General features: G+C 43.0%; 1 protein-coding gene and 1 long non-coding RNA gene across 2 annotated transcripts; one reads left to right on the top strand and one right to left on the bottom strand.

Moving 5' to 3' along the window:
• Positions 1-13,198: 13,198 nt before the first annotated feature.
• Positions 13,199-49,103, top strand: LOC115144381 (lutropin-choriogonadotropic hormone receptor-like). Its single transcript, XM_065002568.1, has 14 exons — positions 13,199-13,515; positions 14,877-14,948; positions 25,196-25,270; positions 25,715-25,789; positions 25,977-26,057; positions 31,327-31,404; positions 31,771-31,839; positions 33,221-33,295; positions 39,396-39,584; positions 44,996-45,061; positions 45,212-45,436; positions 45,761-45,872; positions 46,371-46,628; positions 48,439-49,103. Exons 1-14 carry the CDS (start codon positions 13,310-13,312, stop codon positions 48,994-48,996), a joined length of 2,139 nt encoding a protein of 712 aa, XP_064858640.1. The 5' UTR covers positions 13,199-13,309; the 3' UTR covers positions 48,997-49,103.
• A 15,713-nt stretch (positions 49,104-64,816) lies between these two features.
• LOC135561167 (uncharacterized) lies at positions 64,817-67,506 on the bottom strand. The gene is made up of 3 exons (XR_010459265.1): positions 65,970-67,506; positions 65,474-65,755; positions 64,817-65,385 (listed from the first exon to the last, which is right to left on the bottom strand). It is a non-coding gene; the product is annotated as an uncharacterized LOC135561167 (long non-coding RNA).
• Positions 67,507-72,089: the final 4,583 nt, after the last annotated feature.

Raw genomic sequence — 72,089 nt, 5'->3', positions numbered from 1 at the left:
AAGGGCTTATATAGAAAGGGAGAGGAGGGCGTGTTTGAAAAGTTTAATAGCCCATGTCCCTTCACAGGGGCGGGCCATTGATTGAGCAGAGCCCTATCTTATGAAAACACAAATCTCACATTTTAGAAGCTAAAATCACATTTAATCCCATCACCAATAATTTCATATTCAAACATTTAAATTTAACAACAATTCCATGTCAATCCGATAACTCTGATTTGTAGACATTCCACTGTAGAGTTTGTCATCTTATCATTGATGAGAATGTCTCGGATGACAACCGAACTGACATCATATTCATTAAGTACCACTGCATATGTTCAATTGGACTGTAACGACTGTTGGTGGAAGAAGGTGAGGATCAAGATGTAGCGTGGTAAGTGTTCATCATTATTTTAATAAACTGAACACTAAATACAACAAGGAACAAAAGAAACAACCGAAACAGCTCCGTCAGGTGCAAAACACACTAAACAGAAAATAACTACCCACAACCCATAGTGGGAAAACAGGCTGCCTAAGTATGGTTCTCAATCAGAGACAACGATTGACAGCTGCCCCTGACTGGGAACCATACCAGGCCAAAACCAGAAATACAAAACATAGAACAAAAACATAGGAAAAAGAACATAGAATGCCCACCCTAGTCACACCCTGGCCTAACCAAAATAGAGAATAAAAAGCCTCTCTATGGCCAGGGCGTGACAGTAGTACCCCCCCACCACCAAGGTGTGGACTCCGGGCCGAAAAAAACCTGACTCTAAAGGGGAGGGTCCGGAGTGAAGGGCGGCTCTGGCAGCACCGGACAGGGGGGAGGCTCTGGCAGCGCCGGACAGGCGGGAGCACCTGGAGGGAGGAGATGAAGAGACAGCCTGGTGTGTGGGGCTGCCACAGGAGGCCTGGTGCGTGGAGGAGGCACCGGATGGACCGGATCGTGGAGGCGCACTGGAGGTCTCGAGCACCGAGCCTGCACAGCCTGTCCTGGCTGGATACACCCCGTAGCCCGGCAAGTGCTGGCGAACCGGGGACACCGTGCGTAGGGCTGGTGCCATATAACCCGGGCCTAGGAGACGCACTGGAGACCAGATGCGCTGAGCTGGCTTCATTGCTCCTGGCTCGATGCCCACTCTAGCCCGGGACGATATGAGGAGCTGCGATGTAGCGCACCAGGCTATGCCTGCGCACTGGGGACACTGTGCGCCTCACAGCATAACACGGTGCCTGCTCGGTCCACCTCTCGCCACGGTAAGCACGGGGAGTTGGCTCAGGTCTCCTACCTGACTTAGCCCCACTCCCCGTGTGCCCCCCCCTTCCCAATACATTTTTGGGGCTGCCTCTCGTCCCTGTTGCGCTGCCGTGCTAACTCCTCATATCGCCGCCGCTCGGCTTTGGCTGCCTCCAGCTCTTCCCTGGGGCGGCAATATTCCCAAGCCTGTGCCCAGGGTCCCTTACCGTCCAAAATCTCCTCCCATATACAGGAGTCCAGAACCCTCTGCTCCTGGTTACCACACTGCTTGGTCCGGTTGTGCTGGGTAGTTCTGTAACGGCTGTTGGAAGGAGAGGACCAAGGTGCAGCGTGGTATGTGTCCATATTTATTAAATAAACACAGAAATAACAAAAATAACAAAGCAAACGACCGAAACAGTTCTGGCTGGTGCAGACACACAACAGAAAACAACTACCCACAACCCATAGTGGGAAAACAGGCTGCCTAAGTATGGTTCTCAATCAGAGACAACGATTGACAGCTGCCTCTGATTGGGAACCATACCAGGCCAAAACAAGAAATACAAAACATAGAACAAAAACATAGAACAAAAACATAGAAAAAATAACATAGAACGCCCACCCTAGTCACACCCTGGCCTAACCAAAATAGAGAATAAAAAGCCTCTCTATGGCCAGGGCGTGACATGGTCGGATTACCAGAATATAGTTAATTTCCCCCCATCTTCTGATGTTCCCAGAATCTCAATGTTAACCAAGGGTTTTGCAAATGTAACATCAGTAGGGTAGAGAGAGGGAAAAGGGGGAAAGAGGTATTTATGACGGTCATAAACCTATCCCCAGGCCAACGTCATGACAGTATCATCAACAAAAAATAATCAAATCAAATGTTATTGGTCACATACACACGAAATGCTTATGTTTCTAGCTCCAACAGTGCAGTATACCTAACAATACAAAACAATACACACAAACCCCAAAAATAAAAATAAACAACTAAGGTTCAGAGCAGGGTACTGGGCTGGTTAGTAACAGTGACTAAGGTTCAGGGCAGGGTACTGGGCCGGTTAGTAACAGTGAATAAGGTTCAGAGCAGGGTACTGGGCCAGTTAGTAACAGTGACTAAGGTTCAGAGCAGGGTACTGGGCCGGCTAGTAACAGTGACTAAGGTTCAGAGCAGGGTACTGGGCCGGCTAGTAACAGTGACTAAGGTTAAGAGCAGGGTACTGGGCCGGTTAGTAACAGTGACTAAGGTTCAGGGCAGGGTACTGGGCTGGCTAGTGGTGACTATTTAACAGTCTGATGGCCTGGAGATAGATGTTTTTCAGTCTCTCGGTCCCAGCTTGATGCACCTGTACTGTCTCCACCTTGTAGATGGTAATAGGGTGAGGTCCTTGATGATCTTTTTTGGCCTTCCTGTGACACCGGGTGCTGTAGATGTCCTGCAGGGCAGGCAGTGTGCCCCTGGTTATTTGTAGGGCTGACTGCACCACCTTCTGGAGAGCCCTGCTGTTGCAGACGGTGCAATTGCCGTACCAGGCGGTGATACAGCCCAACAGGATGCTCTCAATGGTACATCTGTAGAAGTTCGTAAGGGTCTTAGGGGCCAAGCCTAATTTCTTCAGCCTCCTGAGGTTTCTGTTGCACCTTCTTCACCACACTGTCTGTGTGGGTGTACTATTTTAGGTTGTCAGTGATGTGCACGCCGAGGAACTTGAAGCTTTTCACCCTCTCCACTGCGGTCCGTTGATTTGGATGGGGGCGTGCTCTCTCTGCTGTCTCCTGAAGTCCATGATCAGCTCCTTCACTTTGTTGACATTAAGGGAAAAGTTATTTTCCTGGCACCACCTACTCCCTGGGGGTTGTCTCATCGATGTTGGTAATCAGGACTAACACTGTTGTGTTGTAAGCAAACTTGATGATTTAGTTGGAGACATGCGTGGCCATGCAATCATGGGTGAACAGGGTGTACAAGAGGGTGCTGAGCACGCACCCTTGTGGAGCCCCCGTGTTGAGGAAGATTTCGAATAGTATTTGAACCCAGGTCTTTATGGGAGAGAGCCCCAGTCAGAGACACGGCCTGTGGAACATAATGAAGACGGCTGCTAACGATATGGGTCTGCTTGGGGATGTCATGACGTCTACTGAGGCAGTGCAACAACAGAATCACAATCACACACTGAATGACACTAACAAGAGAGAGAGAGAGCAGCTGGGTAAGCAGGAGAGGAGGGAGGAAATGCACAATCAACAATCTAGACAGGACAAGCAGAACAGCAACAGGAGAGCTCCTCCTAAAGTCATGTTCTCTCTAGCTCTCTTTGTGTGAGATACAGATTCAATCTACGGTGCAAAATGAACATGACCTTAAAAAGTACTGGCAAGCTGATTTAGCGCAGATTCAAAATGTACAGTTGAAGTCTGAAGTTTACATACACCTTAGCCAAATACATTTAAACTCAGTTTTTCACAATTCCTGACATTTAATCAGAGTAAAAATTCCCTGTATCAGGTTAGTTAGGATCACCACTATTTTAAGAATGTGAAATGTCAGAATATGAGTAGAAAAAATGATTTATTTCAGCTTTTATTTCTTTCATCACATTCCCAGTGGGTCAGAAGTTTACATACACTCAAATAGTATTTGGTAGCATTGCCTTTAAATAGTTTAACTTGGGTCAAACATTTTGGGTAGCCTTCCACAAGCTTCCCAAAATAAGTTGGGTGAATTTTGGCCCATTCCTCCTGACAGAGATGGTGTAACTGAAACAGGTTTGTAGGCCTCCTTGCTCGCACACACTTTTTCAGTTCTGCCAACAAATTTTCAATAGGATTGAGGTCAGGTCTTTGTGATGGCCACTCCAATACCTTGACTTTGCTGTTCTTTAGCCATTTTGCCACAACTTCGGAAGTATGCTTGGGGTCATTGTCCATTTGGAAGACCCATTTGTGACCAAGCTTTAACTTCCTGACTGATGTCTTGAGATGTTGCTTCAATATATCCACATCATTTTCTTGCCTCATGATGCCATCTATTTTGTGAAGTGCATCACTCCCTCCTGCAGCAAAGCACCCCCACAACATGATGCTGCCACCCCCTTGCGTCACAGTTGGGATGGTGTTTTTGAGCTTGCAAGCATCCTCCTTTTTCCTCCAAACATAAGGTTGGTCATTATGGCCAAACAGTTCTATTTTTTTTTTCATCAGACCAGAGGACATTTCTCCAAAAACTAAGATCTTTGCCCCCATGTGCAGTTGCAAACTGTAGTCTGGCTTTTTTATGGCGGTTTTGGAGCAGTGGCTTCTTCCTTGCTGAGCAGCCTTTCAGGTTATGTCGATATAAGACTCGTTTTACTGTGTATATGGATACTTTTGTACCTGTTTCGTCCAGCATCTTCACAAGGGCCTTTGCTGTTGTTCTGGGATTGATTTGCACTTTTCACACCAAAGTATGTTCATCTCTAGGAGACAGAACGCGTTTCCTTCCTGAGCGGTATGATGGCTGCGTTGTCCCATGGAGTTTATACTTGCGTACTATTGTTTGTACAGATGAACGTGGTACCTCCAAGCATTTGGAAATTGGGGTTAGAAACATGTTTATTTCGACTTTAGAAAGAAAGCCTTTTATAAACAATGGCAACACTGCCATGTTGATCCCAGCCTTGCTGTTGGAAAACCACTTCTGTCCTACTTCTGGATGCACCTACCTCTACTTTACTCCTTGACTTTCATCTACAGTCAGTTGCATTAGCCTTACCACTCAAATGTGACCAATATCTGCAGTGATGCTCGTGGCAACGTCATCTCGCTGTGTAACGCTCGTCTGTGGTGGAAGAAGAGGAGGACCAATGCGCAGCGTGGTAAGTGTCCATATTGATAATTTATTATCATGAACACAAAAACAAGATAACGAGAACGAACGAAATGAAACAGTCCTGTACGGTGAATACACAAAACAGAAAACAATCACCCACACCACACAGGTGGGAAAAGGCTACCTAAGTATGATTTTCGACACCTAACGACACCTGCCTCTGATTGAGAACCATACCAGGCCAAACACAAAAACACCTGTCACGTTCTGACCTTTATTTCCTTTGTTTTGTCATTATTTAGTATGGTCAGGGCGTGAATTGGGTGGGCAGTCTGTTTGTTTTTCTATGTTTTGGGGTATTTCTATGTTTCGGCCTAGTATGGTTCTCAATCAGAGGCAGGTGTCATTAGTTGTCTCTGATTGAGAATCATACTTAGGTAGCCTGGGTTTCACTGTGTGTTTGTGGGTGATTGTTCCTGTCTCTGTGTTTTGCACCAGATAGGGCTGTGTTTGGTTTTCCACGTTTATTGTTTTGTAGTGTTCATGTTTATCTGTTTTTATTAAACATGAATCAATATAACCACGCTGCGTTTTGGTCCTCCTCTACTTCACCACAGGAAAACCATTACAGAATCACCCACCACAACAGGACCAAGCGGCGGGGTAACGGGCAACAGCAAAAGCAGCAGCAGCAGGAGCAGCAGCAGTGGGAGAGGCTGCACTATTTGGAGGAATGGACATGGGAGGAAGAATTGGAAGGTAAAGGACCCTGGGCAGAGCCTGGAGAATATCGCCGCCCCAAAGAAGAGCTGCAGGCGGCGAAGGCGGAGAGGCGCTGGTATGAGGAGGTAGCACGGCGGCGTGGATGGAAGCCCGAGAGTCAGCCCCAAAAATGTATTGGGGGGAGGCACACAGGAAGTGTGGTGAAGCCAGGTAGGAGACCTGCGCCAACTTCCTGTGCTTACCGGGGGGCTGGAGAGACCGGGCAGGCACGGTGTTATGCTGTGAAGCGCACGGTGTCCCCAGTGCGGGTGCATAGCCCGGTGCGGTACATTCCAGCTCCGCGTATCGGCCGGGCTAGAGTGGGCATCGAGCCAAGTGCCATGAAGCCGGCTCTACGCATCTGGTCTCCAGTGCGTCTCCTTGGGCCGGCTTACATGGCACCAGCCTTGCGTACGGTGTCCCCGGTTCACCTGCATAGCCCAGTGCGGGCTATTCCACCTCGCCGCACTGGCAGGGCGACCGGGACTATTCAACCGGGTAAGGTTGGGCAGGCTCGGTGCTCAAGAGCTCCAGTGCGCCTGCACGGTCCGGTCTATCCATCACCACCTCCACGCACCAGCCCTCCAGTGGCAGCCCCCTGCACCAGGCTGTCTCTCCGGCTCATCCTTACAGAGGCTCCCGCCTCTCTAGCGCTGCCGGAGCCTTCCTCCTCTCCAGCGCAGCCGGAGTCTCCCGCCTGTTCGGCGCTACCAGAGCTCCCGCCCCTCAGTCCAGAGGCGCCAGAGCTACTCAGTCCAGCGTTGCCGCAGCTTCCCGTCTGCCCAGCGTTGCCGGAGTCTCCCGCCTGTCCGGCGCTGCTGCCGGAGTCTCCCGCCTGTCCGGCGCTGCTGCCGGAGTCCGCGCTGCTGCGGAGTCTCCGCCTGTCCGGCGCTGCTGCCGGAGTCTCCGCCTGTCCTGTCCGGCTCCGCTGCTGCTGCCGGAGTCTGAGGCGCCAGAGCCCCTGCCCCTCTGTCCCGAGCTGCCCTTCTGTCCCGAGCTTCTGCCCCACTGTCCAGAGCTTCTGCCCCTCTGTCCCGAGCTGCCCCTCTGTCCAGTGGGGTCATTGAGAAGGGTGGCCATGGTTAGAAAGCCACGGAGGCGGACAATAAAGCGGACTAAGACAATGGTGACGTGGGGTCCGCGTCCCGCGCCAGAGCCGCCACCGCGGACAGACGCCCACCCAGACCCTCCCCTATAGGTTAAGGTTTTGCGGCCGGAGTCCGCACCTTTGGGGGGGGGGGGGTACTGTCACGTTCTGACCTTTATTTCCTTTGTTTTTGTCATTATTTAGTATGTTCAGGGCGTGAATTGGGTGGGCAGTCTGTTTGTTTTTCTATGTTTTGGGGTATTTCTATGTTTCGGCCTAGTATGGTTCTCAATCAGAGGCAGGTGTCATTAGTTGTCTCTGATTGAGAATCATACTTTAGGTAGCCTGGGTTTCACTGTGTGTTTGTGGGTGATTGTTCCTGTCTCTGTGTTTTGCACCAGATAGGGCTGTTTTTGGTTTTCCACGTTTGTTTTGTAGTGTTCATGTTTATCTGTTTTTATTAAACATGAATCAATATAACCACGCTGCGTTTTGGTCCTCCTCTACTTCACCACAGGAAAACCATTACAACACCACATAGACAACCCACCCAACTCACGCCCTGACCATACTAAAACAAAGACATAACAAAATAACTAAGGTCAGAACGTGACACGCTGAGCCTACCTTTAAATTATGAAGTAAATCTCAATTTGTTTTAGAGTGAAAGATAATCGTTTCAGTATAGTTTTTCAAATAGTTTGATTAGTTATTTGTATATTAAAGTTCACTAAATTGTTTTCTTATGATTAGTGTTATTTTACTATAACAACCTTGGTGTGTAGCGACTCAAGGCACTATAACTGGATAATGAGAACTGGCATGCATTATTGGTCAGTAATTTTAGATCTCTCTCTCTCTCTACCCCTCTCCTCCCTCCCCTCCCTCTCTTAAATGTATTTTTATTTCATGTAATGGACATAAACAAAATAGTCCAAATTTGAAGTGAAAAAAAAAATAATCAAAAAATTCAAAAATAAAAAACAGAAAAGTGGTGCATGCATATGTATTCACCCCCTTTGCTATTAAGCCCCGAAATAAGATCTTGTGCAACCAATTACCTTCAGTCACATAATTAGTTAAATAAAGTCCACCTGTTTGCAATCTAAGTGTCACATGATCTGTCACATGATCTCAGTAGAAATACACCTGTTCTGAAAGGCCCCAGAGTCTGCAACACCACTAAGCAAGGGGCACCACCAAGCAAGCAGCACCATGAAGACCAAGGAGCTCTCCTTACAGGTCAGGGACAAAGTTGTGGAGAAGTTCAAATCAAATCATAGTTTATTTGTCACGTGCGCTTACTTACAGGCTCTAACCAATAGTGCAAAAAATGGTATTAGGTGAACAATATAAATAACAGTAAAAAGACTGAAAAACAGTAGGGAGGCTACATACAGACACCAGGCTGATTGAGGTAGTATGTACATGTAGATATGGTTAAAATGACTATGCATATATGATGAACAGAGAGTAGCACTAGCGTAAAGAGAGGTTGGCGGGTGGTGGGACACAATGCAGATAGCATGTATGTATAGTTAAAGTGACTGTGCATATTTGATAAACAGAGAGTAGCAGCAATGTAAAAGAGGGGTTGGGGGGCACACAATGCAAATAGTCTGGGTAGCCATTTAATGACCTGTTCAGGACTCTTATGGCTTGGGGGTAAAACTGTTGAGAAGCGTTTTTGTCCTAGACTTGGCACTCAGCTACCGCTTGCCATGCGGTAGTAGAGAGAACAGTCTATGACAAGGGTGGCTGGGATCTTTGACCATTTTTAGGGCCTTCCTCTGACACCGCCTGGTGTAGAGGTCCTGGATGGCAGGCGGCTTAGCCCCAGTGATGTACTGGGCCGTACGCACTACCCTCTGTAGTGCCTTGCTGTCGGAGGCGGAGGCAAAGCAATTGCCGTACCAGGAAGTGATAGGATGCTCTCGATGTTGCAGCTGTAGAACCTTTTGAGGATCTTTTAGTTTCCTGAGGGGGAATAGACTTTGTTGTGTCCTCTTCACAACTGTCTTGGTGTGTTTGGACCATTCTAGTTTGTTGTTGATGTGGACACCAAGGAGCTCTAAACCTGCTCCACCAAAGCCCCGTCAATGAGGATGGGGGCGTAGTCGGTCCTCCTTTTCCTGTAGTCCACAATCATCTCTTTAGTCTTGGTTACGTTGAGGGATAGGTTGTTACTCTGGCACCACCCGCCCAGGTCTCTGACCTCCTCCCTATAGGCTGTCTCGTCGTTATCAGTGATCAGGCCTATCACTGTTGTGTCATCTGCAAACTTAATGATGGTGTTGGAGTCGTGCCTGGCCATGCAGTTATGGGTGAACAGGGAGTACAAGAGGGGACTGAGCACGCATCCCTGGGGGGCTCCAGTGTTAAGGATCAGCGTGGCAAATGTGTTGCTACCTACCCTCACCACCTGGGGGCGCCCGTCAGGAAGTCCAGGATCCAGTTGAAGAGGGAGGTGTTTAGTCCCAGGAATCTTAGCTTAGTGATGAGCTTTGAGGGCACTATGGTGTTGAATGCTAAGCTGTAGTCAATGAATAGCATTCTCACACAGGTGTTCCTTTTGTCCATGTGGGACAAAAGGAACACTTATGTGAGAACTGCGGATCTGTTTGGGCGGTATGCAAATTGAAGTGGGTCTAGGGTTTCTGGGATAATGGTGTGGGTTGTGAGCCATTACCAGCCTTTCAAAGCACTTCATGGCTACGGACGTGACTGCTACGGGTCTGTAGTCATTTAGGCAGGTTGCCTTTGTGTTCTTGGGCACAGGGACTATGGTGGTCTGCTTGAAACATGTTGGTATTACAGACTAAATCAGGGACATGTTGAAAATGTCAGTGAAGACACCTGCCAGTTTTTTTAATAATTAATTTAATTGTGCTCTGTGGCATGATAAAAGTTTTAAATATTTTTGTATAACCCAGAAGCTTACAAGAAATTCTGCTATGCCCTGCGACGAACCATCAAACAGGCAAAGCGTCCGGAGCACACGTCCTGGTAATCCATCTGGCCCCTCAGCCTTGTGTATGTTGACCTGTTTAAAGGTCTTACTCACCTCAGCTACGGAGAGCGTGATCACACAGTCGTCCGGAACAGCTGATGCTCTCACGCATGCCTCAGTGTTGCTTGCCTCTATGCGAGCATAGACGTCATTTAGCTCGTCTGGTAGGCTTGTGTCACTGGGCAGCTCGTGGCTGTCCCTTTGTAGTCTGTAATAGTTTAGAAGTCCTGCCACATAAGATGAGTGTCGGAGGAGGTGTAGTATGATTCAATCTTAGCCCTGTATTGACGCTTTGCCTGTTTGATGGTTCGTCGCAGGGCATAGCAGAATTTCTTGTAAGCTTCTGGGTTATACAAAAATATTTAACTTTTATCATGCCACAGAGCACAATTAAATTAATTATTTAAAAAATTGAATGGCACCACAACAAACCTGCCAAGAGAGGGCCGCCCACCAAAACTCACGGACCAGGCAAGGAGGGCATTAATCAGAGAGGCAACAAAGAGACCAAAGATAACCCTGAAGGAGCTGAAAATCTCCACAGCGGAGATTGGAGTATCTGTCCATAGGACCACTTTAAGCCGTACACTCCACAGAGCTGGGCTTTATGGAAGAGTGGCCAGAAAAAAAGCCATTGCTTAAAGAAAAAAAATGAGCAAACACGTTTGGTGTTCGCTAAAAGGCATGTGGGAGACTCCCCAAACATATGGAAGAAGGTACTCTGGTCAGATGAGACTAAATTTGAGCTTTTTGGCCATCAAGGAAAACGCTATGTCTGGCGCAAACCCAACACCTCTCATCACCCTGAGAACACCATCCTCACAGTGAAGCATGGTGGTGGCAGCATCATGCTGTGGGGATGTTTTTCATCGGCAGGGACTGGGAAACTGTTCAAAATAGAAGGAATTATGGATGGTGCTAAATACTGGGAAATTCTTGAGGGAAACCTGTTTCAGTCTTCCAGAGATTTGAGACTGGGATGGAGGTTCACATTCCAGCAGGACAATGACCCTAAGCATACTGCTATAGCAAAACTTGAGTGGTTTAAGGGGAAACATTTAAATGTCTTGGTATGGCCTAGTCAAAGCCCAGACCTCAATCCAATTGAGAATATGTGGTATGATTTAAAGATTGCTGTACACCAGCGGAACCTATCCAACTTGAAAGAGCTGGAGCAGTTTTGCCTTGAAGAATGGGCAAAAATCCCAGTGGCTAGATGTGCCAAGCTTATAGAAACATACCCCAAGAGACTTGCAGCTGTAATTGCTGCAAAGGGTGGCTCTAAAGTATTGACTTTGGAGATGTGAATAGTTATGCACGCTCAAGTTATCAGTTTTTTGTCTTATTTCTTGTTTATTTCACAAAAAATATATATATATTGCAAGTGGTAGGCATGTTGTGTAAATCAAATGATACAAACCCCCAAAAAATCAATTTTAATTCCAGGTTGTAAGGCAAAATAGGAAAAATGCCAAAGGACTTTCACAAGCCACTAAAGATGCTCACGATGGCACCATCCCTCTTTCCTGCAGCTCATTCTGTTTATTCTCTCATTTCTATTTCTCATTACTTCCTTATTTTTCCTTCTGTAAAAAAAGTGATTGTTTAAGTTAATATGGTAATGTGTATGAAGATAAATAAGATAATATAAATGTTATTTATATATACTATTATTTATATAACAAGTGCCCTTAAGCTTGGTTTAACCTGTGAATGTTTGCCTTGTTAAATCTTTGTTTAGTCATTTATATATCTGGCTTGCACATCTGTTCCAAACCAGTAAACTGTTGTATTGCACAATAAAACTGCTCTCTTAATTATCAGTGTAAATTAAGAATAATATTTTTTAAACTAAATGTATGATCGCATGTGTCTCTTCCCGCCACTCCATATCAAGTCAAGTGTATTTGCCATATGCACAGGATACACATGGTGTACACAGTAGAATGAAATGCTTCAAACATGCTAGGTCTGGATAGTCAATGCTCAACAATCCACTCACTATTGCAGAGAAGCAGAGGGGGTGACCAGAGATGACCAATTAAGGAAGAAGTCCACTGCTTTGACAGGACTGAAGGCTAAATCCATTCACCAGTGAGGGTTATATAGCCGCACAGCTGCCTCTCCAAGGTTTCCTGCACCCCTCGTAAAATGTCATTCATGTTCACATTCTTTTATTTATTGTAGGCCAGTGCCATGAATTGGGATTGGGGGGATACACCATGTCGAATAGGCTTACAATGCATACTTTTGAAGAATAAATTAACTTAATGTGTATTACAAAGTAGTAGCTAAGGAAACAACTCAAAACCGCACAAAGCAGTGGCCTATAGGAACCACTAAATGGCATTTAACCAGGCTATTACAACATAAACTGAGTGACGTGCAGCCTAACCGACATTGCTGCCTACACAAAAAAATACTGCTTTAAAAACAACCCAGTGCTGGGTAAATAGTGGACAGAACACACGTTTGGTTATTTTTGACCGAGCCAGTTGGGTCACTTACTTGGGTTATTGAACCATGATCCACTGGGTCAGATCAGAAGACTGGAGGCGTGGCTTAGTAGGGGCCTGACTTTCAGCTCTTTTTTTGGGCCACCCATGAGTAAATGTCACTCATGTTCATCATTTTAAGTGTGTACTCTGCAAATTTCAATTTTCATTCAATATTTTTGAAATGACATATTTTAATGTAAAATGTATATTTAAATATTATAAGAAAGTAGTAACTATCCCTACATTGGGATGTGCATAGGCTCTTAAGGAACTCATACTATTGTGTAAGCCCTATTTAAGCTTCAAAAGTGTCAGTGCTCAACCATAACATGCATTGACAATGCAACAAAACAGATTAACCGGAATTACATTTACTCTCAAAAATGACCCGAAATAATATGATCTAAAAGCCACGCCCCTACTAAGCCACGCCTCCAGTTTTTTGCTCTGACCCAGTGGATCATAGCTCAATAACCCAACATCAACAACCCAATTTAAGGAAAACAATCTGTTGTTTGTGAACTAGCTGGGTCAAAATAACCCAAATAACCAAACATTTACCCAAATTGAGTTGTTTTTAACCCAGCATTTTTGTCTTGTATAATTTGTCTTTTTAATGTGGAGAGAGTAGAGCGGTTATGTTGTGATCCTGTCAGGGCTGGGCTCTAACTGTAACCTGGTTGAATGCTGATTTACTGAGTGACGCACCCCAGGAAAATACAGGACTTTGCATTAGCGCAGGGCAGGTGGAAATTATAATGGTTCTCTCTTCTCCTCCGCTTCAATTTGCTTTGTTATGTTGGCTACCTAGGTTCGTCTATCTGAGGTCGGTTTTATTTGAGTTATCTTTAGAAAGTGACGATTGGGGAGAAAGGGGAAGCGGTTGATCAATGCCCAGGTAGCCTACAGGATGGCACCAGCAAAGCGGACGGTGTGGGTTCTTCTCGCGCTGTCGGGTGTTCTGAATTTGCGCTCCTGCTGGACTTTCACTTGTCCGTCGATTTGCAAATGTTCATTGAAGAGCGATACATGTTACAAAGACACGGGAGAGAAACTCAGTTGCACGAGGGAAACGCAACTGAGGTCCCAAGCCGCTCCATCGTTTATTCGAAACTTGTAAGTACCCTAAAATGTCATTCCGTTTTGGTGGAGGGATTGTGCATATATTACATTATAGCGTCAATATCTACCCATGTTTTTTCACTTTTATCGTTGATTATTTATTATTTGATTATTTATTTAACCTTTGAATTCAACCAGTCAATTAGGAAACACAATCCAATTTACAGTAGATACAATGATGGCCTTTTATCAGGACAGTACTGTCTGTAGTACAGTACCTAGCTACTGATTGTGCTTTACGCTCTTCACTTCAGTTTATTAAAATTCAGGCCACCATAGTAGCCTAATACTCAGCCTGGTCTCATAGACTAGACATAACATAGTAAATGTAAATCCAAACAAATTGGTATGATATATTATCTTTGGTATGGTTACATAGTACAGATGCTTACATAAGGCAAAAATGTATTTCTAACAAGAACATCTAGCAACCCATAGGTTGCGAGTTTAAATCTCATTACGGACAACTTTTGTATTTTAGCTACTTCTGAACTACTTACTAATTTTTAGCTGCTTTTCAACTACTTAGCATGTTAGCTAAACTTTCCCCGAACCCTAACCTTAACCCTTTTAGGGAACCCTTCCCCTAACCCTAACTATAACCTTAAACTTTTAATGTAACTATTAAAAACTTAACCCTAACCCTTAGTCTAGCTAATTTTAGCCAGCTAGCTAATGTTAGCCACCTAGAATTCATAACATATCACATGTCTTACAAATTTGTAACATATTGTCCGCTTTTCACATTCCAGCAGGACAATGACCCTAAGCATACTGCTAAAGCAAAACTTGAGTGGTTTAAGGGGAAACATTTAAATGTCTTGGTATGGCCTAGTCAAAGCCCAGACCTCAATCCAATTGAGACTATGTGGTATGATTTAAAGATTGCTGTACACCAGCGGAACCTATCCAACTTGAAAGAGCTGGAGCAGTTTTGCCTTGAAGAATGGGCAAAAATCCCAGTGGCTAGATGTGCCAAGCTTAACCTTAAACTTTTAATGTAACTCCTAAACTTAACCCTAACCCTTAGTCTAGCTAATTTTAGCCAGCTAGCTAATGTTAGCCACCTAGCCACCTAGAATTCATAACATATCACGTCTTACAAATTTGTAACATATTGTCCGCTTTGCAAATTAATTTTCCGCTTTGTAATGTAAAACATATCATACAAAATGGGTGATGGATATATACAAATGAATACATACCATACGAAACATAACATATCATACTAAATGGACTGTCACAGATTTACATACAGAATAATAAGAAATGCTCTGTGATCTGGTTGCCAGCAGCCAGCATTACCTTAGACTACATTGTATTAAAATAAGTTTTTCCTTGTGTATAATCTTTAGAAGACTAACTCATCTGCCGGTGAATGAAGTTCCAAGCAATGCCTTCAGAGGACTGATCAACGTGTCCAGAATGTACGTTTCAATGAAATGTATTTATTACGCCCTTTTCACCTGTGACATATAGCATTGTCAGTATTCCTTTAGCCCTATTAGACATTTTCAGTTCAACTCTGGCTTTACCTTTTCAATGGTATAGATCTGCAAAGCTTCATGCGGCTGTTTAAAACTTGACTAGTGCCCGGTTATAAACGTATTTGTTTTGTGGAACACATACTGCTGGTAGCTTTTATGAAAGGTGTGATAATCTAACATTATATTGTATGAAACATTTATCTAAATGGATGTTAGTGGCAGTACAGTCGTCATTTTTTATAATATTTCCACATTATGAGGTCAAAGTAACACTCAGATAATGGCCTTTTAGTGTAAGAGGTGTTTTTTTGTGTGTGAGGGGGCGTACTGGAATTTCAGCCTGTTCAGGTGGGATGGTGTTTTTGGCCCAAAGCATGACATCGCAATCAGACCTAATTAGTCTGACCAATGACTTTTGGAAGTGAGTAAGCTCTAGAGTCTAGAGATGATTTTATCCACCAGGGCTGTGTATTTAAATATTTACATTTTTATCAACACACCCACACTGTCAGACTGAGCATTTCAATGGCAAAAGGTAGGCTCAGGGGGAAATATAAAAAATATGTTTGGAGTTATTTTCATAAAATAAACACACACTGTGATTCAATAGACATGCAGTGAAAGACTGTCTGGGGGCTTTAAGAAGAGGAAAGGAGATGTCCACTTTGGATGGGTGTCTTTGGATGATGTTATGTTAATTACTGATGTCCCCTTTAAGAATGGAGCACCCTTGATCATGCACAGCGTTGTTCTGTTATTCTGGTACTAACTCATTTTAGGAAATGTGAGGCTCCAGTTCATTTCCTTGTATTCGGAGTCTTTCTTATTATATAAATAAGTAATAAGAGCTAAGACACTACAGATGAGTTGCCTACATACACACATCCTTTTAGAGGAAGTAGTTTGACCTACATTTATGATGTATTACCTTTCACCCACTATTTAGGAGATCAAAAGCATGTCAATTCATATGAACAAATTGTTGGTTACTATTTGTGAAATAATGATAAGCGTGGTTGATGAACCAACTCACTGGCCTTACGGTTAGAGTGTCCGCTGTGTTGTGTCTGTGACTACCATTAAATGTGAAGACTTATTTTATCAAATCAATTCTCTATGTACAATTATTATTACGTGATTAAACTAATCATGTAAACTTTAATTAACTAGGAAGTCGGGGCACCATGGGAAAAATGTTATATAGTCTCTATTTCCCGAATCACCTCTTCAGATATTTTCTAATGTTATCAAAACAGTCTCTTATTAATGAATTGTACCTCATCAGTTCTCATTACTGAACATCGCAAACCCTTGGATATCTGCACGAACCCTAGCATAAATTATGAATCAGTGATATACAAATGGGCTTATTTATTTATTTATTTACTAACTAACTAACTAATCAAATCACAGAAATACATGAAAACACACACAATTAGTTCATACATGATACAAAGAAAGTCCCCAGTGGACGAAACCGTTATGATGGCTTGGTAGACAAAGGAAATGGGGTAGGGACCACTCAATAGCGGGAAACTCATAGCTGATAACTACACTCATAGAAAGTGCTAATACTTTACATGAATGACCACTCATTTTAAAATAAATTGCAATTAACGTATTTACGAGTGTCTTGCTGTCTCTCTCTGTGGTCGCCGTCCATCTGCTGGAGAGAGTCGACAGAAAAGTCTCTGGTTGTGTTCCCCGGAAGTCACAGTCTGTCGTATTTGTTATAATGGATACTTCAGAGAACCATTCGGAAATCTTAACCATTTCAACATGGGAATGATCTCCACGTCCTCTGGTCTTGTCCTTTGGTAGAGTTGTAGTTTAAACTGCTTCACACACCAGCGTCCAGTGTCACCCAGCACGTTTTGGTCTTTTAAATTCAACCATTTGCGACCTTAGCTCACACCGTGCTTTGCGTGGTCTATAGCGTTGTAGTTCTTAACCATTTCAACATTTAGCGTTGCTCCATATTTTCTGGTCTAATGTACATTTCATAGGAACTAGGTTTTATACTCTGTGGAAGAAGCGGTGGTTCTATGACGCCTAATGTGATGTCTGGGCTCACGGGGGTGTGGCCACTGACTAGTTACAACTCTCATTTAGAAGGTTAACATTACATCTTTTCACAAATAGTTTAATGTTTAATCACATACGTTTCACAATATTTAGATGTAAACCTGACAGAGATACAGTTATGTATGTTTCCTGTCCTTCATGAGATCACCAAATGAAACACACTCGACGTGACTGTCCTTGAAGTGTCCATGGATCATTCTCATTCAAAATAGAAACATTGTTTAATTATTCAAACGTTTGATGTCCAAGGGTGTCTCTGTGTTCCACAGTTTACATTCCAATCTCGAACACTACAGAGCATAGGGGCATTTTATGCCCGACCATAAAACAGTCTACTTCCCGCTCTCCCCCTCTGAGAGAGAGCACGCTGTAGAGTGCACCCCCTGTAACCAGATCCTTCAGATCGTCACAGGAGAGTTATGACAGCCGGAAGGTTGGGAGTTTGTTCCCCGGCCGAATCATACCAAAGACTGAAAATGGGACCCGATGCGTCTCTGCTTGACACTCAGCATTTAGGAGATGGAGTGGGGGTAAGGCCCTGTGATAGACTAGCAACCTGTTCTGAGGGATTACTTGTACATCAAGCTGCCTCATGCTACAGAAACAGGAAATAGTCTCCTGCTCCTATGAGTATTCTTATCTTGTGTTATTTCTTATTGTTGGTGTATTGTCGATAAGGAACCTGCAAGTAAGCATTTCATTGGGCGGTGTATACCATGTCTATCCCCACATACGACTAATAAAACTTGAAACTATGAGCCAAGGCTCGTGCAAGGCTATACTTAGGTCTACTCATGGCTGATGTTCTTCCACGGTCTATTTCTGAAGACAAAAAAACTGTAGATAGTGGGGGTTGCTGTTTAAAATAATCTGATACTGCATAAAGTTTCAAAGATAAGGCACCACACTATCTCCATATAAAATGTGTCTGCTTTATCTATATAATATAAGCGCAACGTAAAGTGTTGGTCACATGTTTCATGACAGGTGTGGCATATCAAGAAGCTGATTAAACAACATGATCATTACACAGCTGTACCTTGAGCTGGGGACTATAAAAGGCCACTCTAAAATGTTTTGTCACACAACACAATTAAACAGATGTCTCAAGTTGAGGGAGTGTGCAGTTGGTATGCTGACTGCAGGAATGTCCACCATAGCTGTGGCCAGAGAATTGAATGTTAATTTCTCTACCATAAGCCACCTCCAACGTTGTTTTAGAGAATTTGGCAGTACGTCCAACCGGCCTCACAACCTCAGATCACGTGTAACCACACCAGCCCAGGACCATCACATCCGGCTTCTTTACCTCCGTAATGTGCAGGAATAAGCTACGGATAATGAACACAAATGCATTTATAAAAGGCGATTTGAATGCACAGAGATACCGTGATGACATCCTGAGGCCTATTGTCATGCCATTCATTCGCCGCCATCACCTCATGTTTCAGCATAATAATACACGGCCTCATGTCGCAATGATCTGTGCCCAATTCCAGGAAGCTGATACTTTCCCAGTTCTTCCATGGCCTGCATTCACACCAGACATGTCACCTATTGAGTATGTTTGGGATGCTCTGGATCGACGTGTACAACAGCTTGTTCCAGTTCTCACAACTTCGCACAGCCATTGAAGTGGAGTGGGACAACATTTCACAGGCCACAATCAACAGCCTGATCAACTCTATGCGAAGAAGATGTGTCGCGCCACATAAGGAAAATGGTGGTCACACCACATACTGACTGGTTTTCTGATTCAAGCCCCTACCTTTAAAGGTATCTGTGACCAACAGATGCATATCTGTATTCCCAGTCATGTGAAATCCATAGGTTAGGGCCTAATTCCTTTATTTCAATTGACTGGTTTCCTTATATGAACTGTATCTCAGTAAAATCTTTGAAATTGTTGCATGTTGCATTTATATTTATGTTCAGTGTAGTTAGATAAAGTAGACTTCATCGGTCATAGTTATGGAATAGAGCGCCACTTGGGACGCACACAATGCAGCTAACAAAGATAACTTCCCACAATAACAAAAGGGAAAAAGGCTGCCTAAGTATGATTCCCAATCAGAGACAACGATAGGCAGCTGTCCCTGATTGAGAACCTTACCCGGCCAAAACATAGAAAAACAAAACATAGAAATCTGAACATAGAATGCCCACTCAAATCAGACCCTGACCAAACCAAATAGAGACAGAAAAAGGCTCTCTAAGGTCAGGGCGTGACAATTAGGCATTGTGTGGATAGAAATAGCATCACAGTTTTCATTATGAATTTCATTAATCACTTTGTTTTTCAGTCTCATAGACACATACTAAAGTCTCAATGTGACTGATTGGGTATCAAACCCTGGTTTCTTTGAGACACAAGACTGTGTTAGCACACTGAACAAAAACATGTTTTACTAAGTCATCTTTCTTACACAAGGTGGGTGGAACAAGATGGGAAAGGTGGGTTCTTATTGTTTATATAGGGAGTTGATGGTTTAATAGGGAGTTGATGGTTTAATATGGAGTTGATGATGTAGTAGGGAGTTTATGGTGTAATAGGGAGTTTATGGTGTAGTAGGGAGTTGATGGTTTAATAGGGAGTTGATGGTTTAATAGGGAGTTGATGGTTTAGTAGGGAGTTGATGGTTTAGGGAGTTTATGGTTTAATAGGGAGTTGATGGTTTAGTAGGGAGTTGATGGTTTAATAGGGAGTTGATGGTTTAGTAGGGAGTTGATGGTTTAATAGGGAGTTGATGGTTTAATATGGAGTTGATGGTTTAATATGGAGTTGATGATGTATTAGGGAGTTGATGGTTTAATAGGGAGTTGATGGTGTAGTAGGGAGTTGATGGTTTAATAGGGAGTTGATGGTTTAATAGGGAGTTGATGGTGTAGTAGGGAGTTGATGGTAGGGAGTTGATGTAGTAGGGAGTTGATGGTGTAGTAGTATGGTGTATTATGGAGTTGATGGGAGTTGATGGTGTAGTAGGGAGTTGATGGTTTAATAGGGAGTTGATGGTGTAGTAGGGAGTTGATGTAGTAGGGAGTTGATGTAGTAGGGAGTTGATGTAGTAGGGAGTTGATGGTTTAGTAGGGAGTTGATGGTTTAGTAGGGAGTTGATGGTTTAGTAGGGAGTTGATGGTTTAATAGGGAGTTGATGGTTTAATAGGGAGTTGATGGTTTAATAGGGAGTTTATGGTGTAATATGGAGTTGATGGTTTAATAGGGAGTTGATGTAGTAGGGAGTTGATGGAGTAGTAGGGAGTTGATGGTTTAGTAGGGAGTTGATGGTTTAGTAGGGAGTTGATGGTTTAATATGGAGTTGATGTAGTAGGGAGTTGATGGTGTAATAGGGAGTTGATGGTTTAGTAGGGAGTTGATGGTTTAATATGGAGTTGATGATGTTCTACTCCCTATTAGAACTTTAATTTTTCCAAAACATCAAATACCATCAAAAACGTGAAAAATATTGTGATATGATATTCTGGCCATATCGCCCAGCCTAGTTCATGCTTATTTTATTATAATTAATGGTCAGCTTGCTGCAAGTAGTTATTGTAAAATACACAGTAACTTACTTTGGCTGATCTCTGTCACTCTTACTGACCTGATGGTGTGGCAGGAAGGTCAGTTTGCTGTCAACCAAGAGGTTGAGGCCAGGTGAGGCTGAATCCCAAGTATCCTCACCACAAAGAACACTTAGTACTTGTCAACTCATGTTAAACTGCAGTTGAAGTCGGAAGTCTACATCTTAGCCAAATACATTTAAACTTTTCACAATTCCTGACATTTAATCCGAGTAAAAATTCCCTGTTTTAGGCCAGTTAGGATCACCACATTATTTTAACAATGTGAAATGTCAGAAGAATAGTAGAGAGAATGGTTTATTTCAGCTTTTATTTCATTCATCACATTCAGTGGGTCAGAAGTTTACATACACTAAATTAGTATTTGGTAGCATTGCCTTTAAATAGTTTAACTTGGGTCAAATGTTTCGGGTAGCCTTCCACAAGCTTCCCACAAAAAGTTGGGTGAATTTTGGCCCATCCCTCCTGACAGAGATGGTGTAACTGAGTCAGGTTTGTAGGCCTCCTTGCTCGCACATGCTTTTTCAGTTCTGCCCACAAATTTTCTATGGGATTGAGGACAGGGCTTTGTGATGGCCACTCCATTACCTTGACTTTGCTGTCCATAAGCCATTTTGCCACAACTTTGGAAGTATGCTTGGGGTCATTGTCCATTTGGAAGATTCATTTGCGACCAAGCTTTAACTTCCTGACTGATGTCTTGATGTTGCTTCAATATATCCACATCATTTATGTTTGGTGGACAAAATAGATGATGCCATCTATTTTGTGAAATGCACCTCATGATGCCATCTATTTTGTGAAATGACATCATGATGCCATCTATTTTGTGAAATGTCCCACCTGCAGCAAAGCACCCCCACAACACAGTTGATGGTGGTTGCAGCCTCTTTTCCAGTTATGATGGATATATTGAAGCAACATCAAAACATCATGATGCCATGGGATGGTGTTCTTCGGCTTGCAAGCCTCCCCCTTTTTCCACCAAACATATCAATGGTCATTATGGCCAAACAGTTCTATTTTTGTTTCATCAGACCAGAGGACATTTCTTCAAAAAGTACGATCTTTGTCCTCATGTGCAGTTGCAAATTGTAGTCTGTCTTTTTTATGGCAGTTTTGGAGCAGTGGCTTATTCCTTTCTGAGCAGCCTTTCAGGTTATGTCGATATAAGACTTGTTTTACTGTGGATATAGATACTTTTGTACCTGCTTCCTCCAGCATCTTCACTTTGCTGTTGTTCTAGGATTGATTTGCACTTTTCACACCAAAGTAGGTTCATCTCTAGAAGACAGAACGCGTTTCCTTCCTGAGCGGTATGACGGCTGCGAGGTCCCATGGTGGTTATACTTGCGTACTATTGTTTGTACAGATGAACGCGGTACCTTCAGGCATTTGGAAATTGCTCCCAAGGATGAACCAGAATTGTGGAGGTCTACAATTTTTTGGGTGACAAACAATGTATTTTCCAGCATGATAGAGCACCTTGCCATAAGGCAAAAAATAACTAAGTGGCTCGGGGAACAAAACATCGATATTTTGGGTCCATGTCCAGGAAACTCCCCAGACCTTAATCCCATTGAGAATTTGTGGTCAATCCTCAAGAGGCGGGTGGACAAACAAAAACCCACAAATTCTGACAAACTCCAAGCATTGATTATGCAAGAATGGGCTGCCATCAGTCAGGATGTGGCCCAGAAGTTAATTGACAGCATGCCAGGGCAGATTGCAGAGGTCTTGAAAAAGAAGGGTCAACACTACAAATATTGAATCTTTGCATCAACTTCATGTAATTGTCAATAAAAGCCTTTGACACTTATGAAATGCTTGTAATTATACTTTAGTATTCCATATTAACATCTGACAAAAATACCTAAAGACACTGAAGCAGCAAACTTTGTGGAAATTAATATTTGTGTAATTCTCAAACTTTTGGCCACAACTGTACATCCAGATCCCATCTAACTAATGCATTGCATGTATAGCTGGGTGAATCCCTCATCTGGGCTGACCGCTTTACCCCAGCTTGGCCTTTGAGTCAAGGACCCCTCACAAGTCAGGGGGGATGGCTTACTGTAGCCTGGTTCCAGATCTGTTTGTGCTGACTTGCCAACTCCTATGGCCAGGGGAACAAGCTTCCCCTGATCTGATCAGGATGCAGCTGTCTTCTTACTGATAGCTCAATCAGTGTCCGATTGAGATTTTGGTTGAGGTTTATTGCAGCCCCCTTAGCTATCATTATCTCTTTATATGAGTTTAAGGACCAGCAATTGAAATGGGTTTAGAATATTTATTGCAGAAATGGAATGGATGTAAGAATAAGGATTCAGGAGGGGAATAAGAATAGACTGGATGAAGCCATGGACTGCAGATGAAGGATCCTTATGGATTTACTCTGTAGGTTTTTGCCAGGAGTTTCAGGTAGACATCACCGTCAGGCCGTGGTAGTTGGGCTTCTGTAAGGATGGCAATCCCCTAAGGAGATCATTGAAGGAATGTAAGTAATATGAGATAGAAGGTGGCAATGATTTGGAGGCTGGTAACTCAGTTTCTTGAAATGCAGCACAGAGAGCATGCAACACAAAACAAAGAGGAGGAATGACTGTTTGGTCAGGTTTAAACAGGGTGGTATTGGTGATTAAGAAAAGTGAGAACAGGTGGAGACTGGTTATCAGTTAGTAGCAGCTAGAGCTTGTTTGAGGTGCTACGTTCAAGGCACCTTGTTAAGTGTTGCCAACAGTAGTGGATGCTGATGGTTAGCAGCTGGTGCTTGTTAAATTGGCAACTAGCTAGTGTTACATTCAAGTGTGGTCCTCTCCCCTGAATTTTTGTTAATTCTTAACACCATTAATCAGTTAAGCATTGAACCAAATATTGTGTGTTATAGCTAGCTAACAGTATCATAATACACTGATCCAAGAGAGGTTCACCCCATGCTTATGAGGTCAGAAAGTTAAGGACAGTCCAGACACCACATGTATCCACCACATCTGCAAGGTTACCATTTACTATGTAGCCCAGTTACCACTTGGAATTGCGGTCCAGAAGTGGGCCAGGTCTGGTTCTCATCATGTTATGATCATTTTTTAAATCCAAGCAGTAGTGCATCGATGGAGGCTTTGTTTTTTGTTTCCATTATGATGTGACGTCTCTGTCACTTCAATCTCCTCCTAACAAATAGCATACATGACCCCTGTGTAACTCATGTCTTCAAGTTTGTGGTGACACAAATGTTTCTGTCCTGACTGACCCCATTCATGTTTCAGTGTTATGCACATTGTCCCACATTTACACTTGAGTGGGACAATGTTATCTGATGCAGTGTTAAATCAACTCCTGAATCAAGACTTTGCAACTCTAGAAATGTTACACTGAAAAATCAACACTAGGGCATAGATTCAATCAGATCGAGTGTTAACCAGCTTTGACCAACACCGCAGATGTTTTGACGGTGTTCGAGGTGTTACCATGGTTAAAACAGACATATCGGTAAGCTGCTGCTCTTGTGTCACAAACCACTCACTTTCTTATTATCCCTACTGTGTTAGAAGTTCAAAACGATGCTAGAAAGTGTAGGCTGCATCTATGTGAGAAATAATGACAAACCATTGATGTTAGGCCATTGCATGTTTTCATGTTAATTTGGATGTGGGATTTATAGCCTACCAGTCTAATTTGAGTGTTTGAACTTGTAACACAGCTGCATGAATTTCTAACACAGCTGCATGGGATTTGTCGGATCATAGTAGGTTGCAACGAGCCGTTTGTGGATATGACAGCTCGAACGCAGTTCCACCTCCGACACCACCAAAACAACCAATATGCCGATGTCAATCTGATTTAATCCAGTCCTAGGTCACACTGGCTAATTTGCTGTGGTGGAGTTCAGATGGTATTGTCTTGTCACGGAGGACTCACATTGGCTGGAAATCATGGCCCAGCCTCTCCTCCATGTGTGAGGATGCTCTGAAATGAAATGGCTTTTTAATCGTTTCACAAAAGTAACAGTAATTAAGATGTTATGCAACAACTTAAGAAGAGAGGTACACACAAACACATACACTCACACAGGGCTGAGGGAAAATATAAGCAGAGTGAGTCGCTAGGTTTAATTATCTGGTTTAAGATGGAATCTAAAAGGCTATCTAAAGAAAAGTGTTGGTTAATTACATATCAGTGGGAGGTACGGTGGACTGGAAGGGTAAAACATATTGAGGTCTATAAAAAAAGTATAATTAACAATAGAAGAAAGGGGTTGAGAGGGTGTGGAAGGTTGGTTTGGGATGGGGGGATGGGTTGGAGGGTAGCAAGGGCATCATCAGGAAGACCGGAAACTGTCAAGGGCATGTCACTAGAGCCTCTCTGATCCTATCCCCTTTGGCCTTATCAGAATACTTCTCATTTCACTTTGCGATCCATTTGTAGTTTACTCTCTGCATATTCTGTCTCTATTTTATTATTAAGGAGAATATTCCTTTAGAATGTGAACTTACATTATGCTGTCTTTTTTTCTGCTACAGTGAGATATCTCAGAGTGACTGCACCAGGTACATAAGAAACCATGCATTCCTCTCTCTCCACAGCCTGACTGAGATGTAAGTGTCACACACACACATACACACACACCATATTACAGAATTTTCCTCTCCCAGTTCTGAAGGTTTTAATTGGTGAGATAACGTTTTGTTCCATTGAAGGCTTTGTATTTGACTGTGTTTACATTTTCTTAGAATGTGTCTCCTACCCTAATAAGTTACTGTAATAGACTGTGGTTTGTTTGAGGATTTTGTTGTGGGTTTTTGAACTTTTTTCAAAATCCATTTGTCTGGATTGAACACAACAATTCATGCAGAATATTACTTATTTACTTAATCCTCTTCATTCCTCTACAGAATATTACTGTAACAAAAAAATGTACACGTATGATTCACAAGTGCACTTATCATGAGTAAAAATATGTTACTTGATTGGGATGTTGGAAATCAGTGTTAAAGTTTTCTAAATAAATGTTTATTGTGATGCTTTCTTTTATTCCTTAGACAGATACAGAACATCAGAAATCTGATCAGTATAGAGAAGGGGGCCTTCACTGATCTGCCCAAGCTGAGATACCTGTAAGCTTTTATGGCAATATTATTGTTAGTTACCATACTACTGTAATTCCAGCTACAACAACTCAGTTTGTCAATATTCCATTTTGGCATTTTGTTTACTTGATGAAATGCTGTCACAGCTTTGTAACACACACACATTTCACCCACTTTTTAAAAAACCTCTTTCCCCCTCTTCTCTCTCTTCCAGGAGTATCTGTAACACAGGAATTATACACTTTCCAGACTTCTCCACCATCTCCTCCCTGGTCATACTGGAGTACTTCTTCCTGTACGTATCCAGAACCTAAAACTCGATGACATAATATTATAAACTGTGTGGTTCAAATCAAATCAAATTTTATTTGTCACATGCGCCGAATACAATTACACTGAAATACAATTACACTGAAATACTTACTACTTACCAACAACGCAGTTTTAAGAAAATACCTTAAAAAAGTAAGAAAAACAAATAATTAAATAGCAGTAGTAAATTACAATAGCGGGTGCTATATACAGGGGGTACCGGTACAGAGTTAATGTGTCAATGTGCGGGGGCGCCGGTGTCGAGGTAGTTGAGGTAATTATGTAAATGCAGGTAGGGTTATTAACCTCTAGCGACGAGCAATCCCGTTTCCGGGAGCGTAATCATAGCCTCAAGCATATTACCATAACGCAACGTTTCCTATTCATGAAAATCGCAAATGAAATGAAATAAATATATTCAAACACAAGCTTAGCCTTTTGTTAACAACACAGTCATCTCAGATTTTCAAAATATGCATTACAGCCAAAGCTAGACAAGCATTTGTGTAAGTTTAGCATGGCATAATGCTATGCTAGGCTGTGCTGGCAGCAGGCAACATTTTCACAAAAATAAGAAAAGCAACCAAATTAAATCATTTACCTTTGAAGAACTTCGGATGTTTTCAATGAGGAGACTCTCAGTTAGATAGCAAATGTGCCTTTTTTCCAAAAATAATATTTTTGTTCATCCTGCTTGGCTGAGAAATCGACAGAAAAATACTTCAACTATAATGCATTAGCATAACGCAACTTTTTCTATTCATGAAAATCGCAAATGAAATGAAATAAATATATTGAAACACAAGCTTGGCCTTTTGTTAACAACACTGTCATCTCAGATTTTCAAAATATGCTTTTCAACCAAAGCTACACAAGCATTTGTGTAAGAGTATTGATAGCCTAGCATAGCATTAAGCCTAGCATTCAGCAGGCAACATTTTCACAAAAACAAGAAAAGCATTCAAATAAAATCATTTACCTTTGAAGAACTTCGGATGTTTTCACTGAGGAGACTCTCAGTTAGATAGCAAATGTTCATTTTTTCCACAAATATTATTTGTGCAGGAGAAATCGCTCCGTTTTGTTCATCACGTTTGGCTAAGAAAAAACCCCGAAAATTCAGTCATTACAACGCCGAACTTTTTTCCAAATTAACTCCATAATATCGACAGAAACATGGCAAACGTTGTTTAGAATCAATCCTCAAGGTGTTTTTCACGTATCTATTCGATGATAAGTCATTCGTGGCAGTTGGGTTTCTCCTCTGAACCAAATGGAAAAATACACGCAGCTGGAGATTACGCAATAATTGCAACGGAGGACACCAAGCGAGCACCTGGTAAATGTAGTCTCTTATGGTCAATCTTCCAATGATATGCCTACAAATACATCACAATGCTGCAGACACCTTGGGGAAACGACAGAAAGTGTAGGCTCATTCCTTGCGCATTCATAGCTATATAAGGAGACATTGGAACACAGCGCCTTCAAAATCTGGGGCATTTCCTGTTTGAAATTTCATCTTGGTTTCGCCTGTAGCATCAGTTCTGTGGCACTCACAGATAATATCTTTGCAGTTTTGGAAACGTCAGAGTGTTTTCTTTCCAAAGCTGTCAATTATATGCATAGTCGAGCATCTTTTCGTGACAAAATATCTTGTTTAAAACGGGAACGTTTTTTTTATCCAAAAATTAAAAGAGCGCCCCCTATATCGAAGAAGTTAAAGTGGCTATCCATAGATGATAACAGAGAGTAGCAGCAGTGTATCGGGGGTGCAAATAGTCTGGTTTAGCCATTTGATTAGCTGTTCAGGAGTGTTATGGCTTGGGGGTAGAAGCCTCTTGGACCTAGACTTGACGCTCCAGTATTGCTTGCCGTGCGGTAGCAGAGAGAAGAGTCTATGACTAGAGAGAACAGTCTATGACTAGGGTGGCTGGAGTCTTTGACCATTTTTAGGGCCTTCATTTGACACCGCCTGGTATAGAGGACCTGGATGGCAGGGAGCTTGGCCCTGGTGATGTACTGGGCCGTAAGCACTACCCTCTATAGAGCCTTGCGGTCGGAGGCCGAGCAGTTGCCATACCAGGCAGTGATGCAACCCGTCAGGATGCTGTCGATGGTGCAGCTGTAAGGATCTGAGGACACATGCCAAATCTCCTGAAGGGGAATAGGTTTTGTCGTGCGCTCTTGACAACTGTCTTGGTGTGCTTAGACTGTTAGTTTGTTCATGATGTGGATGCCAAGGAACTTGAAGCTCTCAACCTGCTCCACTACAGCCCCGTCGATGAGAATGGGGGCGTGCTCGGTCCTCCTTTTCCTGTGGTCCACAATCATATCCTTTGTCTTGATCACTTTGAGGGAGAGGTTGTTGTCCTTGCACCACACGGTCAGGTCTTTGACCTCCCTATAGGCTGTCTCATCGTTGTCGGTGATCAGGCCTACCACTGTTGTGTCATCAGCAAATGTAATGATGGTGTTTGAGTTGTGGCTGGCCGTGCAGTCATGAGTGAACAGGGAGTACAGGAGGGAACTGAGCAGGCACCCCTGAGGGGCCCCCGTGTTGAGGACCAGCATGGCAGATGTGTTGTTACCTACCCTTACCACCTGGGTGCGGCCTGTCAGGAAGTCCAGGATCCAGTTGCAGAGGGAAGTGTTTAGTTCCAGGGTCCTTAGTTTAGTGATGAGCTTTGAGGCACTATGGTGTTGAACGCTGAGCTGTAGTCAATGAATAGCATTCTCACACAGGTGTTCCTTTTGTCCAGGTGGGAAAAGGCACGTCTGTGCTAGAAAAACAGTCCTGTAGTTTAGCATCTGCTTCATCTGACCACTTTTTTTATAGACCGAGTCACTGGTGCTTCCTGCTTTAATTTTTGCTTGTAATCAGGAGGATAGCGTTATGGTCAGATTTGCCAAATGGAGGGCGAGGGAGAGCTTTGTACGCGTCTCAGTGTGTGGAGTAAAAGTGTCTAGATTTTTTTCCCCTCAGGTTGCACATTTAACATGCTGATGGAAATTCGGTAAAACTGATTTAAATTTCCCTGCATTGAAGTCACCGGCCACTAGTAGCGCCGCCTCTGGATGAGCGTTTTCCTGTTTGCTTATGGCGGAATACAGCGCATTGAGTGTGAGAAAAACTTTGAGACTTACTTAGATACCGTGCATCAGCTGTTGTTTACATAAATGCATAGGCCCCCGCCCCGTGTCTTACCAGAGGCTGCTGTTCTGTCTTGCTGATAGAGTGTATAACCCGCCAGCTGTATGTTCTTAATGTTCGAGCCCTGAATGCTGATTGGCTAACAGCCATGGTATATCAGGCCATATACCATGCCATATACCACACCTCCTCGGGCCTTATTGCTTAAATATACAATGATAACATAGCTATACCCATTTTAAGATCATATACACTCAACCCCAGTTGTATGTGACTACTATTCTAATTATTTTCACTGAAAAGGAACTGACCCTGGTCTTTGTGATGACATCCTGTGGCCAGGGAATGATATTTAGTATCTCTTCTCTTCTCTTTGCTTCTTTCCGCTCTTCTCGTCACTCTTCTCTCTTCACTCGTCTCTCTTCTCCTCTTCTCTCCTTTACTCTTCTCTTCTATCCTTTCCTCTTCTCTCCTATCCCTGCTCTCCTATTCTTTCCTCTTCTCTTCTCTCCTATCCCTGCTCTCCTATCCTTTACTCTTCTCTTCTCTCCTATCCCTGCTCTCCTATCCTTTCCTCTTCTCTTCTCTCCTATCCCTGCTCTCCTATCCTTTTCTCTTCTCTTCTCTCCTATCCTTTACTCTTCTCTCCTATCCCTGCTCTCCTATCCTTTACTCTTCTCTTCTCTCCTATCCCTGCTCTCCTTTCCTTTTCTCTTCTCTTTATGACATGTTTCCTTATAATGCTGTTCACCACTGTAGAACCTCAAGAGTGGGAGGAGTGTCCATTTTTGTTCATGAACATTTTCATTTATTTGTATTGTTGACCTCGCACTTGCATCTGACATTGGTGTTGAATCTCTTTTCATAGAAATTCCCTCCTGTTCATTTTTTGGTTGATAAAAATGTGGTATTGGATGCATCTATCGGCCACACGATTCTGACATTGGTAGTTTCATTCATATCTTTGGATCAACCTTGGATTTGATTATTCATGGAGATACAAATGTGTTTTCTTTTGGGTGATTACAACATAAATGTATTTAAAAGTGAGAACCACTCACTAACATCTGACATTTGAAATACTTTATACTCCAGCTATCTGACCAGATCATCTGCCACCCTTATTGATAATATTTTAACAAATTCTTTAAATAATGTGGCTAATGCAGGTATGCTTTAAACTGACATTTCTGACCACTTTTAAAATGTCCACTTCTCATTGGTAGCTGGAAATTAACAGATGTGAATGATTAGTAGCATTTAATGTGGAATATGTTTGAGGATGTCAGGCTACCCTGTATCACGCACTCCTATCATCCATTACACACACCAACCTTCCCTCGTCACGCGCATCAGCGATATTGGACTCACTAATCACCTGTTCATTACCTCCCCTATATTTGTCAGTTCCCCAGCTCTGATCCCCAGCTCTGTTCCCTGCTCTGTTCCCTGCTCTGATCCCTGCTCTGATCCCTGCTCTGTTCCCTGCTCTGTTCCCTGCTCTGTTCCCTGCTCTGTTCCCTGCTCTGATCCCTGCTCTGTTCCCTGCTCTGATCCCTGCTCTGATCCCTGCTCTGATCCCTGCTCTGTTCCCTGCTCTGTTCCCTGCTCTGTTCCCTGCTCTGTTCCCTGCTCTGTTCCCTGCTCTGATCCCTGCTCTGATCCCTGCTCTGATCCCTGCTCTGTTCCCTGCTCTGATCCCCGCTGCTGCATTGATTGTCTTTTGTTTGTGTTATTAGCTTGCTGACGCTGTTCCTGCTGACGCTTCTTTTCTCTCCCCTCCTTTCCTCTTCTCTCCTATCCTCTCTTCTCTCCCTGGGGTGGCAGGGTAGCCTAGTGGTTAGAGCGTTGGACTAGTAACCGAAAGGTTGCAAGTTCGAATCCCCGAGCTGACAAGGTACAAATCTGTCGTTCTGCCTCTGAACAGGCAGTTAACCCACTGTTCCTAGGCTGTCATTGAAAATAAGAATTTGTTCTTAACTGACTTGCCTAGTGAAATAAAGGTAAAATTAAAAAAATATATATATGTCCTCTCCTATCCTCTTCTCTTCTATCCTCTTCTCTTCTCCCCTATCCTCTTCTCTTCTTCTGTGTGCAGTGAGCTGGGAGACAACATGCAGCTCCACAGTATACCTGCCAATGCCTTTCAAGGGATCACAGAGGAGAGTGTGTACATGTGAGTATGAGTCCAATAGTATTACTTATTTGGAGCCATACTCCAAACAGCCATACTATAGGATATCCAATTTTTGTGAGAAAATGAATACATTTCTTAGATTTCATTTTGTCTCACCACGTGTTCAGATCAGTGATGAGAAAAAGATCTCATCTGGGTGTTTAATGTAAGAATTGTTTCACTGCTGATTTAATTCAATCTCATCTAATTGATTGCGGTAACCATGATAATTTTCATCAAATCCAGGGTTTAGGACAGCACTTGTGAATTATGTTTTTCAATCCATTACTGCTGTATGTAAGCAATTGGAAATCGGTCAAGCTGATAACAACCAATTGAAATTAAGTGTGAAAATGTTTCTTTCAGGAAAATTATAAAAAATGGATTCAAAGAAATCAAGTCGCACGCTTTCAACGGAACAAAGCTGGATAAACTGTATGTAATTCCTCTCAAACAATGAACCTCTTCTTCCGCTTCCTGCTTAGTTTCAGTTCTTACAATGAAGTGCCTGAACACACAAACACGTGCAAGCACTCACACAACATCTAAACAGGAGCTGCTCTTGTGGTTTTTGCTAAGCCTTGGTTGCTGTTACTTCAGAGATGTGTCAAAGGCTTGGTTAATCAAAGAAACTCGATGTACCAGTAAAATAACATCTTGGAAGACACAACATTGAGTGGGTGCCATGTTGTTTACTTTACCCTGTGCCACGCTGTGGCGGCGGGATGCAACATCTTGATCTCGCCAGAATCGCTTTCAATGAGTCTAAACATTCATTTACTGAACACAAATAGAAACGCAACATGCAACAATTTCGAAGATTTTACTGAGTTACAGTTCATAGAAGGAAAACGATCAATTTAAATAAATTCATTAGGCCCTAATCTATGAATTTCGGTCATCAGCCCAGCCACTGGGAGCCAGGGATTGTCTCTAAATTACATTCTCTGAAAATGAGTCATAAACCAATCCCTACCCATGCATCGTGGAAGAAAGACCTCTGTGTGTACTACTGTGACTAATTGGAAAAGGGTTTTGTCCAACATATAATTTTCCTCAAGAAACCCCAACCACCAAATGATACATTACAATGTTGCCCATATAACTTACTGCACACCATGCAAACTATTCAAGGTGAAAGCCAGACAATCCCCAAATTGCTCACTGTACCCTCAGGGGGCTCCTGGCAATTTTTTCATATGGTCTGTGAGTGCCCAGGGGTTTTACGTTTCTGTGGTTGTGTTTCATCCGGTCTCATTGACATAATGGTTAGAAATGTTCACCATCTATTTTATTGTCAAATGAGGACATGACTTTAGACCTATCTGTCAAACAGCAACGTATTTGGCTGGCTGGGTTAACAACAGCCAAAAAGATGATAGCTTCACGTTGGCAGGCTCCTCATTCTTTAAGCAGACAGCAGTGGCTGTTATCATTCATGGACATTATAAACATGGAAATATCTGTAGGACGCATACATGGGGTGAGTGAAAGAAACATATTTTCTCTTTCATCAACTTATGACTCTGTAAAAACACTGCTGTTTTTTCTGTCTTGTGTACCTAATTGAAAATAATAAAAACGATCACAAAAACATGAGTCTAAACAAACAAAGCTTAGTAGAGCTGAGGATCTGTCGGGCATCCATAGAAAAACTACTAGGTTTTAGAGAAGAGAAAACAAAAGGGTCAAACATCAGAATACAAAAGCAAAACACCCATATTCCACTCATTTATTGCAAGTATATAACTTCCATTGTGATAAAGACAAACATGATTTAATACTATGTGTATCATGTGATGGTTTTCTCGTGTAGGATTCTGAAAGACAACAGGTATCTGAGGAACATTCATGAAGATGCCTTTGAAGGAGCATCAGGGCCAACTGTGCTGTAAGTGAATACTTCCTTAGAGAACTCTTATGTAACATTCACCTTCAATACAGTCCATTCCTATAACATAATCATCCCACTGCACAGATGTCAATTCAACGTCTATTCCATGTTGGTTCCACATCATTTCATCGAAATGACGTGGAAACAACGTGATTCAACCAGGACTACAGGAAACGGAGGGCTGAGCACAGCCCCATTCACATCAACGGGGCTGTAGTGGAGCGGGTCAAGAGCTTCAAATACCTCAGTGTCCAGATCACTAAGGATCTATCATGGTCCACACACACCAACACAGTCGTGAAGAGGGCATGACACCGCCTCTTCCCCCTAAAGATGCTGAAAAGATTTGGCATGTGTCCTCAGATCCACAAAAAGTATTGAAGCTGCACCGTTGAGAGCATCTTGACTGGCTGTATCACCGCTTGGTATGGCAACTACTTGGCATCAAACTGCAAGGCGCTAGAGGGTATTGTGTACATTGTAGTACATCACTGGGGCCGAGCTCCCTGCAATTCAGGACCTCGATACCAGGAGGTGTCAGAGGAAGGCCCTAAAAATTGTCAGACTCCAGCCACCCAAGTCATAGACTGTTCACTCTGCTACCGCACAGCAAGCGGTACCGATGCACCTAGTCTGGAACCAACAGGACCCTGAACAGCTTCTACCCCCAAGCCATAAGACTGCTAAATAGTTAGGTAAATAGTTAACGAAATAACCTACCTGGACTTTCTGCATTGACCCTTTTTGCGCAAACCTTTTTTGACCCCTGGTACCATTTGTACTGGTATCCTTTGTACTGGTATCCTTTGTACTGGTACCCTTTGTACTGGTACCCTTTGTACTGGTACCCTTTGTACTGGTACCCTTTGTACTGGTATCCTTTGTACTGGTATCCTTTGTACTGGTACCCTTTGTACTGGTACCCTTTGCATATAGCCAAGTTATCGTATAGCCAACTCATTGTGTATCTACAGTATTATTACTTTTATTATTATTATTATTATGTGTTATCTTCTTTCACTCTGCATTGTTGGGAAGGGCACGTAAGTAAGCATTTCACTGTTAGTCCACACCTGTTGTTTACGAAGCATGTGACAAGTAAAAATGTATTTTATTTGTGTGCCCGGTGGGATTCTTCCTGCCACACTGACCTCTATGGAGCCCCAGTATTTCCTATTTCCCCATCTATAACTGGAAATGTCAAAGATACACATTAGTTATACAGTACATGTAAAGATTACATGGACACTAAATGTGACTACTGAGACCTGTTATCATAGAGACCTTGTGGTTTATGCTGTGTTATACAACGGGTGGGTCTAATCCTGATTGGAGAGGTTTCTTAATTATTATTCATTAAAAAGTTAAATAAAACAAGTTTGATGCTTGTTAACAAAAGCATGCTGTAATCTATACTGAACAAAAATATAAACGCAACATGTAAAATGTTGTTCCCATGTTTCATAAAATAAAAGATCCCAGAAAAGGCCCATCTGCAGGTCGAAAAATTGCACCGGAAGAAATGGCAGCAGTTTTACAGGCGCCCAACCAATTGTGCTGTTGTGTGTTTTTTCCCGCGTTATTTGTAACTTATTTTGTACATAATATTTCTGCAACCGTATCTTATGGCAAAAAAGAGCTTCTAGATATCAGGACAGCGATCACTCACCTCGGATTAGACAAAGAGCTTCTAGATATCAGGACAGCGATCACTCACCTCGGATTAGACAAAGAGCTTCTGATATCAGGACAGCGATCACTCATCTCAGATTAGAAAAAGAGCTTCTGATATCAGGACAGTGATCACTCGCCTCGGATTAGACAAAGATTTTTTTCTTCAACAAGCAAGACGCACAAGACACTCTCCAAACACCCGACAGGGCCAACATCCCCGTTATTTGCAAGAGGAAACGACGCAGGTACAGAGGACAAAGAGCCGGATGCCTGGTCAGGACCCGGGAAAGGCGAGAGGGAAAGCCTCCGTTACTGTCGATACTACTCGCCAACGTGCAATCATTGGACAATAAACAAGACGGGGTACGATCACGAATATCCTACCAACGGGACATCAAAAACTGTAATATCCTATGTTTTACGGAGTCGTGGATGGATATTCAGCTAGCGGGATATATGTTGCACCGGCAAGATAGAACAGAACACTCCGGTAAGACGTCTGTGCATATTTGTAAACAACAACTGGTGCACGAAATCTAAGGAACTCTCTAGATTTTGCTCCCCTGAAGTAGAGTATATTGTGATTGCAGGCCAAACTACTTGCCTAGAGAGTTTTCATTTATACTTTTCGTGGCAGTTTATTTACCACTATAGACAGACGTTGGCATTAAGCCCGCACTCAGTCAGCTGTATAAGGAAATAAGCAAACAGGAAACCACTCACCCAGAGGCGGTGCTCCTAGTGGCCGGAGACTTTAATGCAGGGAAACGCAAATCAGTTCTACCAAATTTCTATCAACATGTTAAATGTGCAACCAGAGGGAAAAAAATTATAGATCTCCTGTACTCCACACACTGGCTTTATCAATAAGTGCATCGAGTACATCGTCCCCACAGTGACTGCATGTACCCCAACCAGAAACCATGAATTGCAGGAAACATTCGCACTGAGCTAAAAGAGGAGAGCTGCCTCTTTCAAGGTGCGGGACTCTAACCCGGAAGCTTACAAGAAATCCTGCTATGCCCTGCAACGAACCATCAAACAGGGAAAGGATCAATACAGGGCTAAGATTGAATCATACCACACCAGCTCCGACGCTCGTCTTACGTGGCAGGGCTTGCAAACTATTACAGACTACAAAGGGAAGCACAGCCGCAAGCTGCCCAGTGACATGAGCCTACCAGGCAAGCTAAATCAATTCTATGCTCGCTTAGAGGCAAGCAACACTGAGGCATGCATGAGAGCATCAGCTGTTCCTGATGACTGTGTGATCACGCTCTCCGTAGCCGACGAGTAAGACCTTTAAACAGGTCAACATACACAAGGCTGTGGGGCCAGACGGATTACCAGGACGTGTGCTCCGGGCATGTGCTGACCAACTGGCAGGTGTCTTCACTGACATTTTCAATGTGTCCCTGATTGAGTCTGTAATACCAACATGTTTCAAGCAGACCCCCATAGTCCCTGTGCCCAAGAGCACAAAGGCAACCTGCCTAAATGACTACAGACCCGTAGCACTCCTGTCCGTAGCCATGAAGTGCTTTGAAAGTGCTTTGGTAATGGCTCACATCAACACCATTATCCCAGAAACCCTAGACCCACTCCAATTTGCATACCGCCCAAACAGATCCACAGATGATGCAATTTCTATTGCACTCCACACTACTCTTTCCCACCTGGACAAAAGGAACACTTATGTGAGAATGCTATTCATTGTCTACAGCTCAGCGTTCAACACCATAGTGCCCTCAAAGCTCATCACTAAGCTAAGGATGGGACTAAACACCTCCCTCTGCAACTGGATCCTGGACTTCCTGACGGGTCGCCCCCAGGTGGTGAGGGTAGGTAGCAACACATCTGCCACGCTGATCCTCAACACTGGAGCCCCCCAGGGGTGCGTGCTCAGTCCCCTATTGTACTTGCTGTTCACCCACGACTGCATGGCCAGGCACGACTCCAACACCATCATTAAGTTTGCAGACGACACAACAGTGGTAGGCCTGATCACCAACAACAACGAGACAGCCTATAGGAAGGAGGTCAGAGACCTGGCCGGGTGGTGCCAGAATAACAACCTATCCCTCAACGTAACCAAGACTAAGGAGATGATTGTGGACTACAGGACAAGGACTGAGCACACCCCCATTCTCATCAACGGGGCTGTAATGGAGCAGGTTGAGGGCTTCAAGTTCCTTGTTGTCCACATCAACAACAAACTAGAATGGTCCAAACACACCAAGACAGTCGTGATAAGGGCACGACAAAGCCTATTCCACCTCAAGAAACTAAAAATATTTGGCATGGGTCCTAAGATCCTCAAAAGGTTCTACAGCTGCAACATCAAGAGCATCCTGACTGGTTGCATCACTGCCTGGTACGGCAATTGCTCGGCCTCTGACCGCAAGGCACTACAGAGGGTAGTGCGTACGGCCCAGTACATCGCTGGGGCTAAGCTGCTTGCCATCCAGGACCTCTACACCAGGCGGTGTCAGAGGAATGCCCTACAAATTGTCAAAGACCCCAGCCACAGACTGTTCTCTACTACCGCATGGCAAGCCGCACCGGAGTGCCAAGTCTAGGACAAAAAGGCTTCAACAGTTTTACCCCCAAGCCATAAGATGCCTGAACAGGTAATCAAATGGCTACCCGGACTATTTGCATTGTGTCCCACCCACCACCCGCCAACCACTCTTTTACGCTACTGCTACTCTCTGTTCATCATATTTGCATAGTCACTTTAACCATATCTACATGTACATACTACCTCAGCCTGACTAACCGCTGTCTGTATGTAGCCTCGCTACTTTTATAGCCTCGCTACTGTATATAGCCTGTCTTTTTACTGTTGTTTTATTTTTTTACCTACCTATTGTTCACCTAATACCTTTTTTGCACTATTGGTTAGAGCCTGTAAGTAAGCATTTCACTGTAAGGTCTAAACCGATTGTATTCGGCGCACGTGACAAATAAACTTTGATTTGATTTGAATGATAACAAAGGGAACACAGCTGAGGGATTGCACTTGAACAGATCAGCTTTAATATTGAAGATATACTGAACACAAATATAAATGCAACATGTAAAGTGTTGGTCCCATGTTTCATGAGCTGAAATAAATTATCCCCGAAAATTTTCCATATGCACAAAAAACTTTGACACAAATTTGTTTACATCCCTGCTAGTGAGCATTTCTTCTTTGACAAGATAATCCATCCACCTGACAGATGTGGCATATCAAGAAGCTGATTCAACAGCATGATCATTACACAGGTGCACCTTGTGCTGGGGTCACTAAAAGGCCACTAAAATGTGTAGTTTTGGCACACAACACAATGCCACAGATGTCTCAAGTTGAGGGAGTTTGCAATTGGCATACTGACTGCAGGAATGTCCGCCAGAGCTGTTGCCAGAGAATTTAATGTTAATTTCTCTACCATAAGCCGCCTCTAACATCGTTTGGCAGTACGTCCAACCGGCCTCACAACCGCAGACCAAGTGTAACCATGCCAGCCCAGGACCTCCACATCCTGCTTCTTCTCCTGTTAGGATCGTCTGAGACCAGCCACCCGGACAGCTGATGAAACTGTGGGTTTGCAGAACCAAAGAATGTCTGCACAAACAGTCAGAAACCATCTCAGGGAAGCTCATCTGCATGCTCATCATCCTCACTGGGATCTTGACCTGACTGCAGTTCTGCGTCGTAACCGAATTCAGTGGGCAAATGCTCACTGTGACCAACAGATGCATATCTGTATTCCCAGTCATGTGAAATTCATAGGTTTGGGCCTAATGAATTGATTTCAATTGACAGATTTTCTTATATGAACTGTAACTCTTTGAAATTGTTGCATGTTGTGTTTATATTTTTGTTCAGTGTATATACACAATTTGGCGGCCAGGTCTCCTGTATTTGTTAGATTGTAATGGTATCTTGTCTTGTTGTATTGTTTGTTTGCATCCTGCTTAACATTGTTAAAAACAAAAGTGTAAAAATGTGTTAAGGTGAAAGTTTAGGGTTAGGTCTTGGGGGTAGGTAGCCCGAGCGGCTAAGGAGTTGGGCCTGTAGCCGAAAGGTCGCCTTCTGGATTCCCGGGCTAGGCGCTTGGGAAAAAAGGGAGAAATTGATCCATCAACTGGAGAGCTGCTGGGTTCATATCCTAATAATAATCCCCTACCATTGGGCTCTTGAGCAAGGTCTTTAACCACACAACATGCTCTCCATCCAGGGGTGCTGCACTGCAGCTTTACCCTGTGCTACTCTCAACTGTGTGATGTGTGGGAGGGGTTGAGAAATGAAGAGAGCAGAAGATAGTTTTTCATTGTTCGCTGTAACTATGGACAATAAAGTTATATTGTAATAGGTAGGAAAAAATGTGTCAACATTTGACTTGGGTGTTTCCTGTATCTTGTGTGTGTTGCCCAGTGACGTCTCCTCCACAGCTCTCGACACACTCCCCCGTCGAGGCTTGGAACATTTAAAGGTCCTGATTGCCCGTTCTACCCCCTACCTGAAGACTCTACCTCCTCTAGAAAGCCTCCTAGAGCTGGAGGTGGCAGAGATGACTTACCCCAGCCACTGCTGTGCCTTTCACACCTGGCAACGCAAAGACAAGTAGGTACACATCCATAAATATTTCTAAAACTAAAAGCATTGTATTTGGGACAAATCATTCACTAAACCCTAAACCTCAACTAAATATTGTAATAAATAATGTGAAAATTTAGCAAGTTGGGGTGACCAAACTGCTTGGAGTGTAAACTGTCATGGTCAAAACATGTTGATACACCAGTAGCTAAGATCGGGAGAAGTCTGTCCATAATAAAGCCTTTTAAACAACACCATCAACAAGGCAGGTCCTACAGGCCCTAGTTTTGTCGCACCTGCACTACTCTTCAGACGTGTGGTCAGGTGCCACAAAGAGAGACTTCGAAAAAATTACAATTGGTTCAGAACTGGGCAGCACGGCTGTCCCTTAAATGTACATGGAGAGCTAGTATGAATAATAAACATGTAAATCTCTCATGGTGGAGGATGGATTGAGTTTATCACTACCAGTTGTAGCGATCACACCGATGATTGAGTTAAATACTTTATAAACTACACACGCTGAAAACAAAACTTCTGCAGCACAGCACACACAAACTGTCGCGCCACCCAAGAGCCCCTCCCCAAACAGCTGAACGAGCTGTCTTTATTTCCTCCTTCCTTACTGCTGATGCGCTCTTAAAGTGGCAGCGCACGGTGAAGGCTCCGTGCAGGATTTCGCCACACAGTTATTGTAAGAAGTGTTGACATGCTGAATGCACCGAGGTGTCTGTCTAAATTACTAGCACACAGCTCAGACACCCATGCATACCCCACAAGACATGCCACCAAAGGCCTCTACACAATCCCCAAGTCAAGAACAGACTATGGGAGGTGCATAGTACTACATAGAGCCATGGTTACATGGAACTCTGTTCCACATCAGGTAACTAATGCAAGCAGTAGAATCAGATTTTTTAAAAACATCTTATGGAACAGCAGGGACTGAAGAGACACACACAGGCTGAGACACACATACACATGATAAGACACGCACGTACACATGGCTGTTGTAATGTATTCGGAAGTCGGAAGTTTACGTACACCTTAGCCAAATACATTTAAACTCAGTTTTTCACTATTCCTGACATTTAATCCTAGTAAACATTCCCTGCATTAGGTCAGTTAGGATCACCACTTTATTTTCCACTTTATTTTAAGAATGTGAAATGTCAGAATAATAGTAGAAAGAATGATTTATTTCAGCTTTTATTTTTTTTTCACATTCCCAGTGGGTCAGAAGTTTACATACACTCAATTAGTATTTGGTAGCATTGCCTTTAAATGGTTTAACTTGGGTAAAACGTTTCGGGTAGCCTTCCACAAGCTTCCCACAATAAGTTGGGTGAATTTTGGCCCATTCTTCCTGGCAGAGCTGGTGTAACTGAGTCAGGTTTGTAGGCCTCCTTGCTCGCACACGCTTTTTCAGTTCTGCCAACAAATGTTCTATAGGATTGAGGTCAGGGCTTTGTAATGGCCACTCCAATACCTTCACTTTGTTGTCACAACTTCGGAAGTATGCATGGGGTCATTGTCCAGTCTTCCCCATTTGCGACCAAGCTTTAACTTCCTGACTGATGTCTTGAGATGTTGCTTCAATATATCCACATAATTTTCTTGCCTCGTGATGCCATCTATTTGGTGAAGTGCACCAGTCCCTCCTGCAGCAAAGCACCCCCACTACATGATGCTGCCACCCCTGTGCTTCACGGTTGGGATCGTGTTCTTCGGGCTTGCAAGCCTCCCCCTTTTTCCTCCAAACAACGATGGTGATTATGGCCAAACAGTTCTATTTTTGTTTCATCAGACCAGCGGTCATTTCTCCCAAAAATACGATCTTTGTCCCCATGTGCAGTTGCATACCGTAGTCTGTCTTTTTTTGGGCGGTTTTGGAGCAGTGGCTTCTTCCTTTCTGAGCAGCCTTTCAGGTTATGTCGATATAGGACTCGTTTTACTGTGGATATAGATACCTTTGTACCCGTTTCCTCCAGTATCTTCACAAGGTCCTTTGCTGTTGTTCTAGGATTGATTTGCACTTTTCGCACCAAAGTATGTTAATCTCTAGGAGACAGAGCGCATCTCCTACCTGAGCGGTATGACGGCTGCGTGGTCCCATGGTGTTTATACTTGCGCACTATTGTTTGTACAGATGAATGTGGTACCTTCAGGCGTTTGGAAATTGCTCCCAAGGATGAACCAGACTTGTGGAGGTCTACAATTTTTTTCCTGGGGTCTTGGCTGATTTCTTTTGATTTTCCCATGATGTCAAGCAAAGAGGCACAGAGTTTGAAGGTAGGCCTTGAAATACCTCCACAGGTACACCTTAAATTGACTCAAATGATGTAAATTAGCCTGTCAGAAGCTTCTAAAGCCATGTCATAATTTTCTGGAATTTCCCAAGCTGTTTAAAGCCACAGTTAACTTAGTGTATGTAAACTTCTGACCCACTGGAATTGTGATACAGTGAATGATAAGTGAAATAATCTGTCTGTTAACAATTGTTGGAAAAAGTACCTGTGTCATGCACAAAGTAGATGTCCTAACTGACTTGCCAAAACTATAGTTTGTTAATTAACAAGAAATGTGTGAAGTGGTTGAAAAATGAGTTTTAATGACTCCAACCTAAGTGTATGTAAACTTCCGATTTCAACTGTATGTGATAGTTGTCATGGCAATTTCCTGTATTACCAAATGAGGAGAGTTACAAACCACACACCAGTCAGAGTTATACTTAAACTTCATCTTTAATAATATGAGCTTTACAATAGCCCTTTGACTTTCAACAACTCACTATCTATAATGAATTGTTGAGAGTCCCAACATAATGGCAACAGATCTTTTATAGCAAAGATACACCCCTCTCAATTTACAGTGAGGGAAATAAGTATTTGATCACCTGCTGACTTTGTACATTTGCCCACTGTCAAAGAAATGCTCAGTCTATAATTTTAATGGTAGGTTTATTTGAACAGTGAGAGACAGAATAACAACAAAATCCAGAAAAATGCATGTCAAAAATGTTATAAATTGATTTGCATTTTAATGAGGGAAATAAGTATTTGACCCCCACTCAATCAGAAAGATTTCTGTCTCCCAGGTGTCTTTTATACAGGTAACGAGCTGAGATTAGGAACACACTCTTAAAGGAGTGCTCCTAATCGCAGCGTGTTACCTGTATAAAAGACACCTGTCCACAGAAGCAATCAATCAATCAGATTCCAAACTCTCCACCATGGCCAAGACCAAAGAGCTCTCCAAGGATGTCAGGGACAAGATTGTAGACCTACACAATGCTGGAATGGGCTAGAAGACCATCGCCAAGCAGCTTGGTGAGAAGGTGACAACAGTTGGTGCGATTATTCGCAAATGGAAGAAACACAAAAGAACTGTCAATCTCCCTCGGCCTGGGGCTCCATGCAAGATCTCACCTCGTGGAGTTGCAATGATCATGAGAACTGTGAGGAATCAGCCCAGGACTACACAGGAGGAGCTTGCCAATGATATCAAGGCAGCTGGGACCATAGTCACCAAGAAAACAATTGGTAACACACTACGCAGTGAAGGACTGAAATCATGCGGCGCCCGCAAGGTCCCGCTGCTCAAGAAAGCACATATACATGCCCATCTGAAGTTTGCCAATGAACATCTGAATGATTCAGAGGACAACTGGGTAAAAGTGTTGTGGTCAGGTGAGACCAAAATGGAGCTCTTTGGCATCAACTCAATTCGCCGTGTTTGGAGGAGGAGCAATGCTGCCTATGACCCCAAGAACACCATCCCCACCGTCAAACATGGAGGTGGAAACATTATGCTTTGGGGGTGTTTTTCTGCTAAGGGGGACATGACAACTTCACCGCATCAAAGGGACGATGGACGGGCCATGTACCTTCAAATCCTGGGTGAGAACCTCCTTCCCTCAGCCAGGGCATTAAAAATGGGTCGTGGATGGGTATTCCAGCATGACAATGACCCAAAACACACGACCAAGGCAACAAAGGAGTGGCTCAAGAAGAAGAAAATGAAGGTCCTGGAGTGGCCTAGCCAGTCTCCAGACCTTAATCCCATAGAAAATCTGTGGAGGGAGCTGAAGGTTCAAGTTGCCAAACGTCAGCCTCAAACCCTTAATGACTTGGAGAAGATCTGCAAAGGAGTGGGACAAAATCCCCCTGAGATGTGTGCAAACCTGGTGGCCAACTACAAGAAACATCTGACCTCTGATTGCCAACAAGGGTTTTGCCATCAAGTACTAAGTCATGTTTTGCAGAGGGGTCAAATATTTATTTCTCTCATTAAAATGCAAATCAATTTATAACATTTTTTTAGTTGTAATTCTGTCTCTCACTGTTCAAAAAAACCTTATTATAGACTGATCATTTCTTTGTCAGTGGGCAAACGTACAAAATCAGCAGGGGATCAAATACTTTTTTCCCTCACTGTACGTGAAAGACCACAGATCTTAGGAACTCTTCACAAAGGGCCTTTTACTTGAGAAAGGAGTATCCCTTAGCCAGATTGCATTCGCTATAAATTATCTCTCAGTTTGGTCTCTAAAACGAGGTTCTAATCTCGTTCCTGGTACTTCATAGTACCAAAACATTACCTCATCCAAGCCATAACTCAATTGTCAACGCTATATACTCCCATCTCAAGTAAACCCCCTCTTCTCCCCACTCCTGGACAAGCTCACTGAGGGGAGTGACTTAATTAATTGGTTCCCCCCTCACGCCATCCCTTCACATGGTTTAACAGATACATTCACATGTGAAGCAGCGTAGCCTAGTGGTTAGAGCGTTGGACTAGTAACCGGAAGGTTGCAAGTTCAAACCCCCGAGCTGACAAGGTACAAATCTGTCGTTCTGCCCCTGAACAGGCAGTTAACCCACTGTTCCCAGGCCGTCATTGAAAATAAGAATTTGTTCTTAACTGACTTGCCTGGTTAAATAAAGGCAAAAAAAAAAAAAAGGCAGGGTTCCATCCTGTCCTCTTCCCTTTCTGATATTCTGCATAGCACCAGAGACATGTAAAAGACAAGACTGACCTCTCCCCTCTCTGGGCCCCAAATGACTGAGCCCCAGCTTAGAAAAAAGTGCAACTGCCAACACTATAGTCCAAAAGGATACATTCTAATGACAAGTATCTCGCATATTAGATGAATAAAACATCTTATTTATCCATGTCACCCAACTAATTCTGATTCCTCCGCCACATAGTGGAGTGAGGGAACACACTAAATGTATTGGGAAATGTCATGTAATATTTTAAATTGTATATAGCTGCCTTAATGTTGCTGGACCCCAGGAAGAGTAGCTGCTGCCGTGGCAGTAGCTAATGCGGATCCTTAATAAATACAAATACACATAGGTGCTCATCACAGGTAAACAAAAAGGTTGACACTCAAGGATCTACTCTACTAACCTTTTCTCTTTATCCATCCAAAGGGAAAAAGTTGTCCTTGCACTCTCTCCGACCCTCAGAAGGCTGTGCGATGACGATGATGAAATCATGTAAGACAATATTTCCACCATGTATCAGGGGAAAGTTTCAGGCTTTCGAAATGTTTTTCCCTTGATTGACCATTTTCTTTTTGGGGTGGCGGTCTCTACCTCCTACACCTAACGTTGAGCAAATCCATGTTGTCTTCCCCTTTTCTACAGGGACCACTCGGCAGACAATGTGACAGACCTGTACGACATCAACCTCCAATACCCAGACCTGCAGCTGAGCCTGTGTCCTGGACCCTTCCAGTGCACCCCGGAGTCCGACGCCTTCAACCCCTGTGAGGATCTGCTGGGATACTCCTTCCTCCGTTCAGTCACCTGGCTCATCGCTGTATTCGCTGTGGCCGGGAACATGGTCGTGCTGGTCGTACTGATAATCAGGTAAAGGGAGAGAAAAGAGATTTAGGATTAACTAGTGGTCAATGTCATAGACCTGCATGTCTCTGGACAAGTGTGCTGATAATGCCAACCATCTTTGTCAGGGATAGATTCCAAACCAATTGAATTGGAATGAATGGTTTGTAATCCATTTAATTCTACAGGAAAGAATGTGCTCAACTCTTATCCTCTTGCGTAAACTGACCATGTGGTCTACTAAGAAATGTTGCTTGAATAAGAAAATATCATTAAAACAATGCTTTAATTGCAACTTATATTCAAGTAATTGATTATATTTTTTACATTTTTTATCATTCTACTCACCAGCCACCAGAAGCTCAATGTCTCTCGGTTCTTGATGTGTAACCTGGCCTTCGCAGACCTCTGCATGGGGGTCTACCTCCTCCTCATTGCAGCCATGGACTACCACTCACGCAAGGTACATAGCCCAAAGACTTAGAGAGGTATATCAGAAGGTCACTGGTTCAAGTCTCAAGTTGGGCTATGAAAAGGTGGGGACTGAACTGGCTTCTTTGGGCTGCTCTTTTCAGTTCAGTACATTACTACCAACCACCTACCATTGACCCCTTGATCAAGGCAGAACATAACTCCTAAACTTCTCCAGGGGGCTTGCACTGCGGCTGACCCTGTAATGCTTGCTTTCCAATGTTTATATTTCTGTAATGACTCTTTCCTATTTGGACACTAAAGTTGTATTGTATTGTAGGAGTTCTAGTCTACATCCAATAATAAAGTTGCATTTTATTGTAGGAGTTCTAGTTCATATCCAATAATAAAGTTGTGAAGTTGGAGTTCTAGTCTATATCCAATAATAAAGTTGTATTTTATTGTAGGAGTTCTAATCCATATCCAATTATAAAGTTGTGTTGTAGCAGTTCGAGTCCATATCCAATAATAAAGTTGTATTTTATTGTAGGAATACTACAACCACGCCACGTTCTGGCAGACGGGTGCGGGCTGTGGTGTGGCGGGGTTCCTGACAGTGTTCGCCAGTGAGCTGTCGGTCTACACGCTGACTATTATAACGTTAGAGCGGTGGCACACCATCACCAACGCCATGCACAAGAACAAAAGGCTGCGGCTGAGGCATGTGGTAGCCATGATGGCTGGAGGGTGGGGCTTCTCCCTATTGGCCGCTCTGCTTCCTGTCCTCGGAGTCAGCAGCTACACTAAGGTCAGCAGAATTTGAAAATACAGTGGGGCAAAAAAGTATTTAGTCAGCCACCAATTGTGCAAGATCTCCCACTAAAAAGATGAGAGGCCTGTAATTTTCATCATAGGTACACTTCAACTATGACAGACAAAATGAGAAAAGAAATCCAGAAAATCAAATTGTAGGATTTTTTATGAATTTATTTGCAAATTATGGTGGAAAATAAGTATTTGGTCACCTACAAACAAGCAAGATTTCTGGCTCTCACAGACCTGTAACTTCTTATTTAAGAGGCTCCTCTGTCCTCCACTCGTTACCTGTATTAACGGCACCTGTTTGAACTTGTTATCAGTATAAAAGACACCTGTCCACAACCTCAAAAAGTCACACTCCAAACTCCACTATGGCCAAGACCAAAGAGCTGTCAAAGGACACCAGAAACAAAATTGTAGACCGGCACCAGGCTGGGAAGATTGCATCTGCAATAGGTAAGCAGCTTGGTTTGAAGAAATCAACTGTGGGAGCAATTATTAGGAAATGGAAGACATACAAGACCACTGATAATCTCCCTCGATCTGGGGCTCCATGCAAGATCTCACCCCGTGGGGTCAAAATTATCACAAGAACGGTGAGCAAAAATCCCAGAACCACACGGGGGGACCTAGTGAATGACCTGCAGAGAGCTGGGACCAAAGTAACAAAGCCTACCATCAGTAACACACTACGCCGCCAGGGACTCAAATCATGCAATGCCAGACGTCTCCCCCTGCTTAAGCCAATACATGTCCAGGCCCGTCTGAAGTTCGCTAGAGAGCATTTGGATGATCCAGAAGAAGATTGGGAGAATGTCATATGGTCAGATGAAACAAAAATATAACTTTTTGGTAAAAACTCAACTCGTCATGTTTTGAGGACAAAGAATGCCGAGTTGCATCCAAATAACACCATACCTACTGTGAAGCATGGGGGTGGAAACATCATGCTTTGGGGCTGTTTTTCTGCAAAGGGATCAGGACGACTGATCCGTGTAAAGGAAAGAATGAATGGGGACATGTATCGTGAGATTGAGTGAAAACCGCCTTCCATCAGCAAGGGCATTGAAGATAAAACGCGTCTGGGTCTTTCAGCATGACAATGATCCCAAACACACCGCCCGGGCAACGAAGGAGTGGCTTCGTAAGACGCATTTCAAGGTCCTGGAGTGGCCTAGCCAGTCTCCAGATCTCAACCCCATAGAAAATCTTTGGAGGGAGTTGAAAGTCCGTGTTGCCCAACACAGCCCCAAAACATCACTGCTCTAGAGGAGATCTGCATGGAGGAATGGGCCAAAATACCAGCAACAGTGTGTGAAAACCTCGTGAAAATTTACAGAAAACGTTTGACCTCTGTCATTGCCAACAAAGGGTTGAGATAAACTTTTGTTATTGACCAAATACTTATTTTCCACCATAATTTGCAAATACATTTTTTTAAATCCTACAATGTGATTTTCTGGATTTTTATTTCTCATTTTGTCTGTCATAGTTGAAGTGTACCTATGATGACAATTACAGGCTTCTCTCATCTTTTTAAGTGGGAGAACTTGCACAATTGGTGGCTGACTAAATACTTTTTTTTGCCCACTGTATATATATATATATGTATATTTTTAGTTTAGGGCATGTATTAACAAAAGGGCCGGTTTACCAGAAACAGATTAAGCCTAGTCCTAGACTATAAAGCACTTTCAATCTCCATTGAACTGAGCCTTTTTATTTCTGCTGTAAAATAACTTCATGAAAATTGTTGATGTAAAACGGGCATTACACATTTACCTGATTTTATCCTCCAGGTGTCAATCTGCCTGCCCATGGACATCGAGTCCCTAGCCTCCCAGGTGTATGTTGTAGCCCTCCTCCTCCTCAACGTCACTGCCTTTTTCATCATCTGCTGCTGCTACGTACGCATCTACCTGTCCATCCACAACCCCGACCTAGCAATCCGCCACGGTGACTCCAAGATCGCCAAGCGCATGGCCGTTCTAATCTTCACCGACTTCATCTGCATGGCACCCATCTCCTTCTTCGGCATCTCGGCGGCTCTCCGCATGCCCCTCATCACAGTCTCCCACTCCAAGATCCTTCTCGTCCTCTTCTACCCAATCAACTCCCTCTGTAACCCCTTCCTCTACACCATCTTTACTCGATCGTTTCAGAAGGATATACGTTTGTTGTTGAGTCGCTGTAGTTTTTGCCATGCCAGAGCTGAGTTCTACAGGGCACAGAACCTGGAAGCACACACTATACCGCCTAAGGGTAGTACTACGTCCCCCAGAAAACATCACAGGTTCTACACCTACCACATCAAGATGCAAGGATGCTTTCTCTGCGAGGGAGGCGGAGTAACATGACTAGTCTCAGTAAATCAGAACTGTGGGTAAAATCACATTTAAGCCAATGGTTGAATGACAACGAAAACAATTGTCTGTAAAAAAATATATATCCAGAACCAGTCAAAAGTTTGGACAAACCTACTCATTCAAGGGTTTTTCTTTATTTTTTCTATTTTCCACATTGTAGAATAATAGTGAAGACATCAAAACAATGAAATAACACTTAGTAACCCAATTTTTTTCTTTCTTCAAAGTAGCCGCCCTTTGCCTTGATGACAGCTTTGCACACTCTTGGCATTTTCTTAACCAGCTTCATGAGGTAGTAACCTGGAATGCTTTTCCAACAGTCTTGAAGGAGTTCCCATATATGCTGAGCACTTGTTGGCTACTTTTCCTTTTGCGGTCCAACTTATCCCCAACCATCTCAATTGGGTTGAGGTCAAGTCATCTGATACAGCACTCCATCACTCTCCTTCTTGGTAAAATAGCCTTTACACAGCCTGGAGGTGTGTTTTGGATCATTGTCCTGTTGAAAACAAATAATAGTCCCACTAAGCGCAAACCAGATGGGATGGCGTATCGCTGCAGAATGCTGTGGTAACTATGCTGGTTAAGTGTGCCTTGAGTTCTAAATAAATCACTGACAGTGTCAGCAGCAAAGCACCTCCACACCATCACACCCCCTCCGCACTGCTTCACGGTGGGAACCACGCATGCAGAGATAATCCTTTCACCTACTCTGCGTCTCACAAAGACACGGCAGTTGGAACTAAAAATCTCAAATTTGGACTGATCAGACCAAAGGACAGATTTCCACCAGTCTAATGTCCATTGCACGTGTTTCTTGGCCCATGCAAGTCTCTTCTTCTTATTGGTGTCCTTTAGTGGTTTCTTTTCAGCAATTCGACCATGAAGGCCTGATTCACACAGTCTCCTCTGAACAGTTGATGTTGAGATGTGTCTGTTACTTGAACTCTGAAGCATTTAATTGGGCTGCAATTTCTGAGGCTGGTAACTCTAATGAACTTATCCTCTGCAGCAGAGATAACTCTGGGTCTTCCTTTCCTGTGGCGGTCCTCATGAGAGCAAATTTCATCATAGCGCTTGATGGTTTTTGCGACTGCACTTGAAGAAACTTTCAAAGTTCTTGAAATGTTCCGTATTGACTGACCTTAATGTCTTCAAGTAATGATGGACTGTCATTTCTCTTTGCTTATTTGAGCTGTTCTTGCCATAATATAGACTCTAGTCTATTACTAAATAGGGTTATATTCTGTGTACCAACCTTACATTGTCACAACACAACTGATTGGCTCAAACGCAATTAAGGAAAGAAATTCCACAAATTAACTTTTAACAAGGCACACCTGTTAATTGAAATGCATTCCAAGTGACTACCTCATGAAGCTGGTTGAGAGAATGCCAAGCGTGTGCAAAGCTGTCATCAAGGCAAAGGGTGGCTACTTTGAAGAATCTAAAATATAAAATATATTTTGATTTGTTTAACACTTTTTTGGTCACTACATGATTCCATATGTGTCATTTCATAGTTGAGGTATTCACTATTATTCTACAATGTAGAAAATAGTAAAAAATAAAGAAAACCCCTACTTTTGACTGGTACTGGAAAGTATTCAGACCCCTTGACCTTTTCCAAATTTTGTCAGGTTATAGCCTTATTGCAAAATAGATTAAATAAAATAAAAATCCTCAGCAATCTATACACAATCCCCATAATGACAAAGTGAAAACATGTTAAGACATTTTTGTAAATTTGTAAAACAGAAACACCTTATTTACATAAGTATTCAGACCCTTTGCTATGAGACTCGAAATTGAGCTCAGGTGCATCCTGTTTCCATTGATCATCCTTGAGATGTTTCTACAAGTTGATTGGAGTCTACCTGTGGTAAATTCTATTGATTGGATATGTTTTGGAAAGGGACACGACTGTCCTTTAAAAGGTCCCACAGTTGACAGTGAATGTCACAGCAAAAACCAAGCCATGAGGACGAAGGAATTGTCCTAAGATCTCCAAGACAGGATTGTGTTGAGGCACAGATCTGAGGAAGGGTACCAAAAAATGTCTGCAGCATTGAAGGTCCCCTAAGAACACAGTGGCCTCCATCATTCTTAAATGGAAGAAGTTTGGAACCACCAAGTCCTTTCCTAGAGCGGTCCGCCTGGCCAAGCTGAGCAATCGAGGGAGAAGGACCTTGGTCAGGGAGGTGACCAAGGACCTGACCAAGGAGTTCCTCTGTGGAGATGGGAGAACATTCCAGAAGGACAACCATCGCTGCAGCACTCCACCAAATCAGGCCTTTATGGTGGCCAGTTGGAAGCCATTCCTCAGTAAAAAGGCACATGACAGCCTGCTTGGAGTTTGCCAAAAGGCACCTAGTGAGTCTCAGACCATGAGAAACAAGATTCTCTGGTCTGATAAAACCAAGATTGCACTCTTTGGCCTGAATGCCAAGTGTCACGTCTGGAGGAAACCTGACACCATCACTTTGGTGAAGCGTGGTGTTGGCAGCATCATGCTGTGGGGATGTTTTTCAGCGGCAAGGACTAGGAGACTAGTCAGGATCGAGGCAAAGATGAACGGAGCAAAGTACAGAGAGATCCTTGATGAAAACCTGCTCCAGAGAGCTCAGGACCTCAGACTGAGGGGAAGGTTCACCTTCCAACAGGACAACGACGCTAACCACACAGACAAGACAAGTGGCTCTGAGCCGTCTGAATGTTCTTGAGTGGCCCAGCCAGAGCCCGGACTTGAACATTTCTGGAGAGACATGAAAATAGCTGTGCAGCAACACTCCCCATCCAACCTGACATAGCTTGAGAGGATCTGCAGAGTAGAATGGGAGAATCTCCAAATACAGGTGTGCCAAGCTTGTAGTGTCATACCCAAGAGGTAAACTTGTACATCAAATTTATTTATATAGCCCTTCGTACATCAGCTGATATCTCAAAGTGCTGTACAGAAACAGAGCCTACATCAAGCTGCCTCATGCTACAGAACCAGGAGATCGGAGCAGGAGCCTATGAGCTGTTCCGGCTCACACAAGCCATGGCTCGTGTAAGGCTACTGACTAAAGGCACCCGCATACTAGGATCTAGGGATTTGCATCTTTCAAAAATATAGAATAACCATCTTTAAATGAATGACTCGGGACGTTGGTTGTAAGATAAAAGCTTGTTTTTAGTAATAACACTTGTTCACGTTACATTTTACCACTTTAGATTATACAAAACAATAAAAGAATGATGCTAGCGAAAGCCAGGATAATCACTTGTACAGTTGAAGTCGGAAGATTACATACACCACATTTAAACTCAGTTTTTCACAATTCCTGACATTTAATCCTCGTAAAAATTCCCTGTCTTAGGTAGGTTAGGATCACCAATTTATTTTAAGAATGTGAAATGTCAGAATAATAGTAGAGTGATTCATTTCAGCTTTTATTTCATCACATTCCCAGTGGGTCAGAAGTTTACATACTGTACACCCAATTAGTATTTGGTAGCATTGCCTTTAAATTGTTTAACTTGGGTCAAACGGTTCGGGTAGCCTTCCACAAGCTTCTCACAATAAGTTGGGCGAGTTTTGGCCCATTCCTCCTGATAGAGCTGGTGTAACTGAGTCAGGTTTGTAGGCCTCCTTGCTCACACACGCTTTTTCAGTTCTGCCCACACATTTTATAGGGTTGAGGTCAGACCTTTGATGGCCACTCCAATACCTTGACTTTGTTGTCCTTAAACCCTTTTGCCACAACTTTGGAAGTATGCTTGGGGTCATTGTCCATTTGGAAAACCCATTTGCGACCAAGCTTTAATTTCCTGATTGATGTCTTGAGATGTTGCTTCAATATATCCACATAATTTTCTTACCTCAGGATGCCATCTATTTTGTGAAGTGCACCAGTCCCTCCTGCAGCAAAGAACCCCCACAACATGATGCTGCCAGTTCGTGCTTCAAGGTTGGGATGGTGTTCTTCGGCCTGCAAGCCTCCCCCTTTTTCCTCCAAACATAATGATGGCCATTATGGCCAAACAGTTATATTGTTGTTTCATCAAACTAGAGGACATTTCTCCATTTATCTTACTTTGTCCCCATGTGCAGTTGAAAACCGTAGTCTGTATTTTCTATGGCGGATTTGGAGCAGTGGCTTCTTCCTTGCTGAGCGGCCTTTCAGGTTATGTCGATATAGGACTCGTTTTACTGTGGATATAGATACTTTTGTACCCGTTTCCTCCAGCATCTTCACAAGGTCCTTTGCTGTTGTTCTGGGATTGATTTGCACTTTTCGCACCAAAGTAGGTTCATCTCTAGGAGACAGAACGTGTCTCTCTTTCCTGAGCGGTATGATGGCTGCGTCCCATGGTGTTTATACTTGCGTACAATTGTTTGTACAGATGAACGTGGTATCTTCAGGCGTTTGGAAATTGCTCCCAAGGATGAACCAGACTTGTGGAGGTCTACACTTTAAACGTGTATATGACACTGCAAACCTCCACAAGTACACCTCCAATTGGCACAGTCAACTTAGTGTATGTAAATGTCTGACCCACTGGAATTGTGAAACAGTGAATTATAATTTCAATAATCTGTTTTAAAACAATTGTCGGGAGAAATTACTTGTGTCATGCACAAAGTAGATGTCCTAACCAACTTGCCAAATATATATTTAGTTAACAAGAAATTTGTGGAGTGGTTGAAAAACGAGTTTTAATGACTCCAACATAAGTGTATGTAAACTTCCGACTTCAACTGTACATAACTGGAATGTTCTCGTTTGTTTTTTCTTACGTCCTATCGCAAGGCATGCTGGTACTTGCAGTCAATAGTGTAATCCAATACAACAGAAATATGTACATAGTTCTCTACCATCTCCATTACATGAATTATAATACAATTACTCCTGTACATATGTAAATAACTGTAAAAGAAATCTTTAGATACAGCTCAATTAATTAACTGTAAACATTAACTCCGTAACCCATTAAAGTTACAACATCTCTCCTTACAAGCTCGTTTTGATACGCCTCCAGATGCATGGGCTCCAATACAGGAACACTACTTTTAGTTTGAAATGATTGCATGAACACATTTTTCATTCTAAATTGATATCTGATATTGATGGAGCTCAGAAGCTGAGCTGGATTTGTCTGAACTGACTTCTCTGTATAACGAGACCCAGATGCAGATGGTTCGAGTCTCTGATATTGATTAGAAAACAAGGGGCAGGCAAGAGACATGTCGTGAACAGGCAAAAGATTATAAACCAGGTCAGAGTCCAGGAGGTACAGAGTGGCATGCAGGCTCAAGGTCAGGGCAGGCAAAGGTCCGAACCGGGAGGACTAGAAAAACAGAGACTTTTTCTGCAGGAGCACGGTTTACTTGACAAAACAAGATGAACTGGCAACAGACAAACAGAGAACACAGGTATAAATACACAGAGGGTAATAGGGAAGATGGGTGACACCTGGAGGGGGTGGAGACAAGCTCAAAGGACAGGCGACACAGATCAGGGTGTGACAGTACCCCAAAACTCCCAGAGGCGCCACCTGGCATCCTAACTTGGGCGTGCATACCTGGTTGATCAGGGTGCCGGCAGCGACAGTCGGCGATGAGAGCCGGGTCCAGGATGTCCTTAGCAGGGACCCAGCACCTCTCCTCCGGGCCATAACTCTCCCAGTCAACCAGGTACGGGAAACCACTGCCCCGTGGTCGAACATTCAGGAGGCGTCTCACCATGTACGCCGGTTGGCCATCGATGACAAGGGGAAGTGGGGTGAGCCTGGAAACAGAAGACAAATGGCTGTGAGAAAAGGGCTTAATCCTGGACACATGAAATGTAGAGTGTATACGGAGGGCACGGGGTAACAGATGACAAACAGCAGTGAGACTAAGGACTCTAGAGATGGGAAAGGGACCAATGAAATGGGGGGAAAGTTTGCGGGACTCCACCCGGAGGAGCAGGTCCCGTGTTGATAGCCATACCCTTTGCCCAAGCCGATAGCGGAGAGCTGGAGTCCGGCGGCGGTCCGCTTGTTGACGATACCTGGAGTTGGTCTTAAGAGCCGCCCAAGCTCTTCTCCAGATACGCCGACAGCGGCATACGAACCTGAACCGGGTATGTTGACTTCCTGTTCTTTTTCCGAGAAGAGTGGGAGCTGATACCCCAAGGAGCACTCAAAAGGGGAAAATCCAGTGGCTGAGCAAGGAAGAGTGGCCCCGGCATACTCCACCCAAACCAGTTGTTGGCTCCAGATAGTGGGGTTGGTCGAGATGAGGCACCATTGTGTCGTTTCCAGGTCTTGTTTCGTTCGCTCTGACTGGCCGACGACCCATTAAGGGTGCAGAACGTCTTAGAGAACCGGGACGAGAACTGAGTACCCCGGTCGGAGACCATGTCCACAGGAAGTCCATGGATCCAGAAGACATGCTGCACCATGAGCTGGGCCGTCTCTTTGGCAGAGGGTAGTTTGAGGAGAGGAATGAAATGGGCAGCTTTGGAAAACTGACCCACTATTGTCAGGAACTAGACAATAATTTGTGCCAGGTGTGATATCCCTCCTAAATAGCTCGGGCTAATGTTCCTATCGATTCAGTAAGGCCAGCAGGCTAGTCTTTTTATTGGTATGTAACCGTTATGAAAGTTGTATTGTAATTTTGTTTAGTATTTAAAACGCCACTTTAAAACGTGTATATGACACTGCAACAAAATTTCCCCATGGGGACAATAAAGTCAGTAAGTAAGTGTTGCCATCAGATGGAGGAAGCCCAGTGACAAAATCCAGGGAAATATGTGACCAGGGGCGATGAGGAACAGGCCGTGGCTGAAGGAGGCCCGGAGGAGCTTGCCACGCAGTCTTATTCTGGGCACATACCGCGCATGTGGTGATGAAGGCAGAGGCGTCAGGAACCATAGTGGGCCACCAGAAGCATTGTCAGATGAAGGCCAGGGTTCGACGGAAACCAGGATGACAGGTAAGCCTGGAAGAATGAGCCCATTCCAGGACCTCGAACCGGGCTGAATATCTGGTTAGCTGGGAACCCTCCAGGGTCCGTTGTGCCTTATGGACCAGGGTCTCAATACCCCAGACAACTGAAGCCGCAAGGCATGAGATGGGTAGGATAGTCTCAGAGTCAGAGGGTAAGGCGGTGGAACTGTACAGGCAAGCTAGAGCATCTGGCTTCACATTCTTAGACCCTGGGCGGTAGTAGATAGTGAAGTTGAACCTGGTGAATAACAGAGCCCAACGGGACTGCCTGGAGTTGAGGCGCTTGTCTGTGCGGAGATATTCCAAATTCTTATGGTCGGTCCAAACCAAAAATGGATGTTATGCTTCTTCCAGCCAGTGTCTCCACTCGTCCAGCACCATCTTGACCGCCAGAAGTTCCCGGTTACCTACGTCGTAGTTTCTCTCAGCGGAATTGAGACGATGAGACATGAAGGCACAAGGATGGAGCTTTTGGTCATGGGAAGATCGCTGGGACAGGATGGGCCCCACTCTAACGTCAGAAGCATTGACCTCAACCAAAAACTGACGGCGACGGGTCGGGATAGACGAGGATGGGGGCAGTAGTGAATTGAAGATCTACAAAAGCCCTGTCAACAGCTTGGACCATGTGAATGGTACCTTGGGAGAAGTGAGTGCAGAGAGGGGAGCCACCAGGGTTCTGTAGCCCAAGATGAAGCGGCGGTAGAAGTTGGCAAACTGCAGGAAATGTTGCAATTGCACTCTGGACGTGGGTTGGGGCCAATCCACCACCGCTCTCACTTTTTCAGGATCCATCTGGACATTGGTTTCAGCGATGATGTATCCCAGAAGGAAGATTGTAGAGTGGTCAAACTCACACTTCTCAACTTTCACAAACTGGTTCCCTAGGAGGCGCTGAAGGACTTGTCGGAAAATCAGCCAAGACCTCAGAAAACAAATTGTAGACCTCCACAAGTCTGGTTCATCCTTGGGAGCAATTTCCAAATGCCTGGATGTACCAAGTTCATCTGTACAAACAATAGTATGCAAGTATAAACACCATGGGACCACGCAGCCGTCATACCTCTCAGGAAGAGATGAACATACTTTTGTACAAAAAGTGCAAATCAATTCCAGAACAACAGTAAAGGACCTTGTGAAGATGCTGGAGGAAATGGGTACAAAAGTATCTATATCCACAGTAAAACAAGTCCTATATCGACATAACCTGAAAGGCCGCTCGGCAAAGAAGAAGCCACTGATCCAAAACCACCGAACGACAGATTTGTACCTTGTCAGCTTGCAACCTTCCGGTTACTAGTCCAACACTCTAACCACTAGGCTATCCTGCCACCCCAATGACAATAACCCCAAGCATACTTCCAAAGTTGTAGCAAAATGGCTTAATGACAACAAAGTATTGGAGTGGCCATCACAAAGCCCTGACCTCAATCCCATAAATATGTGGGCAGAACTGAAAACGAGTGTGCGAACAAGGAGGCCTACAAACCAGAAAATTCACCCAACTTATTGTGGGAAGCTTGTGGAAGGCTACCCGAAACGTTTAACCCAAGTTAAACAATTTAAAGGCAATGCTACCAAATACTAATTGGGTGTACAGTATGTAAACTTCTGACCCACTGGGAATGTGATGAAATAAAAGCTGAAATTAATCACTCTACTATTATTCTGACATTTCACATTCTTAAAATAAATTGGTGATCCTAACTGACCTAAAACAGGAATTTCTACTAGGATTAAATGTCAGGAATTGTAAAGAACTGAGTTTAAATGCATTTGGCTAAGGTGTATGTAAACTTCTGACTTAAACTGTATATAGCCATAGGGCAGACTGAGCATCTAACACTATCAGATTAGGGGGGGATTTTATATTTTTGTCCCCACTGTTGTCACTTGTCATATAGCAGATGAATTTTTTTTTTTAGCTAGTAATATGTCAATATGTATCTTTAGAAATGAGCTATGACATACATAGCCAATTAATATAAGATACTGTGGATTGAATTTCACTCTCTAAAAGCGAATAGTTTTGACTGTTTTGAACTTTACTGAGGAGAGCTGATCTTCTCCTGTTCAGACTAGTGCGGCTCATAAAACTTGTCCTTGTTATGAAATTACAGATTTACACTTTATTTAAAAATGACTGACTGCACTGACCTGTTAAAGCAGAACTATCAAGAATAGTTTGGTTTTCTCCCAGCAGAACTTGGCTAGGCAAAGTGAATGTCTGTGCTTCACATAGCTGCTCCCTTAAAAAGACTTGAAACATTTGAAAAAAAGCAGCAATATTACGGTTTGTCCCTCTTGGGACGCCGTAGCAACAGCCATTACACACTTCCCCAAAATAGTCTGAATTAAGATAAAATAAGAAATCTAATACATTTTAAAGTTTTTTTTGCTTAGGACTTAGTTGTGCAACTTTATTTCTAAATAAGATGTTTGGTATAGTATTTCTCAAGTGAAAGTGGTTAGGGTGTTGGGCCAGTAACCAAAAGATTGCTTGATCAAATCCCTGAGCTGACAAGGTAAAATAAATAATATGTTGTTGTTCTGCCTCTGACCAAGGCAGTTAATCCACTGTTCCCCAGTAGGCGGTCATTGTAAATAAGAATTTGTTCCTAACTGACTTGCCTAGTTAAATACAAGAGAAGCACATGGAGTTATCTTGGCATACAAACCAGATCAGGGTGAGGCTGCTGTCACACTGGTTTTGCCAAAGTGTTTCAAAGTATTGTTGTTGAGTGTATTGGTGAGTTGATTAAAGTGCATTGTTTGTATTGTATTTTTGCTTGTGTACATTTTAAAAAGGGGAACACCATTTTGTATTTGCCTTTAGCCTGATTCATTGGTAGCTAGTAGCTTGTGTGGCTTCCTCAAGTGTGCTGTCACCATCACCTAACCTGAGTGCTGTGATTTATACCTCTAATTTGAACATTTGGTGTGATATTATATTTAGAAAACATTGTGATAAGTTAACTGTTACATTAACCAATAAAACCTTTTATCCCCTTTGTTTCATTGAAACTAGTAATAAACTATATATTTGTAATTGTGTGATGTTTCCTTGACTTTGTACTCAGTTGAAGTCTCCATTTCCAGTATACCAAGAGTCTGTTACATACAGTATTTAACCAGAATTAACTAAATTCCAATTATTTACTTTATTGGGAGTCATACAATACTGTACATAATGGAAATTGACTTCCTGCCATTAGCTACATTTTCTGACTGTTTGAGCACACAATCAAGCGAATGCAAAGAGCACATGGCAACCTATTCCATATAAGGCTCTGGTAATAGTGCACTATATAGTGCCATTTGGGAGACAACCATGGTCGTATACACCAGGGTTTCCCAACCCTCTCCTTGCTAACTGGATTTAATTAGTCAAAGGCTTGATTAGTCAACTAATTTAATCTGGTGTGCCAGTTTAGGGTTAAAACTAAAATGTGAAATGTCTGGGGGGGGGCCTGAGGAGAGGGTTGGGAAACCCTGGTGTAAAGCATCCATTTGCCCTGACTACATAACATGTCCTTATCCATTTAGATTCTGTGTTCTGTATGTACATTCTTAATTTATGACAAAATAACAGCAGGGTTCATATTAATGCTTATATTTTATTGGCAGTGAAAACAGAAGAGGTATTTGAATTCACATTTCAGTCACTACCAAGACCTCAGAAAAGACCACCATGTGGCATACTGTATACATTGTTTTGTAACATTGCTCAGAACAGAAAACCAAATGATGTATCTCTTAACATGAATGAATTTGATACATAAACAAACAGAGCAGTGAGGGAGATAAGTGTTTCCAGTTTCAAAGATTTTTGTAGTTCGTTCCATTCATTGGCAGGAGAGGCGGCCAAAGAAAGAATTGGTTTTGGGGGTGACTAGAGAGATATACCTGCTGGAGCGTGTGCTACAGGTGGGAGATGCTATGGTGACCAGCGAGCTGAGATAAGGGGGGACTTTACCTAGCAGGGTCTTGTAGATGACATGGAGCCAGTGGGTTTGGCGACGAGTATGAAGCGAGGGCCAGCCAACGAGAGTGTACAGGTCGCAATGGTGGGTAGTATATGGGGCTTTGGTGACAAAACGGATATAATCGATGCAACGCTGGGGGATGATTTAACAAAAGCGCATTTGCGAAAAAAGCACAATCGTTGGACGAATGTACCTACCCATAAACACCAATGCCTTTCTTAAAATCAATACACAGAAGTATATATTTTTAAATCTGCATATTTAGCGAAATTAAATCCAGGTTAGCAGGCAATATTAACCAGGTGAAATTGTGTCGCGCTCATTGTATGCAGAGTCAGGGTATATGCAACAGTTTGGGCTGCCTGGCTCGTTGCGAACTAATTTGCCAGAATTTTACGTAATAATGACATATCATTGAAGGTTGTGCAATGTAACAAGAATATTTAGACTTAGGGATGCCACCCGTTAGATAAAATACAGAACGGTTCCATATTTCACTGAAATTATAGTTTCCGGATTCGACCATATTAATGACCAAAGGCTCGTATTTCTGTGTGTTATGTTATAATTAAGTCTATGATTTGATTGAGCAGTCTGACTGAGCGATGGTAGGCAGCAGCAGGCTCGTAAGCATTCATTCAAACAGCACTTTCGTGCGTTTTGCCAGCAGCTCTTCGCAAGCACAGCGCTGTTTATGACTTCAAGCCTATCAGCCTAATGGCTGGTGTGACCGATGTGAAATGGCTAGCTAGTTAGCGGGGTGCGCGCTAATAGCGTTTCAAACGTCACTCGCTCTAAGACTTGGAGTAGTTATTCCCCTTGCTCTGCAAGGGCCGCGGCTTTTGTGGAGCGATGGGTAACGCTGCTTCGAGGGTGGCTGTTGTCGATGTGTTCCTGGTTCGAGCCCAGGTAGAAGCGAGGAGAGGGACGGAAGCTATACTGTTACACTGGCAATACTATAGTGCCTATAAGAACATCCAATAGTCAAAGGTATATGAAATACAAATGGTAGAAAGAAATAGTCCTATAAATACTACAACCTATAACCTCTTACCTTGGAATATTGAAGTCTCATGTTAAAAGGAACCACCAACTTTCATATGTTCTCATGTTCTGAGCAAAGAACTTAAACGTTTTTACATTGCACATATTGCACTTTTTGCATTATTTAAACCAAATTGAACATGTTTCATTATTTATTTGAGGCTAAATTGATTTTTATTGATGTATTATATTAAGTTAAAATAAGTGTTCATTCAGTATTGTTGTAATTGTCATTATTACAACAACAAAACAAAATATTTTTAAAAACGGCTGATTAATCGGTATCGGCTTTTTTTGGTCCTCCAATAAATCGGTATCGGTATCAGCGTTGAAAAATCATAAATCGGTCGACCTCTAATATATACACACACTACCGTTTAAAAGTGTCTTACCCAAACGGGCAGTAAGGTATATACAGTGAGCGTTGTTTCCAAATGTACAATAAATGTCCCTTTCTCACTCTCTTTTCCCCACCTCCGGTAACAAGCCGTCATGGGGCGGCAGGGTAGCCTAGTGGTTAGAGCGTTGGACTAGTAACCGGAAGGTTGCAAGTTCAAACCCTCGAGCTGACAAGGTACAAATCTGTTGTTCAGTTAACCCACTCCTAGGCCGTCATTGAAAATAAGAATTTGTTCTTAACTGACTCGCCAAGTTAAATAAAAGGTTAAAAATATATATATTGTCAGTCCACTAGGGACTTATGTCTCTCGTGTGTGTATTCTGTGTTATTATTTAGTTGGTTAGTAAATACATGTGTGTAGTACTGAATAATCAGAAAAGGCTGGGGTTCTTGCAGATTCAAGAAGTCTGCAAAGTTCAGAATGAGACTGATGAGGTAATGATTAATAAGTGACTTACCGATATAAACACACACAGTGGCAAGAAAAAGTATGTGAACCCTTGAAAATACTTGGATTTCTACATAAATTGGTCATACAATTTGATCTTCATCTAAGTCACAACAATAGACAAGCAGTCCGCTTAAACCTATAACTCAAACAATTATACGTTTTCATGTCTTTATTGCACACACCGTGTAAACATTCACAGTGCAGGGTGGGAAAAGTATGTGAACCCTTGGATTTAATAACAGGTTGACCCTCCTTTGGCAGCAATAACCTCAACCAAACGTTTTCTGTAGTCGAGGATCAGACCTGCACAATGGTCAGGAGGAATTTTGGACCATTCTTCTTTACAAAACGGTTTCAGTTCAGCAATATTCTTATGATGTCTGGTGTGAACTGCTCTCTTGAGGTCATGCCACAGCATCTCAATCGGGTTGAGGTCAGGACTATGACTGGGCCACTCCAGAAGCGTATTTTCTTCTGTTGAAGCCATTCTATTGTTGATTTACTTCAGTGTTTTGGGTCGTTGTCCTGTTGCATCACCCAACTTCTGTTGAGCTTCAATTGGCGGACAGATAGCCTAACATTCTCCTGCAAAATGTCTTGATAAACTTGGGAATTATCTTTTTTCTCCAATCGATGATAGCAAGCCGTCCAGGCCCTGGGGCAGAAAAGTAGCCCCAAACCATGATGCGTTACAGTTGGGATGAGGTTTTGATGTTGGTGTGCTGTACATTTTTTTCTCCACACATAGTATTGTGTGTTCCTTCCAAACAACTCAACTGTAGTTTAAACTGTCCACAGACTATTTTGCCAGTAGCGCTGTGGAACATCCAGGCGCAATTTGTCAAACTCCATATTTGCAGCAATGTTTTTTTTGGACAGCAGTGGCTTCTTCCGTGGTGTCATCTCATGAACACCATTCTAGTTTAGTGTTTTACATATCGTAGACTGACACTCTAGTATTCTTCTTAACCTCATTGAGCATTCTGCGCTGTGCTGTTGCAGTCATCTTTGCAGGATGGCCACTCCTAGGGAGAGTAGCAACAATGCTGAACTTTCTCAATTTATAGACAATTTGTCTTACCGTGGACTGATGAACATCAAGGCATTCAGAGATACTTTTGTAACCCTTTCCAGTTTCATGCAAGTCAACAATTCTTAGGTCTTCGGAGATCTCTTTTGTTCGAGGCATGGTTCACATCAGGCAATGCTTCTTGTGAATAGCAAACTCAAATTTTGTAAGTGTTTTTATAGGGCAAGGCAGCTCTAACCAACATCTCTAATCTCATCTCATTGATTGGATTTAGCTGACTCCTGACTCCAATTAGCTTTTGGAGAAGTCATTAGCCTAGGGGTTCACAAACTTTTCCCAACCTACACTGTGAATGTTAAAATGATGTATTCAACATAAATACAATAATTTGTGTTAGGGTTAAACGCTCTGGTTTTGTTCATGCCAATAAGGCATACTAGGCCCCAAATACTGTTAGGTGATTACTGTCAAACAATGAAATAGCAATATCTACTGATTTTTGTACAGTTTCATCAGCATGGGGACTTGTCAAGGAGATTCCCCATCGTTTGTCCCGGACTAGGCTTGATCTGTGTCCGGCAAACCAGACCCAAATACTTATTTTGAAAGACAAAGAGGACAGGACGCCCTTCTTTTACTCAATGGAAATGAGTTACTTACCTCTTCCACTGGGATTTCATCCATCCAGACACCATCATCACTGGAGCTGGAGTTGCCATCATCACTGCTGCACTCTGCCTCCTGTAGGGCCTGCAGAGCCTCCGCAGTGATCATACCTACAAACTCATTCTCTCCCATTGCACCTGTGAACACAGACGGAAGAGGAAGCGAGACATCCCACACCCTCATCTTTTCTGGTTCATATACAGTTGATGAAATAAGCAGACCAGACCCAGCTACTAATGCATTGTTGCCTAAGTGAGCGCCACCCTGTTCAGACCAGAATTGACAATTTTCAATGGTAAATGGCCTGAGTGGGACATCTTCATTTATCCACCAACTTTGCTGTAACCACACTCGTTAGCTTGTGCATGCATCAGCAAGCTCCTCTATGAGAATGACGCAGCGACCGTTAGCTATCAAGGCAAACACTTCCTTTGGCTAGCATAACTATTGTTGACACAATGCTACACACCTCCATCCATCTCCTCCAACTCCTCCACATCAGAACTGCTGTTCAGGTGGATGATGTCTGCTAGAGCATCGTTGAAGTTGTAGTCTTTCAACAGGGTCATCTCCAGCTGGAGAAGAAGGAACAGGAAGTGTTATGAACTACAAATTGAGACCAGATGCCCGATATGTTTGTGGAGATCTGAGAGAATTTGACTGGTGTTCGTGTAATTCTGTGAGTTAGGTCTTCATCTTGTAGAAGCTGACAATGCACCATCAGTGCCAGACTGCACTTTAATGATGAGACAGAACGCATAACTTATCAGGGGATAATATAAATAAATAATAAGGGGAGGGGGAATGGGACCCCTCCACTGAGTAGGCTACATTATAGCCACTCTGCCTGATCCCCACCCAGCAGCCCCTTGCTAAAGTACAGAAGCCAATTAGAGTACAGGTGGATGTTATCAGAATAAAATTCCTTCAACACATATGCCACATCTTATTCCCTTCCCACATTAGCAATATGACAAAAGCTCCACCTTGCCCTCTGAAAGGTTAAGTGGAAGTTTCACCATATTGCTTAAACTGTACCTACAGTATGAAATCCTTTCAGATCTCCAAAGTGCATAGGGTCTAGGGGTAGATTTGGGATTGCTATCTCCCGTCTTACCTTGGTACCATACACAGGTAGACCCTCCAGGTGTGTTGTCATATCCTGCTCAGGTGTGTTGTCCTTCTGTTCACCATCTCCTCCACCCCCACCTCACTGGCCCCGAAATCCCCCCCCCCAACCAAGACCCTTCAGAAATGCTCATCTTCATCTTGACCTGGGTAAAATAGACATGATTATGTAAGCTGTATGTTGAACCTTGGCTCGGGTCTCTTGTTGTCCAATGGCACCCTATTCTCAATAAAAGTGCACTACATTTGACTAGAGCCCTATGGTCCCTGGTCAGGATGTGTACTCTATAGGGAATAGGGTGTCATTTGGGAGGAAGCCTCTGTCTTATTAATTATAGCAGTACCCTGCCTTGCCATTGTAATTCAATTACATGAGATTGTTGACTATTTGATGAAGATATGGCTGAGTTGTCCACAAGTCGTTGAAAAAAAACATAATACTTTACCTAAAGGCTTGGCATCTGGGCGGAGCCAGAGGAAAGGGACGAGGACAGGCTCATGTCTAGCTGCTGTGGACTGTCGAAAGGGCTCTCTGGGGGTGAGATGGCGGTTGGGACGAAAATAAAAGGACACTGGAGTCTGCACAGAAAAGCGTGCCTGAGCTAAAGGAACCTGTGGCTGCTGAAGGAGATGGTTCTCCTGAACTGGGTGGCTGGACCACGGGTTTGGGTAGCACAGGCTTCTCATCAGGTGGCTGGGGAATAATAATAATACATTTTATTTGTAAAACATATTTCAAAAACATTTCAAAGTGCTACAAAAACATCAAGATGGTGGTTCACCTGGACCGGAGGCATCACCTGGACTGGACGTATCAGGGTCTGCTCTGGTGTCTGAGGTACAGCTGTGGGAGGGGCCACAGGTCGTGGGGAGAACGGATCTGTCTTCGGAGTGGTCATGGTCTTGAGGACAGTAGAAGGGACCACCATAGCTGACTGCTGGGAAGATGAGCTGGGATCTTTCCACTCCACTACAGGTACCCCCTTCTGGAGCTGAGGGGAGAGGGCTGTGGCCGGCTGGAACCTGAGACACCATCACTATAAAGTTGACCATGTAAAGCTGGCCTTATGGAGGTAAAAGAGGGGAGAAATAGATACTAAAGTCCCATTCTAAATGTTGGAGAAAAAAAAGACTTGATGAAGCTATTTATTTTTTCTATATCATAAACATACATCATAGAGATTTTGGTAAATGTTTCTATGAAATAGCATTGGACCATTCAATTAAGTTAATCGAGGGACTGTATGGAGGGCTAATGCATGTTTTTCTCCTTCTTACCAGAGGATGTCTGCATTGTGAACCCTGCAGGGATCTGGACTGGGTAGATCATCCGTGGAGGAAGAGAGAAGGTGGCCAGAGTCCCACTGTTGTTCTGCAACACAATTAGACAGTTTACACATATTTGCTCCACTCAATGAAAGAATGTTCAACTGTATTTGTTGTATAGACAGGGAAATTGCTTTTGCAACAAGAGCACACATAAAATAAAATGCAACAGTTAGTAGGCTACAAGTCTTCTTGACATCTGCTCTCACACAAATAACAGGGTCGCTGAGTTGACTTGTCAGTTACACTTACCACTGTTTTCCAGTGAGTCCTGGGTTCAGGCTCAAGTCCTGGGAAATTAGAGGCTGTCTAACAAGCATAAGAAAACACTCTACATTTTAACCTCATCAGTTGCACAGAGATATAGATATGCCATTCTAAAAACTCACTAACAATTATACTACATCACTGTCTGTAATTTCATAAAAGGAGTTACTGTAGTAGGTCATCATACAGTTAGTGTAGAAAAAAGATGATCCTGTTCAGCTTGACATGACTCATACAGTATAGGAGGACTGTTGACATCATGACTCATGCCGCTACAGTATAACCAAACACATAATACTGTTTTAAGGTACTGAGAGGTGCTAAAGGTAGCTACTTAAAGGCCCAATGTAGCCATTTTTATATAAATATCAAATCACTTCTGGATAACAATTAAGTACATTACTGTAATAGATTTCCATGAAAAAGTGCCAAAGATTGCCGTTATTGGCAGAGGGGTTTAGAACTATCTGTGTTACTGATCAATTAACCAATTTACCACATGGTGATGTCACAATGGAAAGCAGAAACTCCCATCCATGCAAACCTGCTCATTAAAAGCTCCTGTGTAGATTGAATTTTAAACCAGCAACTACCAGGAAATAACACTGACCACACTGTTACAGTGTTCGTTTCATCGTCTACTGTACAATAGAATATAAAACACAGGAAAACAGAATTGATTGCACTGGGCCTTTAACATCAAATTGAGAGAGAGGGGAGAGAAGAAAAACCCTAGCTGCCCACAAACAGGATGCTCTAAAGACTGATTTCCTTTTACCTTTCTTTGCTCTGCCCACATCTAGGCCTAAATTAAAAAGTGCCCCACCATCCCCATCCTTTGTATGGTTAATATAGTGTCATCTTGACCTATCCTCCTGTTACCAGACACAACATAAGGCCCTTTCCCAGACAAATTTGTTACCAACCCTGGTGTGTACAGAATCACATAAGAACGTGGGGTTTAATAGGCTGCTGCTGCTGCTTTTCCCCAGTCACTCTCAGGGTGTGTCCCAATAATCTTTCCTTCTTCCCAAAGTGTGCACTCATTCACTTTTAAAAGCATTGGATTGATGTAGGCATGTGCTAGAGCAGTGTTTCCCCAACAGCACACATTTTTGTTGTAGCCCCAGACAAACTCACCTGATTCTTCTCATCCAGGGATTGATGATTAGTTAAAAGGTTGAATCAAGAGTTTGTTCGGGGCTACAACAGAAATGTGTACTGTTGGGGGTACTGGAGGACCGGAGTTGGGAAACACTGTGCTAGAGGAAGTTTCAGATCCATGAAGGGAAATTAACAAGTGCATACTTTGTGAGAAAGGAGAGATTATTGTAACGCAATCCCAATGAGGTGTAAAAGGTTGCCACAAAACAAGGTGGTGAGGTCTCTCTGTTACCTTTTTCACACCATCGTGCAGACCCTAACCATACAGTGCTGCTGCCCTGGCTCTGATCAAGCAGCTGAACACCTTATTGACAACTTGGCATGTCAATCAGGGTGTGGCTCCAAAATTAAACATATTGACGGAAGTTTTACTTACTATGACATGTGGTTGTCGTACCTTGAGTTGAATGAACTAACTATAAGTCGCTCTGGATAAAAGTCTCTGCTAAATGACTCAAATGTAATGTAAATCTACACCTGTCAACCAAATTATTTAAATCAACGTTCGACAGGTTAGCAGTAAGCTCTTTTCCCAAACAGCGGTTTGCAGACATGCACTGCACAACAAAAAAGTTATCATTCAAATGTATGACGGTTTCGTGTAACTTGCCTTCGCTGTGAAACTCTGGACATGTTGGCCTGTAGGGATCACAACAAAGGCTGGAAGAGGAATGATTAGGCTATTCAATTAAATAAGTAAATGTAGCGATCTGTATTCAATTGACCTGATTAACTCGCTCTGTAGAATATGCAACCATTGGGCATCCCTATATGGTGGATCAACTCAATGATTTGTGACAGATAGTAATGGGTGCGGTGTAGAGCCTTTGGGTGCGTCCCAATAAGATCTCCTTTCTCCTGAAGTTTACACTTGTTCACTACTTTCCACAATTCTAAAAGCATTAGATCGGTGGAGTCATTGTGAGGGAGTTCCACCATATTTCCTTTACCAGTCATTTCCCTTCAAATCAGTGAAGGGAAGTGAACAAGTGCACACTTTTGGAGGAAAGAGAGAATAGAGAAGTACCCTTGGACTGTAAACCCTCTACTTACTTACATGTATGTTTTGTAAAAGTCTGTCCATAGTTTGGAGGGAGCTGCAGCACAAAGTCTGATGAGTTGGTGTTCTTCATGAGGGCCAAGCCATCCACTGCTTTGGACTGCAGAATCTTTGACTCCCAGAGCTACAGATGAAGGAAAACTCATTTGGTTTGCTAGTTAGTTGATTTGACATAACATAAGCTGTGTTTAATATGATTGCAGTTCTAGTTCCATATGGCCTCTGCTCTTTTCTTGATTTCAACATGTAGCTTCAAAACACCACACTTCAATGTGATATATTCTGAAATACTTATTAACTCCCTTCATGACATAAAATAAGTAGTCAAGTCCACTGTGCGTTACAAAGCGAAGTCAATAGTCCATTGGTCAGGGAGGACTAACATTAGCTAGAAGATCGTGCTCACTGGTGAAGTATCGCCTTATTCCAATGGATCGAGTTAAGAGCACTTATTTCAGTGTGCTCCGTAAGCCACGCCCCAGTGGGCAGAGCTAGCTAGGCACGTTGGATTGAGACACGTTTTAATACAATAAAAAGCCTCTAATTTTACATTGATTCCACCATTGTAAAAGACCAGTGTATGGCAGATCATTTCATATTTGACTTAAGTAAAATATCTTTGATTAGTAAACACTGAAAACAACTCGCAATAGAGTCCCAAACAACTCGCAATAGAACATGCCAGAAGCTGACCAGAGGGGGGCATCATTTACTCGGCTACCTAAATTATTGGGATCATCTGGTTACCACCAGTGTTGTGAATACATTGAGTTCATTGACAAAACAAACCACTTTTCACACTGAGATGTGTGTGTGTCAAAGGTCCGCGTTGGGTCTGTGTAAACTATGCGATTATATTGGAGACAGGTTTATAGCAGTGAATATCATCTGTTTACTCAGCTAGAGATTGAAATAAGTGGTGTTTCTTTGAAAAGATGGGCCTGGCTGACATGAAAAATACATTAAGAGGAAAATATCCACAGACTCCAGAGGCTGATTATCTTTCTGCACACCTGTGTATTTACAATGCTGGCTGCCATGGTTAATACAAAACGCAGGACATTGAACGGTATTTTATTAGAATCCCCATTAGCTGTTGCAAAAGCAGCCGCTACCCCTCCTGTCTCAGCCTCCAGTATTTATGCTGCAGTAGTTTGTGTCGGGGGGCTAGGGTCAGTTTGTTATATCTGGAGTACTTCTCCTGTCCTATTCGGTGTCCTGTGTGAATCTAAGTGTGCGTTCTCTAATTCTCTCCTTCCCTCTTTCTTTCTCTCTCTCGAGGACCTGAGCCCTAGGACCATGCCCCAGGACTACCTGACATGACTCCTTGCTGTCCCCAGTCCACCTGGCCGTGCTGCTGCTCCAGTTTAAACTGTTCTGCCTTATTATTATTAGACCATGCTGGTCATTTATGAACATTTGAACATCTTGGCCATGTTCTGTTATAATCTCCACCCGGCACAGCCAGAAGAGGACTGGCCACCCCACATAGCCTGGTTCCTCTCTAGGTTTCTTCCTAGGTTTTGGCCTTTCCTAGCCACCGTGCTTCTACACCTGCATTGCTTGCTGTTTGGGGTTTTAGGCTGGGTTTCTGTACAGCACTTTGAGATATCAGCTGATGTACGAAGGGCTATATGAATACATTTGATTTGATCTTCCTGGTGTCCCAACAAAACATAATACAGAACATCAATAGACAAGAACAGCATAAAAAAATGTAAGGTACACGTAACCTACATATCAATACATTCACAAACTATCTAGGTCAAATAGGGGAGAGGCGTCGTGCCATAAGGTGTTGCTGTATCTGTTTTTTTAACCAAGTTTACGGTTTATTTGAGTAATAGGAGATGGAATGAAGTTCCATGCAATAGGGGCTCTATATAATACTACGCTTTCTTGAATTTGTTCTGGATTTGGGGACTGTGAAAAGACCCCTAGTGGCATAAGTGTGTGTAAATTGACGATGCAAACCATTTGGGATTTTCAACACATGAATGTTTCTTATAAAAATAAGAAGCGATGCAATCAGTCTCTCCTCAACTCTTAGCCAAGAGAGACTGGCATACATATAAATACTATCTGCCCTCTGATTACAATGAAGAGCAAAACATGCCACTATGTTCTGGGCCAGCTGCACCTTAACTAGGTATTTCCATGCAGCACTGAACCACACGACTGGACAATAATCAAGATTAGACTAAACTAGAGCCTGCAGAACTTGCTTTTTGGAGTGGGGTGTCCAAAAAAAATCTGTACATCTCTTTATTACAGCCAGACCTCTCCCCATCTTTACAACCTTTGAATCCATATGTCTTGACCATGACAGTTTACAATCTAAGGTAACGCCAAGTAATTTAGCCTCAACTTGTTCAACAGCCACACCTTTCATTACCAGATTACGCTAAGGACTAGAACGTACGGAATGATTTGTACCAAATACAATGCTCTTAGTTTTAGAGATGTCCAGGACAAGTTTATTACTGGCCACCCATTCCAAAACAGACTGCAACTCTAAGTGTTTCAGTAACTTAAATAACTGTGGTTGCTTATGCGTATATGGATGAATCATCAGCATACATGGACACACATGCTTTGTTTAACGCCAGTGCAGGTCATTGGTCTAAAAAAAATAAAAAGGGCCTAGAGAGCTGCCCTGCGGGAAACTACATTTAACATGTTTGACATTAGAGAGGATTCTATTAAAGAAAAGCCTTTTGAGTTCTATTAGATAGATACAGTTGAAGTCGGGAGTTTACATACACCTTAGCCAAATACATTTTAACTCAGTTTCACAATTCCTGACATTTAATCCTAATAAAAATTTGCTGTCTTAGGTCAGTTATGATCACAACTTCCTTTTAAGAATGTGAAATGTCAGAATAATAGTAGAGAGAATGATTTATTTCAGATTTTATTTCTTTCATCACATTCCCAGTGGGTCAGAAGTTTACATGCTACCAAATACTAATTGAGTGTATGCCTTTAAATTGTTTAACTTGGGTCAAACGTTTCAGGTAGCCTTCCACAAGCTTTGAAGGCCTTCTTGCTTACGCACACTTTTTCAGTTCTGCCAACAAATGTTCTATAGGATTGAGGTCAGGGCTTTGTGATGGCCACTCCAATACCTTGACTTTGTCCTCCTTAAGCCATTTTGCCACAACTTTGGAAGTATGCTTGGGGTCATTGTCCATTTGGAAGACCCATTTGCGACCAAACTTTAACTTTAGCTTTAACTGATGTCTTGAGATGTTGCTTCAATATATCCGTAATTTTCCTCCCTCATGATGCCATTTATTTTGTGAAGTGCACCAGTCCCTCCTGCAGCAAAGCACCCTCACAACATGATGCTACCACCCCCGTGCTTCACGGTTGGGATGGTGTTCTTCGGCTTGCAAGCATCTCCCTTTATCCTCCAAACATAACGATGGTCATTATCGCCAAACAGTTCTATTTTTGTTTCATCAGGACATTTCTCCAAAAAGTACAATCTTTGTCCCCATGTGCAGTTGCAAACCGTAGTCTGGGTTTTTTAGGGTGGTTTTGGAGCAGTGGCATCTTCTTTACTGAGCAGCCTTTCA

The sequence above is a fragment of the Oncorhynchus nerka genome, linkage group LG16 (assembly GCF_034236695.1).
Source record: "Oncorhynchus nerka isolate Pitt River linkage group LG16, Oner_Uvic_2.0, whole genome shotgun sequence".
Lineage (NCBI taxonomy): Eukaryota > Metazoa > Chordata > Actinopteri > Salmoniformes > Salmonidae > Oncorhynchus > Oncorhynchus nerka.
This window is presented reverse-complemented; position numbering and strand designations above follow the sequence as displayed.

Coding starts and splice junctions, on each gene's coding strand:
- LOC115144381 (XM_065002568.1), top strand. CDS start 13,310: ATGGCACCAGCAAAGCGGACGGTGTGGGTTCTTCTCGCGCTGTCGGGT. Junction 25,790..25,976: donor CTGCCCAAGCTGAGATACCT/GTAAGCTTTTAT, acceptor TCTCTCTTCCAG/GAGTATCTGTAACACAGGAA. Junction 31,405..31,770: donor ACAGAGGAGAGTGTGTACAT/GTGAGTATGAGT, acceptor TGTTTCTTTCAG/GAAAATTATAAAAAATGGAT.